This window comes from Lemur catta, chromosome X, assembly GCF_020740605.2.
Source record: "Lemur catta isolate mLemCat1 chromosome X, mLemCat1.pri, whole genome shotgun sequence".
NCBI classification, from domain to species: domain Eukaryota; kingdom Metazoa; phylum Chordata; class Mammalia; order Primates; family Lemuridae; genus Lemur; species Lemur catta.
This window is the reverse complement of record NC_059155.1, coordinates 33,856,626-33,928,714: the sequence shown is the minus strand read 5'-3', so window position 1 is coordinate 33,928,714 and position 72,089 is coordinate 33,856,626. Positions and strand designations below refer to the sequence as shown.

Here is a 72,089-nt window from a genome sequence, read left to right as displayed (position 1 = left end):
GGAGAAGAAGGAATGCTTTTAAACTCATTCTATGAGGCCAGCATTACCATAATATCAAACCCAGACAATGATACTACAAGAAAAGAAAACCACAGAACAATATCCATGATGAATATTGATGGAAGAATTTGCAACAAAATGCTATCAAATATTACTCAACAGCACATTAAAAGGACCAAGTGGGATTTACTCCTGGGGTACAAGGATGGGTCAACACACACAAATCAATAAATGTGGTACATTTCATTACTAGAATGAAGAATAAAAAGTGCACGATCATCTCAATAGATGCATAAAAAGCATTTGACAAAGTTCAGCACCCTTTCAGGATAAAAAACCCTTAATGAACTAGGAATAGAAGGAAATTACCTCAACATAATAAAGTCCATAATAAAAAGCTCACAGCTAACACTATACTTAATGGTAAAAGACTGTAAGCTTTTCCTCTAAGATCAGAAACGAGACAAAGATGACCCCATTCACCACCTCTATTTTATATAATACTGGACATTCTAGCCAAAGCAATAAGGTAAAAAAAAGCATTCAAATAGTAAAAGAAGAAGTGCTATTATCTCTGTTCACAGATGACATGATCTTCTATGTAGAGATCCTAAAGATTCTGCAAAAAAACAGAACTAGTAAATAAACTTAGTAAATTTCTGGGATACAAAATGAACATATTAAAATCAGTTGAATTTATATACACTAACAATGAACCATCTGGGCAGGAAATTAAGAAAACAATTCCATTTACAATAGCATTAAAAATAATAAAATACTGAGGAGTAAACTTAACTAAGGAGGTAAAAGAATTATACACTGAAAACCACAAAATATTGCTGAAAGAAATTAAAGACATTAATAAATGGAAACATACCCTGTGTTCATGGATTGGAAGACTTAATATTGTTAAAATGTCAATAATACCTAAAGGAATCTACTGATTGATTCAATGCAACTCCTATCAAAATCCCAATGATTTTTAAAATGTCAATAATACCTAAAGGAATCTACTGATTCAATGCAATTCCTATCAAAATCCCAATGATTTTTTTTTCAGGAATAGAAAAATCTATCCTAAAATTCATATGGAATCTTTAGGGGCCTCAGGTATCCAAAACAATCAAAACAAAATTGGAAGTCTCACAATTCCTGATTTCAAAACTTACTACAAAACTATAGTAATCAAAATAATGCAGTACTGGAACAAAAGGTAGGCATATAGACCAATGGAATAGAATAGAGGGCTCAGAAATAAACTCTTTCTATATAGTCAAATGATTTTTGACAAAGTGCCAACGATTATCTTTGCAACAAATGGTGCTGGGAAAATTGTATATCCACATGCAAAAGAGTGAAGTAGGACCCTTACCTTATACCATTTCTCCAGAGAAGCAGAACCAGTAGAAAAAAATATATAAAGGTATTGACTCACAGGATATGTGATTATGGAGGCTGAGAAGTCCCATGATCTGTCATCTGTAGGCTGGAGACACAGGAAAGCCCATGGTGTAGTTCAAAGACTTGAGAGCCAGAGAGTTGATGGTGTAGATTCCAGTCCAAGTCTGAAAGCCTGAGACCCAAGAGCACCGAGGGCAGGCAAAGGTCTATGTCCCAGCTCAAGTAGTCAGAGAAAGAGTGAATTTAACCTTCTTCCATCGTCTTTTCTATTCAAACCCTTAACAGATTGAAGGATGCCCAACCACATTGAAGGGGGCCATCTGCTTTATTTACATCACCAATTCAAATGCTAATCTCTTCCTGGAAACACCTTCACAGACACCCAGAAATAGTGTTGAACCAGATAGCTACACATTTCTTGGCCCATTCAAGTTGGCAAGTAAAATTAAACATCAAAACCACATATGAAAATTAACTCAATATGGATCAAAGACCTAAACATAAGAGCTAAAAGTATAAAACATTTAGAATAAAACATAGGGGGAAAGCTTCATGACATTAGATTTGGCAATGATTTTTTGGAGTATCACCAAAAGCACAGACAGCAAAAGAAAAAACAGATAAATAGGACCTCATCAAAATTAAAAATTTTAATGTACCATAGGACACTATCAACAGAATAAAAAGGTAACTCACAGAATAGGAGAAAATATTTGAAAATAATATACCTTATAATGGATTAATAACCAGAATATATAAAGAACTACAGCTCAACAACAACAAAAAAACCCTATTTTTTTAAAGTGGAAAATGGACTCGAATAGACATTTCTCCAGAGAAAATATACAAATGGCCAATAAGCACATGAAGATGCTTGACATCATTAATCATCAGGGAAATACAAATCAAAACCACAATGCATACCACTTCATACTCATTAGGATGTCTATTATTAGAAAAACAGAAAATAAATCTTGGTGAGGATGTGGAGAAAGCGAAACCCTTGTGCAATGCTGGTGGGAATGTATTAATAAAGTGGTGCAGCCATGGTGGGAAATGGTATGGTGGTTCCTCAAAAAATTAAACATAGAATTAACATATATTCCAGCAATTCTGTTTCTGGGTATATATCTAAAATAACTGAAGCAAGGACTCGAATAGATATTTGTTCACTCATGTTCATGGCAGTATTATTCACAATAGCCAAAAGGTGAAAACAATGCAAGTGTTCATGTGGAAACAAACTAAATTCTATATGGATGAATGGATAAAGCAAATGTGGTATATCCATATAATAAAATATTATTCATCCTTATAAAGGAAGGAAAATCTGACACATGCTACAACAGGAATGAACCTTGAAGACATCATGCTAAGTGAAATAGCCAGTCACAAATGTACAATTCCACTGTATGATTCCACTTATGTGAGGTATCTAGAGTAGTCAAATGAAGAGAGACAGAAAGTAGAATAGTGGTTACCAGTAGAATGGTGATTTTCCAGCGCAGGGAGGAATGAGGAATTATTGCCTAATGGATATAGAATTCCACTTTGGGAGGATGAAAAAGTTCTGGAGAACGATGATGGTGATGGTTGCACAACAATATGAATGTACTTAATGCCACTGAACTGTACACTTAAAAATAGTTAAAATGGTAAAATTTATGTTATGTATATTTTACCAGAATTTTTAAAATTTAAAAAATTTGGTATTGATCTTAAGAGACATTTCTCTAAAATAGATATCTAAATGCCCAATAAGCACATGAAAAGATTCTTAATATCTTTAGTCATTAGGGAAATATAAAACAAATCCACAGTGAGATACAACTTCACACTTACTAGGATAAAAAAAACATGAACTATAACAAGTGTTGATGAGGATGTGTGGAAAGTGGATCCTTCATACTTTGCAGGTGGGAATGTCAGATGATGCGGCTGCTCTGGAAATGTCTAGCAGTTTCTCAAAAAGTTAAAAATAAATTTACTCTATGACCCAGCAATCCCATTCCTAGATATATTCCTAGAAATGAAAGTATGTCCACTCGAATGCTTGTTCATGAATGTTCATAGCAGTATCATTCATAATAACCAAAAAGTAGAAACAACCCAAATGTCTGCCACCTGATGGATGGATTTAAAATCTGCCATACAACCATATAATAGAACATTATTTGGCCATTCAAAAAAATGAAGTACTAGTACATGCTGCAATATTGACAAACCTTGAAAATATCACACTAAGTGAAAGAAACCTGGTACAAAGTTTCACATATGGTATGATTTCATTAATATGAGATGTCCGGAGTAAGCTAATCCATAGAGTGAGAAAATGGATAAGTGATTGTCAGGGATGTGGGCAGGAGGGGTTGGAGATGATGGCTAAAGGGTGTGGGGTTTATTTTTGGGTAATGAAAATGTGCTAAAATGGATTGTTATTATTGATGCACAACTCTATTATATAATAAAAGCCATTGAATTGTACATTTTAAGTGGGTTAATCATATGATAAGTGAATTAATTAAGCTATTTAGAAAAGCGATGCTCAAGGATGTAAATGAAAATACACTTATAATAAGTAGTTAGGAAATCTCAGCATAGAAGTAAAATGTACAAAAATGAATCAAATGACAATTCCACAAGTGAAAAATTTATTATCTGAAATAAAAATTCAATGAATGGGCTAATAGAGGATTGGAGATGCCAGAAGAAAAAGCCAGTAAATGTAACCATAAATTGATAGAAATTATCTTATCTGAAAACAGAGGGGAAATTTTGAAAAAAATAATCGAACAGAACCTTAGGATCCTGTAGGAAAACAACCATGGCTCTAGCATATGTGTACTTGAGCTCAAGAGGGAGAGGAGAGAATATAGCATAAAAGAAAATTGAAATAATGTCTGAAACCTTCCCATATTGGGTGTAAGACATAAAAGGAAAGGTTTTACAGTCTCAGTGAACCCAAAATAATGTTAATATAAAGGTACGTTATGATAAACCTACCAAAAACCAAAAATAAGAAAATTTTAGAAGCAGCTAGAGAAAATGACACATTACATAGAGGGTTAAAATACAAATGACAGTGATCTTCTTATCAGAAAAAAATGAGACCAGAAGAGAGGTGAGCAACATCTTTACATTGCCAGGGGGAGAACTGTCAATCCAGATTTCTACATCTAATGATAACATACTTCAGGAATGAAAAGAAACTAAAACACTTTAAAAAAAAGAAAATTAAAAGAATTCATTGCTAGCAGACCTGCAATACGAGAAATGGTAAAGAAAAAGAATTTCAGGCTGGAAAGAAATAAAACCAAAGGAAACCTAGACCTTCAAAAAGAAATGAACACCAAAAAGGGTAAATATGTGAATAAATGTAAAAGACATTTTTTTCTCTTAATCATTTTAAAATACATGTGAGTATTTAATGCAAAAGATACAATTAAGAGGTTTATATCATATGTAAAAGATATACATAGGAGAATTGTTACACAAATGATGGGGAGGGACACAAATAGACCTAATATGGATACAAATATTTTTCTTTTTATATGAAACAATAAAATAAAAGCTCTAAGCATACTGTGAAAAGTTATGAACACTATTAATATTTTACACCCTAGATCAATGACCAAAAAATAACACAGAGAGGTATACTTTAATGGCCAATAAATTAAAATAGAGTTATAAAATACATTCACTGAACCCAAAAAAAGACAAGAAAGGAGGAACAAACAGAAATATAGAGGAAAGCCAGAAAACAAGGATAAATCTAAAATTCAAATGTGATATCACTATACATCTACCAGAAAGCTCAAAATGTAAAAGATAATAATAAATATTGAAAAGTAAATGAAGCAAGTCAAACTCTAATACACTGATGGTATGATTGTAAATTGATACATACACTTTGGGAAACTGATAGTGTCTAGTAAGCTGAATGTATGCATGCCCCATGCCTTATGACCCAGCAATTCCTTTTTTTTTTAAAAGATAGAGTCTCACTCTGTCACATTGCTGTGTGCAGTGGCATCATCATCGCTCACTGTAACCTCTAAGTCCTGAGCTCAAGTGATCCTCCCACCTCAGCTTCCTGAGTAGGTGGAACTATAGGTGCATGTCACCATGCCTGTGCCACCATGCCTGGCTAATTTTTAAAATTTTTTTTATAGAGATGGGGTCCCACTATGTTGCCCAGGATGCTCTCAAACTCCTGACCTCAAGCAATCCTCCCACCTCAACCTCCCAAAGCACCGGGATTACAAGCATAATCCATTGCACCCAGCCAGCAATCCCACACTTAAGTATAAACCCAACAGAAATGTCTTTTTATGCTTGTCAAAAGTATTATACAGGACTGTTCATTATAACCCTATTTCTATTAGTTAAAACCTGGAAACAACTCAAATATCAATCTAAAATAGAATGCATAAATTATGTGGTATTCATACAGTGGAATATTATGATGGTTTTGTACTATGTCACCTTCGATTTTTTTGTAATTATATTTCCCAGAATTCCCTTCCCTATATGGTTAGAGGTTAGAATTGGTCATAAGAGAAAATTGTATGAGAATTTAAATGCAGAAGTGAAATAGCAGCCATTTTTTGACATTCTGAAGATCAGAGTAGGATGTTAGGCACTGTGATGGCTCAGGCAGATTGTCACTAACCTGCTAGCTTACTTCGTTGTGAAGGGAAAGCGCCTGGGTTGACATGTCCCCCAACTCCAGCGAGATGTCCTCTTTTAGCTTCTCTGAGTCTTAGGCTTCATTTAGATGTATGAGCTCTTTTATTTCCACCGGCACTTTTTCACATCGAGTGTAACAGGGAAGAAGTCAATCTCAAACTCTTTCATAGAACATAAACTATTGATGGACTGAAATGAAGCTGAGCCGCTGAATACTTGTGACATAATGAGCCAGATGGATGTGTAGAGCAGGCTGTCTGACCGGGAAACTCAAGGGGAGTGTCCACATGATTGGGTCAGAGAAAATGCACAACACAATGTAGAGGTACTGCTTCTCAGTATGGCTTACCCATTCAGAACAGCTGCAAAATGGGCCAGCAGCTTGAGGGAGCTGCAAGGTTTCAGGGGTGTGGAGGTGGTGAAGATGTCTGCAAGGTGCCATTAAGCCTGGTAAAGGAAGAGACAGGAATGAATGGAAAAAGGCCCTGCCAGCACAGGCCCAGCTTCTAACCCAAAGACAGTCCACATGCGGGGCTACAGCTCGGGGGGTTGGGGAGGGTCTGGCCTCTCCTCCCAGCCCTGCCCTGTTTCCTCCTCCACGATAGGAGGGTATTGGGCTGGAAGAACTCTGAAGTCCCTGCCAGCACTGGTGTTCTATTCTGTGACAAAATAGCTCCAGAGGTTTCAATCACTGTTATAGGAAAGCATAAGAAATAGTTCTTTATTTATTAAATAGCTTCTATATGAATAGTTATATGCTAGTAACATCACTATTCACAGTAATTTTCATTACAATGCATATATGATATCAAATATGTATATTTTAACAATATTTTGATTTGACTCTTCCTGTTGGGCCGCATCTCACTGTCTTCTCTTTCCCATCCTGTACCTCTGGCTTCATGGGGAGTTGCCTACAATCCGTTGACAGAAGAAGAGAAGACTTGGGTCTTGTTTACAGATGGCTCTACGTGATATGCAGGCAGTACATTAAAGTAGTGCTGGGACAACTGCAGCCCCTTTCTGGGACATCCCTGAGGCACAGTGTTGAAGAGAAATCCTCCTAGTGGGCAGAGCCTTGAGCAGTGTACTTATTTGTTCACTTTGCTTGGAAGGAAAAATGGCCAGATGTGCAATCATATTCTAATTTATGGGCTGTGGCCAATGGTTTGGTTGTCTGGTCAGGGACCTGGAAGGAACATGATTGGAAAATTGGTGATAAAGACATTTTAGAAAGAGTTATGTGGATAGTCCTCTCTGAATGGGCAAAATATGTGAAGATATTCGTGTCCCATGTGAATGTCCATCAAAGGGTGACCTTAGTAGAGAAGGATTCAATAATCAGTGGATAGGATGACCCATTCTGTGGATACCTGTCAGCCTCATTCTCCAGCCACCCCTTTCGTCATCCAGTGGGCTCATGAACAAAGTGGCCACTGTGGCAGAGATGGAGGTTATGAATGGGCTCAGCAACATGGACTTCCACTCCCCAAGGCTGACTTGGCTATGGCCATCACTGAGTGCCCAATCCACCAGCAGCCAAGACCAACACTGAGCCTTCAATATGGCACCATTCCCTGGGTTGATCAGCCAGGTACCTGACAGTAGGTTGATTACATTGAACTGTTTCCGTCATGGAAGGGACACCGTTTTTCTCTTACTGGAATAGATACTTACTCCAAATATGGATTTGCCTTCCCTGCAGGTAATGCATCTGCCAAAACTACCATCTGTGGACTTATAGAATTCCTTATCTACTGTGGTGGTGGTATTCCACACAGCATTGCTGCTGATCAATGAACTCAATTCATAGTTAAAGAAGTGTGGCAATAGGCCCATGCTCAAAGAATTCTCTGGCCTTCCCATGTTTTCCACCATCCTGAAGCAGCTGGCCTCATAGAATGGTACAATGGCCTTTTGAAGACTCAGTTACAGTGCTATCCAAGTAGCAATACCTTACAGGGCTGAGGCAAAATTCTCCAGAAGGCTGTATATACTCTGAATCAGCATCTGATATATGGTGCTGTTTCTTCAATAGCCAGGATTCATGAGACCAGGAATTAAGGAGTGGATAATGGAGTTGTAACAGTCACTATTACCCCTAGAGACTCACTAGCAAAAGTTTTACTCCCTGTTCCCACAAGTTTATGTTCTGCTGGCCTAGAGGTCTTGGTTCCAAAGGGAGGAATGCTTCCATCAGGAGACACAACAATGATTCCATTGAACTGGAAGTTAAAATTACCATTCAATCACTTTGGGCTTTTCATGCCTCTGAAACAACAGGCAAAGAAGGGAATTCTGCTGCTGGCTAGGGTTATTGATCTTGACTAGTTAGAGGAAATTGGACTACTACTCCACAATGGAGGTAAGAAAGAGAAGATCCCTTAGGGCATTTTTTAGTGGTTCATATCCTGTGATTAAGGTCAATGGAAAACTACAACAACCCAATGCAGGAAGGACTGTGAATGGCCCAGATCCTCGAGAAATAAAGGTTTGGGTCATCCCACCAGGTAAAGAATCATGACCAGCTGAGGTGCTTGCTGAAGGCAAAGATACTATAGAATTGGTAGTAAAAGTAGGTAGTTATAAATACCAGTATGACCGTGTGGCTACAGAAATGAGGAGTGTAATTGTAATAAGTATTTCCTCATTTTTTTAGGATACCTTTGTGTGTGTATCTATATCTATATCTGTGTATGTATGTATATCTTTGGTTTCTTTCCCCTCTTGTTCTTTTATCATGTAACTCAAGATGTCTTGACTTTATGATAATATTTTGGTATTGTTAATTTACACCATAGTATTTAAGTTATGGGATATTAAGAAGAGTAAATATCACTCAAGAATTTTACCTCTTCTTCTAGGGAAGGGGTTAATGCATTTTTGGTTGAAAGCATTTTAGTTATATTATTAATATGTTAGGTAGAATTATTACCTTATTGTCTTTATTTGGAGATTAAACATAGTTTAAAGAGATGCATATGAGTGCCAAGTTGACAAGGGGTGGACTTGTGAATGTTAATTTTATTTATCAACTTGGCTACACCATAAGGTGTTCAGATTAAATATTATTTCTGGGTGTCTGTGAGGGTGTTTCTGGATGAGATTAACATTTGAATCAGTAGATTTAGTAAAGTAGATTACCCTCCCCAATGTGGGTGGGCATCATCCAATTCATTGAGGGCCTGAATAGAACAAAATGATGGAGGAAGGAGGAATTCATCTTTTTCTTCCTGCCTACCTGCTTGATCTGGGGCATTGATCTTCTGCCACTGGACTGGGATCTACATCATCAAATACCCTGGTCCTCAGACCTTTGGATTTGGATGGGAATTACATCACCAACATTACTTAGTATTGCTTGCAGATGGCAGATTGTGGGACTTCTAAGCCTTCATAATTATATCAGCCAATTCTTCATAATATATCTCCTGAGATACACACACACTTATCTCCTATTGGATCTGTTTCTCTGGAGAATCCTGACTAATAAATAAGTCATATGTATCTAGGAATTTATCCATTTTTTTCTAGGTTATCAATTTTGTTGGCATATAATTGTTCATAGCCTATGCCAGTTTTTATTTCTGTGGCACCAGTTGTAATGTCTCCTTTCTCCTTTCATATTTTATTCACTTGAGTCTTCTCTTGTTTTTTTCTTAGTCTTCCTAAAGGTTTGCCAATTCTGTTTATCTTTTCAAAAATCCAACTCTTAGTTCGTTAATTTTTTCTATTGTTTTTCTATTTTCTATTTTATTTATTTCAGCTCTAATTGTTATTATTTCCTTTCTTCTGCTTACTTTGGGCTTAGTTTGTTCTTCTTTTTCTAGTTCTTCAAGGTGTAATAGGTTGTTGATTTGAGATCTTTTCTTCTCTTTTAATGTAGGCATTTATCACTAAAAAGAGGCCATAAAAAAAGGAAGAAATAACAGAGTATAAACACATGAATTGAAAAGAGGAAAACAATATAGAAAATCAATAAACCTCAAATATGCTTTTTTTACACAATCAATAAAATTGATAAATCTTTAGGAAGACTGACATAGAAAAGAAGGAGATACAAATTTGAGTATCAGAAATGAAAGAAGAGATATCATTATATACCTCAAACACATTAAAAAGATAATAAGGGAATAAATACTAAAACAGCTCTATTCAGGAAACTCAGGATACTATGGTATCTGTTTAACTCACCAGCATATTACCAAAAACTTAGTGTGGTGCTGGTATATGTTAGACTCTCAATGATTGTTAAATTAGTTAGTGAATTATCTAAAAACATGGTAAGAAAGAGAACAATCAATGGAATTAAGATGTTTCCATTCTGATGGAATGGGAGAAAATATTTGCAAATCATACATCTGATAAAGGGTTAGTATCCAAACTATATGAGAAACTCAACTCCACAACAAGAAAACAAACAACCTGATTAAAATATGAGCAAGGGAACTGAATAGACATTTCTCAAAAGGCAGCATACAAATGGCCAACAGGTATATGAAAAAAAATGCTCAACATCACTATTCATCAAGGAAATGCAAATTAAATGAGCTGTCACCTCACCACAATGAGATATCACCTCAGATCTGTTGAAATGACAATTGTCAAAAAGGCAAAAGATGAGTGTTGGCAAGGATGTGCAGAAAAAGAAAGGCTTCTCCATTGTTGGTGGGAAGATAAATTAGGATAGCAATTATGGAAAACCGTATGGAAGCTCCTCAAAAAATTAAAAATAGAACTACCATGAGAACATGGTGATTCAAAATAATTTAGAAGGGAAATTTCAAATGTCTCACCTCAAAAAATGATAAGCAAGTAATGTAACAGATATGTTAATTAGCTTGATTTAATATTCAACATTGTATACCTGTATCAGAACATTACATTGCACTCCATATATTTATATAATTATGACTTGTCAAGTAAAAGTAATATTAATATTATGAAAAGAATATGGTGAAATAAATCCAGGATGACAGTAATAGGAACCTATTGCTTCCTTGCTCAATGTGGGATTTATTTCGTTGGAATTGGGGCTGATTTGGCTGATTAAACTGGTTAATTTTCACAGACTGGGAGGAGGACATATTCTTTTCATTTTCTTTCCTAATATATGCCCTAGAAAAGAGCCTGTTTAAAAGAAACACATAGAATTGAGGAGTTTTGGATGAAGGTACATTTCAGGGCTTTGCCAAACTGGGATGCTCACCTATTGTGGGGACTGCAAAAGAACACACTGGGGAGAGGGATATCGAGCAGCCCAGCCCCATAATGTCCATGCATGTCCTTCTTGTCCTTCAAGATATTCTGTGCTTTCCATTAATAAAGGACCAGAATACTTGGCTGGGGAAATTTCACTACTGATTAAAAATTCCATTTGTCTGTGAATTGAGCTTGTTTTAATAAAGTAGAAGAGAAATGAAAAAGAAAATAAAAACAATTCTATATGGATAAATACAACAAACTAGGTGAAATGTGTCAATTTCTTGAAAGCCAAAAACTAAAAACTCACCCCCAAAGAAACAGGCAACTCAAAAAATCCTGTCTATTAAAAAAATTGAATTCATAGTTTAAAAGCCTTTATAGAATAAAAAAAGAAATCTCCAGGCTCAGACGTTTTTACTGATGAATTTTACCAAACACTTAAAGAAGAAATAATCACAATTATATACTATTTCTTCTTAGGATGAAGTAGGAACACTTTGATTCATTTTATAATAAGAGGCCAGCTTTATCCTAAAACCAAAATCAATGATAGTACAAGAAAGAAAACCATAGACCAATATCCCTCATGAATATAAATGCAAAAGCCTTAAAAGCTATTAGCAAGTAGAGTCCAGAAATATATAAAGAGAATAATACACCACCACCAAGTGGGGTTTATCCTGGGAATGCAAATCAGCCATATTAACAATAAGAAGAAAAAAACATGATTATATCAATTGATGCAGATAACAACTAACAAAATTCAACAGCTATTTGTGAATAAAAACTCTCAGCAAACTAGGAATAGGAAGGAGAATTCTTTTTTATATGCTTATGAAGGGTATTTTAAAATTGCAATATAAATTCACATTTGTGTCTGGCTTTTTTGACTGAGCATTATGTTTTCAAGGTTTATCCATATTATAGCATGTGTCATTACTTCATTCTCTTTTAAAGTAAAAATCATATAACATAAAATTAATTATTTCAAAGTACACAATTCAGTGCCATTTAGAACATTCACGATATGATGCGACCATCACCTCTATCTAGTTCCAAAATATTTTCATCACCCCAAAAGGAAACCCCGCACTCACTACCAGTTCCTTCCCATTCCACTCTCCCCACACCTGCTCCACCAGCCCCTGGCAACCACTAAGTTGCTTTCCATCTCTATGGTTATACCTATTCTGGATATTCCATACAATGAGAATCAAATAATACATGCCGTTTCGTGTCTGGTGTCTTCACTTAGCATCATGTTTTTGAGGTTCATTCTTGTTGTACTATGTAAAAGTACTTCATTGCTTTTTATGGATGGATGATATTCCATTGTATAGATATGCCACATTTTGTTTATCTATTCATCAATTGGTGGAAACTTGGGTTGTTTCCACTTCCTGGCTGTTGTGAATAATGCTGCTATGAGCATTAGTGTACAAGTTTTTGTTTGAACACCTGTTTTTAATTGAGTACATATTTAATTTTTGAGAAACTGCCAAACTGTTTTCCATAGTAGTTCACTATTTTACCTTTTCACCAGTAATGTATTAACATAATCATTCCAATTTCTTCACATCGACACCAACACTTGTTATTTTCCATTCCAGTGGGTGTGAAAAAATATCTCATTGTGGTTTGGATTTGCATTTTCCTAATGACTAATGATGTTAAGCATCTTTTCATGTGCTTGTTAGACATTTGAGTATTTTCTTTGGAGAAATACCTGGTATGGATTGTATCTTTGTGTCCATCCAAAATGAGTATGTTGAAACTCTAACCCATAATGGGATGGAATTAGGAGATGGGAACTTTGGGAACTAATTAATTCATGAAGGTAAAGTCCCCATGATGGTATTAGTGTCTTTATAAGAAAAGAAAGAGAGCTAGCCTGCTCTCTGTCTCCACCATGTGAGGATACAATGAAAAGATGGCCATCTATAAACCAGGAACCTGGCATCTTGATCTTGGACTTCTAGACTCCATAACTGCGACAGATCAGTGTTTTTGTTTAACATTGAGCCCTAACTAAGACAATGTTTATTCAAGTCTTTTGTCCATTTTAAAATTGTATTGTTTGGCCTTTTGTTATTGAGTTGTAAGACTTCATATTTTCTGGATATTAGATACTTACTAGATATATGGTTTACAAATATTTTTTCCCATTTTTTGTGTAGAAAAGAACTTTCCAATTTATAAAAGGAATCTATAACTAGCATCCTACTTAATGTTGAGAGACTGAATGCTTTTCTCCTAAAATCAGGAACAAGGAGGTGATGTCCATGCTCATCACTCTTATGCAACATTGTGCTAAAAGTCCCAGCTAGGGCAATAAGACAAGAAAAATAAATAAAAGTCATGTAGATTGAAAATAAAGAAATAAAATATCTTTATTCACCGATGACAGAAAAAAAGTTATTAATAAATTAAAAATACAATGAAATATGTGTATGTAGGAAGACACCATTAGGAAATCCACAGAATAGGCAAGCTATAGACATCGAGAAAATATTTGCAAACCATATACCTAACAAAGATCTCATGTCCAGAATGTATTAATATAAGAATTCCTACAATTCAATAATAAAAATACAAACAACCCTATGGGAAAATGGGCAAAAGACTTTCACAGATATTTCACATAGAAAAGAAATATTAATATTAATGGCCAATAAGCGTGGGAAAAAGTGTTCAATATCATTATTTATCAAGGATATGCAAATTAAAACCACTACATCCATTAAAATGGATAAAATTTCAAGTTAAAAAGTTAAAGAAAATTATTTCCTAATTACAATAGAATATTATACTCAGCCAAACTATCACAAATAAATATGAAGATAGAACTTTTTTTTTAATTTACATCTGCAAATTTCAAAAAGTATTTCCTATGCATTCTTTCTCTAATAAGAGGATTTTCTTTTTCACAGTTAAGGAGTAAACAAGAGAGGAAGACATAGGACTGAAGATATTTTAACACAGAACAGAGACAAAGGTATTTCCAGAACAACAGAGGAAGGAAGTCTCAAGACCATAGCTATGAGCCATTAGTAAGAAACAAACTCAGGATGGAGCAGTGAATAATATTTACATGGTTATAATAATATAAATACTGAATATTGGTTTCACTAAAAATTAGGACAGGAATATAGGGAGATGCAAAAATCCAGACAGTAGTGATGATAAGAGAGATTTGTCCTCAACTAGTGCAATAAAAAGGGAATAGATAATGTCTCAGATGAACAAATCAAGAAATAACAATATGCATATAATATCTTTTTTAGAAATATCAAGGTAAATACAGCCAAGAAGAGTTTAAATGCTTTGGAAGCGGTTATCTTTTGAAATAGAAAGCAGCCCCCATAATCACATTTTTATTATTTATTTATTTTTATTTTTTTGAGACAGAGTCTCGCTCTGTTGCCTGGGCTAGAGTGCTGTGGTGTCAGCCTAGCTCACAGCAACCTCCAACTCCTGGGCTCAAGCGATCCTCCTGCCTCAGCCTCCCAGAATGCTAGGGATTATAGGCATGAGCCACTGCTCCTGCCCATAATCACATATTTGATTTAAAAAAACCCAACAAACAAAAGAATCCTGATCTTGAACAAAATATATAAACCTTTAAAGATATTCACTATTATATTCCCCTTGGCTCTTCTGAACAACAACTATGACTTTTCTTGTTTTCAAAATATATTTTTGTTCTTTTGTTAAGTGTGTATTTTACATGGTTTCTATTGGCTTCTATTACTCCTCCTGTTTTCAAAATGTTTTTCAAATATATATATTCAGTTTTTTGAAGTTTGTTTACTTGTGAGTGCACGGGCTGGCCTTTCCTGTGGATCCCAAAACTATACCTGAAAAGGCTTATGGCATAAAACTTGTGCTCAGGTATAAAAGAGAACTAGTTAACGTTTGCCTGGGAGTTACTTGCTCTCTTTATCTCTTCCTGAAAGCGTTTTTGTTTGTTTGTTTAGTAAATGACCAAAGCCATATATCTCAAAAGTTGCCAGGTCTGTGGTTTTATTTCCAAAACATTCTATATCAGTTAAAAGACTGAAAACAAGCCAATTCTCCATCAGTCAAGGTCTGGTTAAATAAATTATGGTGCATTTACCCAAAGGAATATTATGCAGCTATTAAAAAATAAGGAAGCTCTCTATGTATTGATATGAAAATTATATGTCGTTAAATATTTTAAAAGCAATGTGCAAGACAGTGTTTATAGTGTTCTACTTTTGTGAAACAAAGGAGGGGAGAATATATATTTGCATAAACACTGGAAGAACATACAAAAGGTAGATAAACATGGGGTGTAAGGGGAGAGGGAGTGAGCCTTGTCAACGTATACTTCTTGTTTTGTGTACTTTTAATTTTTGAACCATGTGGATGTAATACCTTATTAAACAAAACAGGAAAAAGGATGAGAAAGTGATTACCTCTGAGGAGCAGAAATAAAGGAGATGTGTCAGGAGACTGATGGTTTACATTATAAGCAGTTTTAGCACAATTTGAGTTTTTAAATTATGTGCATATTATCTGGCATTAAGTGGGTTACCACCAGAAGGAACACAAACAGTGATGGTTAAAAATGATTACTTCTAGGAAGTGTGTCTGAAGATGGAAAGGAATGAAGCAGGCGGATATTACATTTCATTAAAAACCTGTACTAGTTCATATTTTTAATCTTATGCTTGTGTTACTTTGCTAAAAATTAAAATGAACACCCCACCACCCCACCATGGCAGAAAGAAGGCAGAAAGTGGAATCTTATAAAGATAAAGAGAAAATATCTACTAGTCACAAAGAGGGACTGTGTTTACTCTGTAAGCTTTCCTAGTCAAAACTGTCTCCTTAGTTCTGGGTTAAGACAATGTATTTTACTAAAGCAATCAAGATTCAGCCTCTTCAACAGGACAAGCAATGTCTAGTTGTGATAAAAATATAATTAATCTTAAAGAAATATATGTGTCAGAAACCATTCCATATCGGTTCATATAGATTAACATTTTTTAATGTTAATTAAAAACATTGATTGCATAGATTCCATAGTGTGGAGCTGCATAGATTCCATAGTGTGGAGATACTATAATTAAACCATTTCCCTTATTATAGACATTTCTGTTATTGTTAGCTTTTGTTCTTACAAACAAGGCCACAGAAACATCCATGTACATCACAAATCATTGAGCCCATGTGTAAAAATAGATTCTTAGGAATGGACTCAATGGGTCAAAGAGCACATTCTATTTTCTAGATTTTCCATGATGAATATCTATAACTTTTATAATAGACAAAAGTAAACTAAAAGAATTAACTATAACGTGAAGGTCCTGTTTTTCTAGTATGTTACATTATGTATCATACAAGTTTTTAACTTTTCAGATTCCACAAGCGTCAATGGAAGAGGGCCTGGCCTGAAATAGATCATGGTGACTTGTCATGACTGGTTCTTGTAAACTATAAAGAGTCACTGCTGTCTCAGACACACAAAGACACATGTCTGGGTGAAAGCTGCTTTGGCTTTAATATTAAAACTTGCTTTTAATAGAATTTTAAAATAGAGTTTTAAAATTAAAACTATTTTAATAGAATTTCGAGATTCTATTTGTTAAGATTCACTTTGTTTTAATAGAATTCTCCAGCCAATAGAATTCTAAAATGAAGTAAAATAAAAAGTAGAGCAATTATCTGCTATGTTTATGAAACTTTGCTTTGCTTAACATCACTTGGGAATTGGTAAAAGTCTTGTTTTATCATCCAGATTCTAATTACTGAAAGACCTGAAGGCCCAAATTATAATGCTCCCAGTATGAACCCTAAGGACCATGGTATCATTACAATCCCTTGAATTTAGGTAGTATAAAGAATTAGAAATATTTACCACAAAAAATTCTCATTTTATCGAATTCTCATTTTATGCCCGAATTACTAGGATAATCAGTGTAGCTCTCAAATCCAGTTTATATTTTGCTTGTGCAGACATAGTTTAAGAAAACATCTAAGATAAAACTTTAGTGAGATTACAAGTCTCCAAAGATTAATTTCTCTCTACAAAAGGAAATGGATAAAACCTAAATAGTCTTATTGGAAGGTTGAAGCTAAGTGATGGGGAGCTAAGGCAGGAAGCTATTCAAGGTTTTTATATTGTGCCAACCCACCCCAGAATGGCTCTTTTATGCACTCCCTTCCACTTCCCCTTGTTTTTTTTCTCAAGAGTGGTATTGTTGTGGGTGACCAGGGGAGTTTAGAATTGGGGTGAGGATGAGCATTGGTGTTCAAGTTGGGGTAAAAGTAGAAAGAGAATAGAGGAGATCAGTTGTTGGCTAATCCAGGCAGCTCCCTTTATATTCCTATTTAAAATATCATCTTGGGCAAGCAACCCAAGCACATCTTTGTGAGGCCAACTCAGGAAAGGGGGTTACTCAGGCAGCAGTAAAGGAAGTTAACGAGGCTGATAGTCTAACCAGTGGTTCCCAACCTTTTTGGTACCAGAGATCCGTTTCATGGAAGACAGTTTGTCCATGGATGGTGAGGAGGGGAGAGAGAGCTCAGGTGGTGATGCAAGCAATGGGAAGCAGCTGTAAATACAGATGAAGCTTCCCTCCCTTGCCTGCCACTCACTTCCTGCTGTGACCCCCCACCTTCCCTAAGTTTCATGGAAGACAATTTTTTTCCATGATGGGGCTGGGGGCAGAGCTCTACGGCCCAGTCCCTAACATGCCATGGACCGGTACTGGTCTGGGGTCTGGTGTTGGTGACCATAGGTAGACTACAGCAAAAAAGAAAATTTTGTAAAATATTAAAGACCAACTACTTCCTTTGACTGTCTTGCTAAAATAACAGCAGAAATAAACCAGTGAGATCTAAGTAGTATGCTTGATTTTTCAAATTGATTACAGTAAGAATGCCTGGCTAATTAAATACAGAGAGAATAGTGTATAAGCTAAATAGTAGCAGTCAGTTCCTAATTTATCCAAAATTTATGTATATTTCTTTGCTTAGTTCTATTATTTTTAGTTGCCTAATTCTATTTGTGATAAGTATAATAATTAAATTTGTTTTTGTTCCCTGAGAAGACACTAAATGATCATGGGATATACAAGTGACAGGGATGCAAGTGTGAGATTAAACTGGATGGTGAATAGTCCATGAAGTAGGAAATTTATGTGGTAAAAATTAAGAATTGACTTTCTCTTAATAACACATCTAGAATTCCTCAAAAGGTTAAACATGGAGTTACCATATGAATCAGCAATTTTACTCCTAGAGAAATGAAAACATATGACCATAGAAAAACTTATACATGAATGTCATAACAACATTATCCATAATAGCCAAAATGTATAAACTACCCAAATGTCTACAAATAGATGAACAGGTAAACAAAAAGTGGTATAATTATACAATGGAAATATTATTCAATCATAAAAAGGAATAAAGTACTAATACATGCTACAATGTGGATAAACCTTGAAAACATTATGCTAAGTGAAAGAAACCAGATGTAAAAGGTCATATATTGGCTGGGCACGGTGGCTCATGCTTGTAATCCTAGCACTCTGGGAGGCCAAGGCGGGCAGATCGTTTGAGCTCGGGAGTTCGAGACCAGCCTGAGCAAGAGCGAGACCCCATCTCCACTAAAAAAAAAAAAGAAAGAAAGAAAGAAAGAAAGAAATTAGCTGGACGACCTAAAATATATAGAAAAAATTAGCCGGGCATGGTGGTGCATGCCTGTAGTCCCAACTACTCGGGAGGCTGAGGCAGGAGGATTGCTTGAGTCCAGAAGTTTGAGGTTGCTGTGAGCTAGGCTGATGCCATGGCACTCTAGCCTGGGCAACAGAGCGAGACTTTGTCTCAAAAAAAAAAAAAAAAGTCATATATTATAAGATTCCATTTATATGAAATGCCCAGAATAGGCAAGTTCATAGAGACAGAAAGCAGAGTGGTGGTTGCCAAGGGCTGAGAAAAGGGGGAAATGGAGAGCAACTGCTTAATTGTACATGGGCTTTCTTGTTGGGATGATGAAAATGTTCTACAGTTAAATAGTGGTGATGGTTGCACATGCCTGCAAATGTACTAAAACCCATTGACTTGTACACATTAAATGAGTGAATTGTATTATATGTCAATAAAAGTGTTACCAAAAAGGAAAGAGGCAATTAGGGCAGTTCAGGGAAGGATAGCAGGTTATATATGATCATATGTCTCTGTGAGACCTAACGGCTGGGGCTTTCCTACAGACAACCAGATGAAATGGTAAGCTTGTGAACACAGCTAGATTTAAAGCCCCTCAGGTCTCTGTTTTCAGATCCTTGGGTTTTTGAAGGGTCCACAGCTACAGCTGGCCAAGCATGTGAAATGGATGTAGCAGTTTCAGCTTGTCTCAGGCCTGGGAAAACATCTTGAGCAGGGAAAAACAGGGTGCTCAATATTTAAAGTGAGAAAGAACTTTAAGATGTGGGCAAAGGAATCTGAGAGCAGAATCCTTCTAGATTTTTATCTTTTCCCCCATTTTTACAGATGTTTCAACCACCACTAAATTGACAATGATGTTTTTAGCAACTTGAGTGATTTAGTAATAATTTCTATAGCATTACACTCAATTTTTTTTTTTTTTTTTGAGACAGAGTCTCGCTCTGTTGCCCGGGCTAAAGTGAGTGCCGTGGCATCAGCCTAGCTCACAGCAACCTCAAACTCCTGGGCTTAAGCAATCCTACTGCCTCAGCCTCCCGAGTAGCTGGGACTACAGGCATGCACCACCATGCCCAGCTAATTTTTTTCTATATATATTTTTAGTTGGCCAGATAGTTTCTTTCTATTTTTAGTAGAGACGGGGTCTCGCTCTTGCTCAGGCTGGTCTTGAACTCCTGAGCTCAAATGATCCGTCCGCCTCGGCCTCCCAGAGTGCTAGGATTACAGGCGTGAGCCACCGCGCCCGGCCTATTTTTGTACTTGACTTGAGATGTGATTTTTTTGAGATACTGTTTATGTGTGCAAGTTATGACATTGTTAATTATTCTGTTTGGGGGAAGGAGAGGTCCAAGACTGAAACTTTTAAAGTGTATTTTGGTTATTTAAGCTCTATGCTATCAAAGACTATATTCATTGGCAGTGACTTTGTTTAGAAAATTTAAGTAGGAAAAGTTACAAATACATTGACTATGACAGAGACACTATGTGTATATATATAGCTAGTAACATAAATAAAGCTAAAAATAATACTATAACAAAGAAAAACAGTTTCTATAGAAAGCTTTACCAAACATGGGGAAAGCCTAGAGTGAAAATTAAAGTAGCTCAATTCTTTTCAGAACCAACATATTCAATAGGACAAATGAGGCCTTCCATTCAGCAAGGAAGGCTTATTTTTATTGACTTTTAAAAATATTTCATTCAGTCACTAAATCATTCAACAATATTATTGAATATCTGCACTATGATGATCAAGGAGCTTATTTTTTGGTGGGAAAGAAGGGGAAATTACTTAACATTCACCTTTCAGGAAGAAAGTGGCACTTTTGAGCAAGGTCTTAAGGCTAGGACTCCTTTACAGTGGCTTGAAATTACCTTTCAAGCAGGGAGTGATTGGGCAGAAAATGATATTAATGGAAACAAAGGCACACAGTCCATTACAAATCTTCATATATATATGTATAGTCACATTTGATTCTCACAAGATATCTAAACAAGAGCCTACTTGAATGAAACTGATAGGACAGCCACTAGGTAAATCTCGCTAACAAGATGTGCCCGTTACAAGGAAGTAAACACCTATTGTCTCTGGCTGTGTAGGCCCCATGTGATAGGGAATTCTCAGCCTACTGATAAGGGCATTTCAAACTAAAGGATTTCCTAACCTGATCGTCGACTAATGTAGCTATATCATGAAAATCAAATATTCCGGATTTATTATTTGATATAATTTTGCAGATAATTCTTCATTTCTGATAACATTGTTTTTCTCCTCTAAAAAATAGGCAAAATTTCCTTCCTGTTCATTCACTCATTGAAAAAAAATTTATTTGTTGAGTGCCAAGCTCTTTATTAGGCACTACTGATTTCTAAATATAAGTCACACATAGACTTTCACATGAATGGATATTTACTGCAATAGGGAAAAATGCATCAATTTTATGCAATGCATTACTTGTTTTAATTTAGTTGGCTGAAAGGTCCTGGTATAAAAGTATACACATAGATCAATGGAACAGAATAAAAAACCCAGAAATGAAGCCAAATACCTACAACCAATTGATCCTCAACAAAACAGACAAAAACATATACTGGGGAAAGGATACCCTTTTCAATAAATGGTGCTGGGAAAATTGGAGAGTCGCACACAGAAGAATGAAACTGGATCCTTATCTCTCACCATATACAAAAATTAACTCAAGATGGATTGAAGACGTTAATGTAAGACCTGAAACAATAAAAATTCTAGAAGAAAATATAGGAAAAACTCTTCTGGACATTGGCCTAGGCAAAGAATGCATGACTAAGACCTCAAAAGCAAAATTTTCTATTAGGATGGCTCCTAGAAGTAAGGAAAATATCATAGCCTATGCCAAGTGAAGTTGAAATGTCAGAATTGCTGTGGCAAATAGTACAGGAGGGGATTAAAAGGCTCAAGGAAGTGGGTATACTGGAACCAATATTACTATGCAAAGCCATAAAACCCACCAGAAGATTATATTCCATGGAAAGATCCAGAGGACACACTATTGAATGAGGCCATGAGAAACATACTGGTGAGAGGGTCACCAACAAGCATCACTCAAAATTTCAGTGGTGGCCTCTTCTGTAAGCCAGAAGAAAAAAACCCATATAGGCAAAGGACATGAACAGAAACTTTTCAAAAGAAGACAGAATAATGGCCAGCAAACATATGAAAAAATGCTCAACATCTCTAATCATCAGGGAAATGCAAATTAAAACCACAATGAGATATCACTTATCTCCAGTGAGAACGGCCTTTATCAAAAAGTCCCAGAACAATAAATGTTGGCGTGCCTGCAGAGAAATAGGAACACTCATACGCTGCTGGTGGGACTGCAAACTAGTGCAACCTCTGTAGAAAGCAATATGGAGATACCTTAAACAGATACAAGTAGACCTACCATTTGATCCGGCAATCCCATTATTGGGCATCTACCCCAAAGAACAAAAGACATTCTATAAAAAAGACATCTACACTCGAATGTTTATAGCAGCACAATTCACAATTGCAAAGATGTGGAAGCAACCCAAATGCCCATCAATACATGAGTGGATTAATAAAATGTGGTATGTGTATACCATGGAGTTCTCAGCCACAAAAAACAATGGTGATCTAGCACCTCTTGTATTATCCTGGATAGAGCTGGAGCCCATTCTACTAAGGGAAGTATCCCAAGAATGGAAAAATAAACACAACATGTACTCTTCATCAAATTGGTTTTAACTGATCAACACTTAAGTGCACATTCATCGGGCAGATGGGAGCGGGGGAGGGGATGGGTGTATACATACATAACGAGTGCGATGTGCACCGTCTGGGGGATGGACACGCTTAAAGCTCTGACTCGGGAGGGAAGGGGGGGCAAGGGAAATATACATAACCTAAACATTTGTACCCCCATAATATGCTGAAATAAAAAAAATCTGGAAAAAAAAGAAAAAACCCATATCCATATAAACTTAGCTCACTGATAACACTGCAGATGATTGGACCCAAAACAGCAGAGGCCAGGCTGTGGTGCTTAATCGCCAGAAGCCAGGAGGTTGCAATTATTATAAGACAAAGTTCGCATGGCAGTCAAGGAAGTCTGACTCAGGAGAGTTATAGAAATAGTTAATAGAACAGGGCATCTTTAAGGGCAAAATTTATGAGCAGCTGAAAGAGTAGCACTCAGCTTACAACAACAGCTGAAAAGAATCTGGGAGGCCGAGGGCAGTCACTTCAATAAAAAAGTTATGATTCCTTTACAGTTTCCAGATCTGAGCCAGTTTTCAAAACCAGAACTCACTGATAGGAGAGGTAGATAGATCCCAAGAAGTACCCTGCCATGATTCTCCTTTTCCCTTCTGCAGAGACCTCTGGCCATTTATCTGGGTTACTGTGCACTGGAAAAAGGGAATATTCAGGCATTTTGAGGACTATTGGACCTCAAGTCTTAGTTTACATAGATAACCAGAGACCCAGAGCATCATCATGGCCTACTAACAGAGTGGAAACATATGAGGACCAGGTAATAAACGGAGTCCTGGCCAAGATCTAGCCATGGGAAATCTGCTCAGTACAAGAACTCAGTGGTCATTACCATAGTCTCCAAGTGTATGATTGGGTGGTTGTGCCAACCACTGCTTTGTGTCTTTAGCCAGTGAGATAAAAGCTATCACAGTGTGGAAGGCCAAGTGGAAATCCCTGATACTAAACCACCACCATCATCACTCCTGGCCAAGATAATAAATCATCGATCCCCTGGGGTGGGGGTGTGTGCAGATTAGTATCATCCTTAAAAATCTAGGGAATGTGGGGGTGGTGATTCTCATTGTGCCTCCATTTAATTTACCAGTCTTTTGCCTGCAAAAACCAGGTAGATCCAGGAGATGACTGTAGACCACTACAAGCTCAACCAAGTAGTAGCTCTGATCACAGTTGCTGTGTCAGACTTGGTATCATTGTGGGAGCAGATTAATATAGCCTGAAATACATGTTGTGGGGCCATTGATTTGGTAAGTTTATTCTTTTCTGTCTGAATCAGAAAGATTCAAATGGAATAAAAATAGTATACATTTGCAATTTTGTCCCAGGGCTATATTAGCTCCCCTACCCTCTGTCATAATTTAGTCTGAAGAGAGTAGAAACATCCTGCAGAACGTCATATTAACCTATTACACTGATGACATTTGGTTGGTCAGACCAGATGAGCAAGAGGTAGCTAGTGTGCTACCTCTTAGTAAGACATGTACTCTGAGGGTGGGACATAAACCTCACAATGATTCAGAGGCTTACCAGATCCATAAAAATTTTAGAGGCCCAGTGGTCAGGGGCATGCTGGGGCATTCCCTCCAAAGTAAAAGACAAATTCTTGCACATTGCACCTCCTGCCACAAAGAAGGAATCATGACACTTGGTGGGCCTCTTTGGGTTTTAGAGGCAATGCATCTCACACCTAGGGATTCTGCTCCATTCCGTATAACATTATAGTGACAGGGAAGGCTATCAGCTATGCCTGGGGCCCAGAGGAGCAAAGGGCTCTGCGTCAGGTCTAGGCTGCCATGCAAGTTTCCCTGCCACTTGGGCCATACAGTCCAGCAGATCATATGGTGCTGGAGGTATCAGTGGTGGGAAAAGATGCAGTATGGAATCTGTGGCAAACCCCTGTGGGAGAATCACAATGCAGGCTCCTAGGATTCTGGAGCAAGGCCATGCCAGCTGCAGAAGAGAATCGCATGCCTTTGGAAAAACAACTTTTGGTATGCTATTGGGCCCTGGTAAAGATGAAACACCTGACCACAGGACACAAAGTGATCATGCAACTAGAACTATCTATCATAAACTGGGTCTTTTCAGACCCACTGAATCATAAGGTCAGGTGAACCCAGCAACAATCCATCAAAAGATAAAAAGGGGACTACCCAGGGGTGATTATGAGCAGGACTACAGGGCACAAGCAAACTGTAAAACCCATGGCATGCATCACTGCTCTACCAGTGCCCTCCTTCAGTTCATGCCTACAGCTTTATGAGGGCTCCATCAGATCAACTGAAGGAGTAAAGAAAAGCTTGGGTTATGGATGGGTTGGTCAGTATGCAGATGCAAGCCAAAAGTGGACAGTGGCTGCATTATAGCCTCACTCAGGGGATGGTGGGCTTGAAAGACAGTGCTAGGTGAAAATCCTCCCAATGGGCAGAGCTTTGGGTGATGCATTTTTTTCATCCACCTTGGGTAGAAAGAGAAGTTGCCTGAGGTCAAAATATTTATGAATTTATGGTCAGTGGTGAATGGCCTGGTCAGCTCATAAGGGGTTTGGAAGGAAAAAGACTAGAAAATTGGAAACAAGGAGATCTGAGGTAGAGGGATATGGACGGACATGTGAAAGTAGCCACTAAGCATGAAGATCTTTGTATCACATATTGACACCCACCAGAAAGCATCTAGCTAGAACCAGCATTGAACAACCAAGCAGATAAAATGGCCTGAGCAGTTGACATCAGCCAGTGTGTGTCATTGGCCACCATAGTATTGGCATGATGGGCCCATGAACAGAGTGGCCACAGTGGCAGAGATGGAGACTATGCATGGGTCCAACAGCATGGACTCGCACTGACTAAGGCCAATCTAGGTATTGTCACTGTAGAATATTCCACCTGCCAACTACTGAGCCCTTAATATGGCACCATTCCTTGAAGAGATAAGCTTGTCACTTGGTGGCAAGTTCACAACATTATGCCCCTTCCATCCTGGAAAGGCTAATGGTTCATTCTCATGAGAATAGACACATATTTCAAGTATGGGTTTAACTTTCCAACCAGAAACTGCTGGTCTAATAGAGCATTGGAACAGCCAGCTGAACTATACCTTCCAGAATTTAATTCCCTTACCTATATGTTTCCAATTAGAGTGGAAAGCATCCACAAGAGATGTTTTGCAGATTTGGTTGGCCTTAATGAAGGAGAAGCCATACGGTTTCTATGTTGCAAAGTCTGCATGGGGGCACCAGGTGCAGTTGTAACTCATGCACATTGTCACTTATCTACCGGCTCACCTCACCATTGTGTGGCAACAACCTGGCCTGCAGCTGCTGCTACGCCTTCTTCCCAACCCTCCTTTAGCTTCTCAGACTCCTGGACAAAGGCCAGATGTGTGTGTAGCTGTGGGCAAAGGGCACCAGCTTCTCCTGCAGGGTACCCACATCATTCAAGTTGGAGAGAACAAGGGACTGAGAGAGATTCCAGTTCATCCTCCTGGGTTCCAACTCATGCTTCTGGGTTCTAGTTTGTCTTTGTCCTCCTTCACTTTACATTCATCGTCCCCTCCTGACTGCCCTGCAGACTTCAAGCTCCAGCATTAAATGTGAAGACTGCAGAGACTGTTTAAACAGTCCCACTCCTACAACTGAGTAAGGTCAAATTTCTGATGCCTAGATAGATAGATAGATACGACATAGGTATAAAAATAAAATCTCTTGATGGTTCCACTTTTTAAATTGAATCCTAATACAAGAATTTTGTGCCCTGTGACTCTTGATGGGGTTCAGGACATGCTCCCCCCTAATACAATACCTAGACATTTGAGAAAACAGCAGGAGCAGTTTTCCCTGTTCCTTCGGGTCCTTCATTTCTGAAGGCTCCTGTGTCACATAAAACATCTTAATATTAAATACATTCATAGGCTTTTCTCTTGTTAACCCGTCTTTTGTTACAGGGGCCTCAGTCATGAACCTAGCGATGGGTGAGGAGAGAGATCTTTTCTCCCCTACATGCTCACTACAGGGCTAGAGGACTTAGTCTTCAATGGGGATGCATCTTCTCTATAGACACAGCAATTGTCCCATTGAATTATAAGCTATAGCTTCTGCCTGGGCACGGTAGGTTCCTTGTGTCCAGAGACCAGGAGGCCAGAAGAGGGGTCACTGACTTGGCAGTGGTAATTCACCCTAATTATCAGGAGGAAGTAGGGCTGCTGTTCCACAATGCGGGTAGCAAGGAATATGTGTGAAAATATGTGTGCCACCTGGGAACACTCCCTTGCCAAACTGTGACTTTAAGTGGGCAGGTACAGTAGTCCCAGCCTGAGAAGGGCATAATGACCAGGAGGCTCAGCCCCTCAGAAATGAGGGTCTGGGTCAGGCCAGCCAGGCAGCCATCAGGGCCACCAGAGGGCAGTGGCTATGGGTGAAAGTGACCTAAAATGGGCAGTGGAGGGGGCAGGTACTAAGTATCAATTGCAGCCCTAAGACCAACTTCAGCAGTGGGGGCTATAGTTTGGCCCACTAATATCACTCTTCTATTAATACATTTCCCCTCTGGGAGAGAAGGAATCCAGAAGGAGAGGTGCTAAAGCGATGGACTGTGGTAGACAAAATGCACCACCAAGGTCTACCTCAAGGAAGGATTTGCTGCCCAACAATGGGGAGTGAGGTCAGCAGACAGTCTTCGGCTGTCAGCTCCTTCGGGGTCTGCCTCATCTGCAGAGGCAGCCCACATCTGGTGGCTCAGTGAGGCAGGAGGATAAAGGCCCAGGCATTTCCGCCCAATTCGGGGCACACTGATGGGCAACATTCCAGCGCTCCCTGCCAGGGTTGCTGAAGCTTTGTCAGGCTTGCATGGCAATTCAACTTCTCTCTCTGTCCCATCCTGTTTCCTCCCCTTTTCCTTCACAGGTGTTGATTGCTACTAAACACATGGCACCCCAAACTCCGTCTCATTATCTTCTACCAGTGGACCCAACTGGGCAAACTCCACATCTCTTGCTTTTTCTAGTACACCACTCTCCCCTGGCACAAACATAGGAGCTGGAGCCCCTTTGCTCTGAGCAGTTTATTTATAAACATGCCTTAATATATACCCAAAGGAAAAGATTTAAGGTAACTCATGTTTTATGGGGAGGGGGAGTCCTTATGCTACATGCAAATATATTTCTGTACTCATTAAAACCACATAAAAGTATATTATGCATTTTAAAAGGTTAATTACCTCAAAACCAGAAATGCCCTCCAGGCTCTCTGCTGACATAACCCACATTTATGAACACCAAAAGCAGCTTTCCAGATTTTCTTCTACTTCATTATATAAAGGGGAGAGATTGTTTTGTACAATCTTGAATACATTTGTAAATTTTAAGGAAAACATTTTGTCTTGTTATTGAAGATAGTTTAATAAAAAGATCCTGAAATATATTTTGTAAGAATTTTTTCAGTTATGAGTGAGCAGAACATGATTCCCTTATTATAACTTTGGGAAACTTACCAGGGAGTCAAGGAAAGAATAAGTGGAAAACATATAAGTCATTGAGTATAATTAATACTCTCTAAGCAGCAAGGGGGGTTTTACAGCATTTATTTTTCTCAAAAACTAGTTAACTTTCAATGAAAACACTTTAGGAGGCAAAGAATCCAAGGAAAAAATTGGTTGAAATAGGATAAATAATTTTGAATTATAAAAATCAGACCTCAACGCTACAATGAGTATTCATCCTAGAGTCCTGGTTGTTTATTAATTTGGTTCTATCAGTGCTGGAGCTTTCTTTAATTAGAGAGCTATCAGTTGGGCTTCACATTTCAATTGTTTTTGTGTATGTTACTGTGACACTTTATTTCATCGCCATAGGAATAGGATGTTGTGTCATTCATGTAGACCTGCTAACCTGCCATCAGAAGGCATGTACACTTTACAGTCTTTCCAATAATTAGATAAATCTTCCCTGCTCTTCTCAGCCATTTATGAGATGACTGACTCAGGTTGAGTCCAGGTTGCAGTGTTACACCAATTTGTCTTTGGGAAAGTTAAATAACCTGTATGGTGATTAAACCTTTAGCTCATTAATTTTAGCACAAAAGGTGGTCTAATATAATGGAACAAGCATCATAATGGAGTTGGATGGGCTTGGTTTGAATCCCAGATCCACCACTTACCAGCCATGTGATATTGACTAAGTCATTTAATATCTCTAAGGCTCAGTTTCCTCACCTGTAAAATGAGTGGCAATCAAGGATTTTTGTGCAGACTGCACAAGAAAATGCACATGGAAATGTGTGACACATAATAAAAATAAAATTTTGGGCCAGGCGAGGTGGCTCACACCTGTGAATCTAGCACTTTTGGAGGCTGAGGCGGGAGGATTGCTTAAGGCCAGGAGCTCGAGACCAGCCTGAGCAAGATAGAGACCCCATTTCTACAAAAAAATAGAAAAATTAGCCAGGAATGGTGGTGGGCGCCTGTAGTCCCAGCTACTTGGGATGCTGAGGCAGGAGGCTCACTCGAGCCCAGGAGTTGGAGGTTGCAGTGAGCTATGATGAGGCCACTGCACTCTAGCCTGGGTGACAGAGCAAGACCCTGTCTCCAAAAGAAAAAAAAAAAGTTTTGCAACTAAGCTCTAACCAATAGTCCAAATGCAGGCTAGGGTAGTACTGACATAAGAAGAATCTCTTAGGTATGTCTCCTGTTGTGGTCTGGAATATACATGACAACAACTTTTGTGAAGTCAACAGGCATGGGCTGAAAAGCAAAAGAAATGCTTTGAGGATACTGCAAAACATATCCTCAGAGAACCAGGTATAAGTCCAGTCTTCTGGGAAATGACAAGCAGAGCCCAATGAAACACATCCATCATTAAAAGAGTGGATGTGATCAAAGGTGTCATTCGGCAGGGGGACCCTGTGAACAGCAGCTCTAACCATCTGAGCACACCATATAGGGGAAACACCACCTTGGTACTCAGTATGGAAAGGAGAGCACACCTACAATACATGGATAACTATAGTCTCAGTGTCTTAGGAGTACAAAGCACAAAACAATGGCTTATTCTTATCCGAGCAGCTGTAATAGTGGATCCCCAGCTGCACAGCTCCCTGTGCCAAGGGGAAATGGAAAATACTATAATAGCTTCTCTTTTATCCATTCCCTTTTCCTAGACAAGTTTTTTCCCACTGGTGCACTAGACCAGGGCTTTCTTCCCCCTTCTGGTACTCTGCCTGCTAGGGCGAGGGGCCAGCCTTACACAGACCTGATTGGAGGGGGGCTGGCTAGGCTCTTACCCAAGAAATTCCCTTTACAGGATCCTTCCTGAGGCCAGAAAGGCCATCACAACAGATTCATTACTTTGGCTTAAGGCTTCACATACTAATAAAATCAAAATGTCCTCCCTGCAACTTGTTCCACCTTTCCAAACATATATACAAATCATTGATATACATACTATGAATGAGTTTGTGTTCTCCAGAGAACAAAATAAGTGTAAAGAGCTTGCTGAGAGTAATAGCTGAGAGGAGACAGATAGACTTGGTCAATTTCCCCTTGTCAGTTAGGCAATAATAATGATAGCAACAAAGGTGACATTTATTGACTATGTGATCTCATCTTATCCTCCCAATAACACTATCTATTAACTCTGCCTTAGAAGATAAGGAAACTGAGCTACAGAGAATTATGCAACTTACCCAAAGTCACACAGCTAGTAAGTGGATAACCAAACTTCATGCACTTAATCTCTATGCTACATGCTTCTTCGGAGAGAGGAGTGACTATGGTGTTTCTCTTTGGTACATCTCTTTGAAACCAGACCACTTGTAGGAGACTTGGCTGGATTATTATGACTGAAATCTCTTAGGTCTTTTGTTTCCAAAACAGAAATGATGGCAGACAAAGGTACAGTAGCACCAGCAAAATTGTCTTCTGCAGTTTGGTGTCTGCAACCTGGTCTGTCTTTATGTCATGAGAACGTCATTCTCCAGTCTATCTGCAAATGAGCAAAAATGTTGAAATTCATCGTAGTTTTCAGAGTAGAACCTCAAACAGCACATTAGAGATCAGCAACACGTAACATCCCAGTACTCCAATTCATTGCTGTTAAGAGTCCTCTTTGAAGCCAAATAGACCTTCCACATTCACATTCCAGAAATGCCTCTGCCCTCATCCCCATGTTTTGCCTGGAAAAGTCCTTCTTATCCTTCAAGGCCCAGCTCAAATGTCACCTTCTTTATGAAGTCATTCCCAGCCCCACAGGCAGAATTAATTGATCCTCCTCTATGCCTCCACAGCACTTTTTATTAGTATTGCTAGTATAGCTCTTACCACATTGTTTTAGTTAGTTGCCTACATAAGGTCCTTGAGGTCAGACATCTGTCCTATTCATAAATCCTTTTATCCCCATATCCCAGCCTAACACATACTGACTGTATTTCATCAAATCTAAAACTCCATCGATTGTAAGATACACCGTTATTTCATGAACTACTAAGAAAAAAAAAACCACTGACAATTATATTATGACATACCATCAATTTGAGGATGTGTCCCAAATTCAGGAATGTCAAAATGTTTTTCTTAGGCCAGGCGTAGTGGCTCACGCCTGTAATCCTAACACCCTGAGAGGCTGAGGTGGGAGGATCACTTGGGCTCAGTAGTTCAAGACCTGCCTGAGCAAAAGTGAGACCCGGTCTCTATTAAGAATAGAAAAATTAGCTGGGCGTGGTGGTGTGCACCTGTAGTCTCAGCTCCTCGGGAGGGAGGCTGAGGCAGACGGATTGTTTGAGCCCGGGAGTTGGAGGTTGCTGTGAGCTAGGCTGACACCACTGCTCTCCACTCTACCCAGGGCGACAGAGGGATACTCTGTCTCAAAAACAAAATGTTTTCTTTAAATGAATGTGTTTTGGAAGTAATGCACTATGGTAGTAAGTGTTCAGCAAGTGTTTATAGAACTGGATTGTAAACCCAGGTGGAGCAGATACTCCTAGAGCACTGTGACAGCCCTCGTTTTTAATAAGTAAGGAATTGGAAGTTGGTGGTGAATGGTGTGTGGCTGCATTGCTGATTTCAAATATTTTACCCAACAGATTAGTTAAAGGGGTGAGTGGCCTGATGTGCCATCCCTGTTAACAAAACAAAAGCAGAAACAAGAACCTTTATATCTCCCACTCAGTATACTAAAAGGTACAGTGACAATATATTCTGATCAAAATTGGGGGGCACCTAATGCAACAAGTCAGAGTGATTACAGAGGCAATGGGACAGAGTACTTCTGTCTGTCTTGATTCTGGTTCTTTTAGCCAGATCAACCCACTATTGCTCCCATCTGTCCAAGAAAAGGAATAGTAACTGCCCAGCTTTCTCCCAGCTTATTCCAGCCCTGCTTTTATTTTTATGTTATCCCTTCTCAGCTCCAAACTTTTGTCTGTGACCTTTGGTTTCCCTTTCTCCTTGGGCCTCAGAAGTTGGTGATTGTATATTATCTCCCTGGTTAGTGTCTGGACCTAGGCTTTCAGTAGGGCCTTTCCATAGGGTGGGTCTTGCTGGGTCTTAGCATCCCAGGCTGCCTCACCAAGAACCTATATTCCAGTTCCACCCTAGAAATAAAAACCCCTCCCCAACCCTAGAGCTTGGCTTAACCATGCACTTACCTTCTCTGGATCTTCCACCACACTCCTTCCTTGCCCTCAAGCACACATACACACTCATGCAAGATAAACCAAATTGTCACTGAAAATCTTAAATGTATGGTTGGTTGACAGGAATTCTCCTGGAATAAAAGCTCCTCTTTAAAAACATAATTATCCTGAGAGGATTGAGCCTAGTGGCTTAATTAACACAATGTGAAATATTTGAAACATGTAAGCAGCTCTGCACAATAGCATTCAGGAAATGAGGGTCTTTATGGGGCAAGGACAAAAAGATAATTTTTAAGGGGGTGTTGAGGCAGGGAGTAAAATAGGGCAAAGAGTTCCTAGTTTGCTTTTGTGCCTAGACCCTTGTTGGGAAGCCAAAAACCTGAATGTCATCTCCGCCTTTGAGGTAGGCTGCCAGGGCCCAGGTTAAGTTTATCAGGACTAAGACAGAAAGCTCCAAAGATTATCATCTTCCAATTTAGTCCCATCTTCCCAGGCCAGACAAGTCTTGTTCAGCCTCCGGGTCAGCTTAGTTTGTTTCCATTCAGTGCTGTCCCCAACCTTAATGGGTAAAGAGGAAACAAGAGAAAGGAAGAGAAATAACCTCACTTAACTCCCTCTAGCAATTTATTATTGATAGTATTTGGAGATGTTCAAACTATAAAAAGGAGGCTGCTTGTATTTTCTTTGAAAGGAGGGTCTGCAAAGTAGGTCCTCCAAAGTATTAGAACTGAATGCATCCAATACCATAGGGGTTTTACTTCCTCACAGGTATAGTTAACACTTGCACATAAAATCATTGAGTTGAAATCACAGAACATTAGAACTGAACAGAATCTTGGTGATAGATCTGCTGCCTCATTTTATAGATGAGGACTTGAAGGCCTAGCAGGTTAACCAACTAGTTAATGGCAGAGCAGGTACTAGAACCCAAGTATCCTGACTCCCAGTCTGGGGATTTTCCCATCAGGGAAGATACCTAAACTTTTACAATTGCATACCACCCTCATAGTCTGCAATTATATTTGGTTCATTGGGCTTAAAAACACCATGCAAACAGAGCTCCAATTACAAGAACTCTTGATGACTGATACAAACAAATGCAAAGAATCAACGGGCCCATCACTTCCACCAAAAGGATTGAGGCAGTACATTTTTACTCTTTGTAAGCATAAAACAAACTGTCATTGCCTGGGCCCCTTTCAGGGGTGGACTACCGTATAAATCAAGCCAGCTCACTAAAAGCTTACCTAGATGACATTTAACACATTTCATCACGGTCCCCACCAGCTTGTGATCTAAGCCAGACAGAAGCTCAGAAATTTTTCCCTGGTCGAATTTTGGAAGAACTGTGTAAACAACGCCCCTTGCTGGTCAACACAAGAAAACACAAAAGCCACCGCTGACAAAAGCAGGGCTCTTAACAAAGGTCACAGCAATGCCTCTAAGTCATCTTCTAGTCTATGGGAACCATGGCCAGGTCAAAGGAGAAAACATGGGGAAAACAGCAGGGGGAAGAAAAAAAACTGCATTTTTCCTGAGATGTTTATATGTGCCTAATTAAAGTTAGACCCCAAAGAAAGCAGATACATTTTTGGTATCCCATTGAGTTTGAACAGGCAGTTACAAGACCCACAGACATACATTATGCTTATATATATAAACAAGATTTTTATTGTTAACATCAATAGAGAGGGAAGAATATTCACGTGCCAAGGAAATATTTCAGGATCACAAAATGGCTCTTGATTTGTATTCATAAGTGATTTGGTGAACCACTATCTGTTTTTGAGTGAAATATATATATATATGTGTATATATATAAATATAAATATATATATATATAAAAGAGATTTCCAAAGCTTCATTTCCATTTGGACTCTTGCAATAACTTCATTAAAAAGAGAAAGCAGAAGGCTTGAGGTTAAATCTATATGTTTTATGGATATTCTGATTCACCAAAAATGAAAATTATATCCTATTACATTCATTTTAAGTGGTGCACAAAGAAAGTTCAATCAGCACTGATTTGGCTCAATAACTTGCCTGAGGAAAGGCTTTTTCTTTTTGAGTTTTAAAAAATATCCCCAGCAAAGTGGTTGAGGGTACTTGAAGATGAAGCAAAGTGTTTTCTAAGCAATTCCAGGGCTCGGTTATCTCTTGCTTGCAGGGTCTTCTCAGCTCTCAGTTCATTCTTGATGGCATAGGGCTCTCTGAGGATCTTTTCCATTTCAAATTCATAATACAATTTCATTTCTTCTTTTAGGAGTGTATTTCCAACCTCAGTTTGACGCTTTAACTTCCTAACAGCTTCTTTCAAATCTCTGTTTTCTAGATTCAACTTGTGGATGACTTCTTTGGCTTGCTGGAGCTCTTCAGTTAAGTTTTTTACATTTGTTGCTTTCTCAGAGAGGTCGTTTCTTAAAGTTTGAAGTCCCCAGTCATTCCTTGAAGTATCCATCCCTGGTTCTTGAAAATTTAGGGGTTTTGGGGATACTTCTTTCTTGGAGTTCAAAAGTTCTTTTTCAGCATTTTCAAATTTCTCTTCTATTTCTCTGCACTTCATATTAAGTTCTTCCAGTTCTTCATTCAAAAGATTCAGGGGAAGTTTTGGAGACATTCCTCTGGTAAATTTCTTCCTCTTGTCTTGTCCTGGTAGTACTTTCTTTGTTCTCCAGGTAGAGTGATCTTCTGTGCTGTTAAAGCCTTCTTCTGTTGCAACATCCACATTAGATGATTCACAGGAGGCAGAATTTGTATCTGCTTCATTCTTTGAAACGTTTACCTTTCTCTCTCTTAAATTTGGTTCTTGTTCTTTTTCATTTGGTTGGGAAATATAGTTTCCTCTTAAATTTATTTTCTCTTGAAACTTTCTACTGGACAAATTATAAATTCCTTCTATTCTCTTGGTCTTATCTACAGTTGTTTGTTCAGAAGATTCAGGCTGAGAAGCCAATTCTAGAACATCCTGTGCACTAAAAAGGGGAGTAAACACATTCTCCTTCCAGTGTTTTCTTCTAGCACCCATTTCTTCAGGCACCTCTTCCAATACCTGAAAAAAAAATTTTAAATCAAGGCACATTCTTTACAATGGCAGCTAGTGTAGCTGGCTCAGGGGTGAAGGAATCTGAACATTTGAGGGCTGGCTCCCCCTCTAACTCACTGGGTGGCTTGGGCCTCAGTTTCCTCATTTATAAATTGGAAGGGCTGAACTAGCTAAGCTGTATGGATGCTTCTAGCTTTAAAAATTCTTTGATCCTATGAAATACAACCAGTAAATTGACACATTTAGCTATTTATTGTAGATAAAGTAATTCTATAAGAAAGCAACTGTACACATGAAAACAGACTGCTTTAAAATAATAAAAAATGATTTGAAATTAATAGGTTAATATTGGTAATACCTGTGCTTTCAATGTGTCTGATTTCTTTTTCTAGTTCTTTTGGATTGGACTATTGTTTATTCATTCTTTAAAGTGACTAAAACATCAGGGCTTAATGAAATGTGAGCTGCTTTTGGTAAAGTATACCATGCAGACTTTCTTATGAATAACTCTGCCAAATGCCCTTCTGTCTTGACCTATAAATTCCTGCTATTCCAGTCTTGGGCTTTGCTTTTAGGCAAGACTGCCAAGTGTACAGAATTCTATCCGTTTTGACAGCAATTTCATGATGAGAACCTAATGTCAACAATTGAAAATATTAATACCACCAAATGTGTTTTTCTCAAGATATTGACTCTGAGTATAGTTTTTAGGTGAAAACTGAGCATACTAAATCACAACCAACTTCCCAAATTTATAAAAATTAGAGGATGATTATTTTGTTTCAAAGAGAATCTTCCCTATTCAAAGGGAATCCTTTCCTAAAGCACTGAAATCTTTGATTAGTAACTACTTCTGAGGGAAGGGAGAAAGAACTCAAACAACTTTTGAAGGGACACTGGCATCCAAAGCCATGATAGCTGAAGTTACCCCTAAATGGTAAGGAGGAAAGGGTCACTTTATTCATTTAATACATCAATTTACTGTAATATATTTGTAGCATCACCACTGAGAAAAATCAAAGTATGCCTGCATCTATTTTAACTATGCACACAAATGTAATTTTCTCCTGGTAATGAAAAATGGCAAATGTTGTATTTATTTCTTAATTAATATTTGATTTATTTGTAGCAGTTTTGGAGAATACAAAGAAGCCCCCCTAAACAAAAAGAATCTCCTTCATAATCCCATGGTCCTGAGATAACTACTTTTTGGTGTATTATCTGTCCAGTCTTTTCTTTTTAGTAACAGTAGTTTATTTTAAATTACAGATTTTCCTTGCTACAGGCTACCAAGGAATAAACTTGATACCTACAGGTACTGAACATGCCTCTCTCCCTCCTCCACAAAAGAGGGAAGGAACTTATTGTCCCCAAGGGTACATCCCTACTGGGCTACTTGGCTTTGAGGAAAAGTGAAGGTACAAATATTCTTAAAATGAACTCTTTGGAGATGAGGGTTCAGTGACGGTGTTAAAATGATTGGTTCAAAAGCCACAAGCCGAGCTTTACGGAAGTTTAGTCCGTCAGACCATAGTAATAAACTCAGACTTGAAATTCATGGTATGTATTTGTCATTGGAGCGTCATCTCTTTTCTCTTGAAATAGTCCTTTCTCACTTTTATTATTCTACTAATCACCATCCAGAAGCGTCTACGATCTATTCTTAAAGAGGAACATTATCATTATCCTGGTTTCCCTCTTCTCTAGAAATATGAATGCAAATGAGTAGGAATTATGACAGCAATCACAAAGGAAAGGAAGAGAGACAGGAGAAAAGAGGGTGATGCTAACTGCCAGTCACACTTTTGTTTTAGCAGTCAAATTTTTACTGGGCAATTCTGTAAAAGTTAAAAATGTTTCTAATCAGGTAGCAATGGCAGAGGGAATACTATTCCTCCTACCTAATTCTGGATGAAGGTGGGATTGATCAGGAAGGAGGTGAGCACAGAGGTAAGTGAGGCCACATTTATACCTGGAGATAGCAATAATGACACATGTGAGATAGAGGTCTGGGTATAGATAAAAATTAAAATACAAAATTGATTTTGTTCATAATTTTGCTCCTTGAAAAGTGACTTCTATGTCCAACTCTCTCATAAATCTTTGGCAAAACACACACACACACACACACACACACACACACACACACACACACACATGCACACATATATTTTAAATTTTTCACTACATTTCTTCCCCGAGCTTCTATATAACTTCCTGGGTGTTTGAAAGGAAATGTCTTTCAATGATTCCTATACAGCCAATGCTCTTCACAGAACTGGGAAGAGTCACTTATTTTATAACTAAGGCCCAGAGATTTTAAGTGATTTGACCAGCGCTGCATAGCCTGTAGTGGTAAAACTGAGGACCCTGTCTCCCAGGTCAGTGCTTGTTCTAAAATACTTCTTTATTTATCTGCTAGGTTTCATTCCACAAATTGAAAGAAAACAACCCACTATTTTCAGAGCTTAGGTATCTTTTAAAGGGCCACAAAAGGAGAGAGGAAAAATGAAGGGGGGAAGGAGAATTGCATGTCATATATCAAAGAACAGAAAGAGAAATGTTTGAAAAGCCTTTTGGAATTTCCCTCCCATGGCTTTGTGGATGGAAAAATCCAAACTCTGAAATATTTGAAAGAAGTTTATGCTCAGCCAAATTTGAGGACCATGACCCGGAGCCTCAGATGTTTTCTGGAGTCGTAAGCAAGTGTCAGAGACCAATGTGCAGGTCCAGGTGTGGTCGGGAGCTCATTTTAGATGTGAGACATGAATCCAAGAGGCGACTCCCTTCAATTTTGCAGCACAAGAGTTAGTTAAGAGTACCTGGTAAGGTCCTTTCCAGCGAGGTTGTAAGAAGTCTTTTAGATGGTGCCTTTTCCAATAAACAAAGTCACCTGGCTGTAATCCATGATCCTTGGAGTCTTCAGCCCCCAGGAGCTCGCTGTGGAAAGACTCTGTTACCAACTTTGTATTATTCGTTAGAATTTTAAGTAGTCCCTGACAATAATGTAGTATTTCTCCTTTAAGTAAGGGTGGCTCATATAAGCCCTCGTCCAGCCTCACAGGTCTCCCTGTTATTATTTCATAAGGTGACAGACAGTGTTTTCCAAAGGGAGAGGATCTAAGGTTAGGCAAAACCAGTGGGAGGGCTTTTGGCCAGGGGAGGTTAAAAGCTTCAGTTAATTTAGCTACTTGAGTTTTTATTGTGCCATTTGTCCGTTCTACCAACCCAGAAGATTGGGGATGACAGGCACAATGGAAATGTTGTATAATGGGCCAAATTTTGCAAATGGATTGAATAATTTGTCCAGTAAAGTGAGTCCCACGATCACTGTGTAACTCAGAAGGGATTCCCCAAACTGGAATGACTCTTTCCAGCAATATTTTGCCCACTGTTAAGGCAGTAGCCCTCCAACAGGGAAATGCTTCTACCCAATGAGAGAACATGCAAACCAAGACCAACACGTATTTGTAATGCTGGGATGGCGGCATCTGGACGAAGTCCAGTTGCCAAACTTCAAATGGCCCTGTAGGCAAGGGAAAATGGCCTTGAGAGCCATGTAAAGGCTTGCTAGGGTTATGTTTTGGACATACGGTACAACGAAAATATACCTTTTGGGCTATGGTGGGGGATGGTTTCCAAAAATACTGTTTTCCCCATGATATCATTTTCTCAGGGGCCCAATGAGTCATTTCATGAATGAATTGAAGGAGAGGAAATTGTGCACCTAAAGGAACTATAGGTTTTTCGTTAGGACCCAGCCACAACTCTCTATTTGGGTCAAATACACCTCCCTTTTGCTGCCAGATTTGTTTCTCTCGGGCGGGGGTGGGGGTTGATGCCTGTTGGTATTGTAAAAGAATGTTAGTGAGGGTATTGGTGGGTCAGAAGGTGTATTCTCGTATAGGACAAGTCATCTTTCCTAGGGCAGCATTCTTTGCTGCAGCATCGGCTAGGTTGTTTCCCTTAGCTTCCAGTGTTATCTTTGGAATGCCCAGGAATTTTTATGATTGCCAGTTGTTTTGGCATTTGAATTGCTTCTAATAGCTCTGAGACTTGGTGCCCATTTCTTACAGGTTGTCCAGATGAGGTAAGATCCTCTGTTTCCATAGCATGCCAAAATCATGGGCAACTCCAAAGGCATAGCGGCTATCAGTGTATATATCAGCTATCTTCCCTTCAGCCAAAATGCAAGCTCTAGTTACTGCCATTAATTCAGCCATCTGAGCTGATTTTACTCCTCGGAGTTGGGCACTTTCTATTATGTCTACTATGGAAGTGATGGCATATCCTGCCCGATACTGCCCCTGATCATCCTTTAAATAAGAACCATCTGTGAACCAAATTAGTTTGGCATTTTTGATAGGCGTTTCCTGTAAATCTTCTCTAGGAGAGAGTAAGATATCAGTTAGCAGACTGCAGTCATGTTCTTCCTCTTGTTCACCTGGAAGAGGGAGGAGAGTAGCAGGGTTAAGAGTATTGCAGCGCTTTAAAGTGAGGTTAGGGGCAGAAAGCAAAAGCACTTTGTAGGAGGCAAGGCGACTTACAGAATAGCGTTGAGTGTGGTGAGAATTTAGGAGAGATTCTACAGAATGGGGGGCATAAATTATTAGTGGGGACCCCAGGACAAATTCCTCAATTTTCTTACATAAAATGGCTGCACCTGATATGGCTCTCATGCAAGGGGGTGTCCTTTTGCTACTGGGTCTAACTGTTGGCTAAAATAACCAATTGGCCTGTGATTGTCACCATGTTTTTTTTTCCTGAGCATGAAAATAATTTATTGATTAGATATCTGGTTTATTCAAGCATTAGGCCTACTGAAGATAGAATCAACACAGCTCATGAAATAGGAAAAAATTCCATCCAGTACCTGCTTCATTTCAAAATCCTGGGGACACGGTTTATGCATTCTGTACTATAGTCTCACCCTAAGTTTCCCCATGTGCTTGATGTGGATGAACTTGAACACGATATGAGAAACTCTGTGTACATTCAACTTGGCAAGTATCATTAGTGATGTGACTTTCAGAAACATTCTTAGGCACAAGAAATAGCACTGCCTATAGTGAGAGTCTTTGATAATAAAAAAAAAGAACAAAAAAGAATTCCGTTAAATATAATCTTACAAAAATGAAAGAAAATATATGCATTTTTGTCAATGGATTATTTTATGTATCAGGGAAAATGTCACAATGAGATTTTCTAACTATGAGATTAAAAGATTAACTTTTAATTGATAATCAACTATTGATTGACACTCACGTGGTTGTGTGGTACTAAAAATCAGAGAAAAATAAAACCAATTTAGCCTAAATGGAATTTAGGGAAGAAATGCAGGACTATTAATACGGAATAACAGCTGCACTTCTTCGGCTAAGTCATTAAAAAATGCCAATTAAACATTTTCAGTCAAATTTTATTTAAAAAAAAGCAGCAGATCAACATTACAATTCAAGAATCTAATCTAAATATGCACTTGACAATGAAGCACATCTGAGTATGGAGTGTCACCATGTTTCTGAGTTAATACTCCAAGAGCATTTCCGTTTATTTCGTGTACAGAAAGGAAAAAAGGAAGGAGATAGTTGGGGTGTCCTAAAGCAGGTGGCTGGGTAAGAACCTGTTTTAAATCCTCTATGTGTTGTTTTTCCCTTTCTCCCCAGCAGATTGGGTCTGGTTGGTGATGCTTTAGTTTTTTGTATAAGGGCTGAGCCATTAATGAGTAATTTGGAATCCAACTTCTGCAATAGCCTGTTAACCCTAAGAACTCTATTAATTGTTTTTTTGTTTTGGGCAAAGGAAAGGCCATGATGGCAGAGATTCTCTCAGGGTTTATTAGAAGTCCCTTTGTGGAAATCGTGTGTCCTAGGTATTTAACTTGGGGGAGACAAAATTGTAATTTATCTCTGGACACTTTGTGTCCCTTCAGAGCAAGCGGTTGCAGCAGGTATATAGTGTCTCCTCTGCATTCACTCAGGGAGGGTGAACACAACAGCAGATCATCCACATACTGAATTAGGGTAGATTTATTTGGAAATACAATATCATCTAAATCAGCCTTTAATATTTGAGAAAAATATGTAGGACTTTCGGAGTAACCCTGGGCCAAGACTGTCCATGTATACTGGCGATTTTCCCAAGTGAAGGCAAAAAGATACTGACTGTTCTGATCTACAGGTATGCTGAAGAAAGCACTGCATAAGTCAATGACAGAGAAGTGGCTGGCAGTGATAGGAATATTGGACAGTAAGGTGTGGGGGTGGTTAGGGACGACTGGATGCCTAGGAACCACTACTTTATTTATGGCTCTTAGGTCCTGAACGAACCTCCAGCCTTTCCCATTTGGTTTTCTGACTGGGAGGATTGGAGTGTTGCAAGGGCTGGTGCAGGGTGTTATAAGTCCTTTATCTAAGTAGTCCTGAATGATTGGTTTGATTCCTAGTAAGGCTTTAGGCCTATGGGGGTATTGCTTAATGTTCGGCAGAGGTTTAGACTCATCTATGGTTATCCCTATGGGAACTGCTGACTTAATTCGTCCAATATCAGTGGAAGGGTTTGCCCATAGACAATCTGGTATTTTGCATAAGAAAGGCTCTAAATCCCCATGTTCAAAATCTCCATTAACCTTAGCAAGCATGATATTACATGTGGGTTTTTGTAAGTCTTCTGTGTCTCCCAAATTGAGAATCATTTCTCCCTTCTGTGAAAATGAGATGTGGGCATTATGGGTCTCTAAGAAATCCCGTCTCTCCTACTGTGAGCAAGGACTGAGGAAAATGAAAAATAAAGAAATAAAAGGAAAAAAAGAGACATAAAAAGTAAAAGAGAGAAAGAAAAAAAAAGAAATCCCATCCAGCAGGTGTATAGGGGCACTATCTACTAAAAAGAAAACATATTGCCCTATAAGTTCTCCTAATTGAAATTGGAGGGGATCAGATTTAAAAGCAACAATTGGGGAGTTTGAAACCCCTACCATTTGAATTTTTACTTTACTCCGAGGGAAGAGGGGTTTTTATTAAGGAGGGGTTGAGAACTGACAGCGGGGCAACAGTGTCCACAAGGCCTCTGGTGTCTTCCGCATTTATGGATATTTCTATTTCCCCTGGAGTGTTTGTCAGAAGTAGAGGAAAAACCCTCTGTATTCCCTCAGAGCATCCCTATTCTGGTTTTAAAGTTTCTTTGGTGTCTCCCTCTTTTGGATGATTCCATCTGCCAGCTATAGTATGATTCCCATTCATTTTCCTTAATTTGAGAGCCTAATTTCTCTAGTTGAGCGCGCAAGAAAACCAATTTGGGAATATCGAAAGTTCCCCATTTTGGAAACCTCAGACCTAGGTCATCCGTATTAAGATCTTCCCATTTATACAAATACTTGCAACTAGAGGCGCCATAATTATCAAACATAAAGCCAGCTGGGGTGCCTGCAGGAGGTCGTTCTTCTTGCCTTTCCTCATTCTTACAGAATTTGTTTCTCATTTTTTTTTTTTTAAGGAACCGAACTGTGGTCTACAGTTTAATGTCGTGGATCAGAGTGTGCCCCTTATCTTCGGAGGTGGTAAACTCAGTCTCTCATTTATCTACAAAGAGAGCTGGGTTCCTTGGTCAAATGTGCCCACAAGCCCATTGAAATTAGTTTTGAGAGGAGAAAGGCAATGGAGAAAGCCCTTTAGAGTGCACGTCCAAGTCAAATTAGGATCCCAAACAACCACTTTGTAGGAAGAGAACTGACAGCTCAGAATAAACCCGGACAGTCAACCAACACCAGGAGGTCCGAGTCTCAGGAGGACTTACCAGGTTCCCGCCAGAGGAGCAGCTGGAGGTTGGGGGCCGTCCACGGGCCCGTGCCGGTACTTTAGCTCTGGGTTCGGGCGACTCCTTCGGGGGTCCTGAGTCTTCTCTGAGCCCCACATTTGGGCGCTGGAATTATGGACGGAAAAATACAAACTCTGAAATATTTGAAAGAAGTTTATTCTGAGCCAAATTTGAGGACTATGACCTGGAGCCACGCCCAAGTGGCCTTGAGCAAGCAGACTCTGTCCCTGGGTTACAGTTTGGTTTTATACATTTCAGGGAGACAGGGGCTACAGGTAAAGTCGTAAATCAATACGTGGGAATTACACATTGGTTTGGCCCAAAAAGGTGGGACATCTCGAAGCGGGGGCTTACAGCTCATAGGTGGGTTTAAAGATCCTTTGGCTGACAATTGGCTGAGAAGAGTCAGGCTTTCTCTAAAAGACCAGAAAGGAAATGCTTAATTTAAGATAAAGGTGCAAGCACTCTAGGAGGTCCAGACAGGAGACTCTCTCAAGTTAAGATAAGGATCTGCTGGGATGTTTGAGTTAAGAGGGGGGCTTTCTACCTTTTAGGTGATGTTAATGCTATACCAGAATCAGGCTGGGAAGTAAACGACACTGTATTTGGTTAACAAAAACCTGCTTAGTGGGATTTTACCATTTGTGAGCCCAATTCATCTGGCCTCCAGGAAGGAATTTCAGCAAAAGGAAAAAATCAGAGTTCAGTCCTCAGCTTACACAGGACAGGGTCAAGGAGTCTTCTGAGCTGCTCCTTTTTTTCCCTCTCTTTCACTGGCAAGATACCCTTTAAGGGCTTATTCCCAAATCTAGTCACAGAATGTGGCAAAGCCCAGACTGGGGGTAAAAGCTGCCAGTCTTGTTTTCTCTTCGCAAATTGCACTGCTTTTTTTTTTTTTTTTTTTTTACACACAGAACAAGTGTTCTCTGGCAAGAACAAGGAATATACTTTGAAAAAATGACACTCCTCTACCCTGGCCTGGCGGCCATTTTGTTCTCAGTAAACTTGACTAGATAATTTGTTGCGGCATAAGGCAAAACAAACCAGAAGCCATTACTGAAAGTGTAAGCATGCCTTTTTAGTGGGTCAGTTGTGAACATTTATTATCATAAGTGCCTACCCAACACTACATTGGATACTGAAGGTCTGAAGTGTGGAGAAAGAGACCCAAGAGGAATGAAAAATACAGATTAGTCAGAATACAGACAGGAAAACAATATAAAGTCATATAAAAAAATAACATCAGTGGTCTAAGACAGCAATCCCCCCAGAAGTCCCTGGCATGGGTGTCTATAATATGAATCACTACATCTATTCATTTGTGTCTGGCATGAATTAATAATGGACTTCTAATGGTTCGAGTTAGTGTCTGTCTCCCAGAAAACATCACCATTCATCCTCTGGTGACTTTTTTTTCTTGCAGTGGCAAAGTAGTAGGATATTTTTGTGGAGTAAGGGATCTCTTGTGTCATGGAAGCGGTTTATATTTACCTAAAGAATTTGGGAACCACTCATAAAATAAATTGAAAATGAATTTATAATGTAATATGATAAACATAATATAAATTTTGAGAGCTAAGCAAAGAGTGATGATCATTTATTACAAATGTTTAGGTATACTGTTCCATAAAAAATCTTAGGTGAATGCATATCCAACTTCGAATTGTTATAGTAAGTGTTATAGTGAGTGGTCCTGAGGACAAATCGAGTGGCACATGGAGAGTCAGAGAATTAAGGTTTATTTGCTGGCGGGCTTAGAGGGGTCTCGCCACCAAATTTTGAGCCCCGTCTACCCAATTTTTCACATTTTTATTAAGTTGTGGTGATCTAAGGGGAGGGGTCTCAGGTGACTAATGCCCGCCAGGTAATAAATTTAGTGTCTACACCAGATAATAGGTTTAATGCTTACACCAGGTAATAAGTTTAGTGTCTGCACCAGGTAATAAGTTTAATATTATACTGATGTGCCAAATATTAGGTTAATAATATGTTAATGTGCCAGGTGTTAAGTTAGTAATATGTTAATGTAGGTCTTCCGTGAGGGGTGGGGGTCTCAGGTGGCTGCTGTGCTAAATAATAAATAGAGATTTTCCTTATCAGAATAGCTCCAGAAAATAATACACTGCTGTTTATTGTGAAAGGAAAAATCCACAACACCATTTCAGTTTTATTTTTAAGGTGGGGCCCTGGGAAGAATACTGGTATTAAGGTGGTTATAAAATTTAATTATTTCTTTTCTGAAATATTCATATTTTAAGTCACATGCTTTAGGGAAATTTGATGACATAAATCAAAGATGTTTGTTCTGTTGCTTTATCCCATTTACATTAGAATTTGATTTCAAATTTTCAGGACCATCTCTTTGTATAAATCTAGATCTGCCTGCAAAATGCGATTATTCTTCCAGGCAGGAGTAGTCAGGGACTGGAAAACAGTTCTGGAAGAACGCCAGAGGCTTTTTTCCCACCTCATAAGAGTCTTTCCTCTCAAACTTTGTAAACCGGGAATGATGGTTGGAAAAGGTCACCTCCAACCGTGTTGAGCAACCTTCTGTCACTGCCCTCAGCCCCTCAGCATCTTTCAACTAGGGGCATGGATTTTGGTCACTGCCCAGGGGCAGTAAGGTGAAGACAAAGGGATCCTCTTAGCACAAGGCACTTTCTCCCTTTATTCTTGAATGGCTTCAGTTCTCCGGACCCTCTGAAAACTGTTCAGCCAAAATAGGAAAAAAGTCTGTTACAAAGGAAGTCACTAGCTTTGCTTCTTGGCTCAATTGTCCAATTTGTTTTCACTTCAAAAGCAGTGGTCCTCAACATTTTTTTTTTCTGCTTCCACTGTTTCCAGGCACAAAACACTGCCATCATTACCGTCTTTGCAAAGGAGAAGATTCTGACCTGCCCCCTCTAGGGGAGCTTCTCCATTCTCCACCCTCTTTGACTGACTTGCAGAAAACCATTAAATACAAAAATGAGGATCCAAATGAACTGTCTGAAGTTAAGGTGGATCAATATGTTTTATTTGGCAAAATTGTGGGGAAGAAGGAAAGGGAAATCCTTGAGAAAGGAATTGAGTATGGACTATGGTGGGAAAAAAGACTGAAGGAGTCAGATATCTTGGCTCCACACTTTAGAACTGCATGAAGATTTACCTGCTGGGAGCCTCGGATTCTTCATATGTAAAATAGAAACAATGTACCTATTTCACAGGTGCTTAACAGAAATGAATGATGGAGAAAATGGAAGCAGTTGTTAAAGTGTATTGTAAACCATGGGTTTTGTTCATTTTTAGGTTTTCTTTACCCTCCCTTTGATCATAAACTAGCCGGCTAAACAACCTAACCCTTCTTCAAAGATATGTGCTCCAAAGTGGCCAGCCCAAAGTCATCAGACCTCAGAAAAAGTTAGTTTGAAAAAAAAGCAGGTATATTAAAGTAAGCAGAGGGGAACCTAAACATCCGATCTTAGATTGATTTAATCTCCATCACCAGGGAAGAATTGGCCCTAACTCCTATAAGTTAGTTGTTGATGTCCCCAAATTTCTGAAGCTAAATTGAATCTAAGCACAAAAGTGGTAGTCTTTTCTACAACCTAATATATTTGCATTTTTATCACCAATTGATTTACCAAGAATTTTCCAAATGCCCCACTGTTTTTCAGAGCCACGAATTACTTCTTTGAAATACAGGAGTATTAGTTGGACGATTAGCAAGGATGACTTTGCACTCCTGAGTTTTCCCTGTGCTTCTACAGCATTTCATACAGAATATACCAATATTCTATGATGGCCTGGCATCTTATTCGCCTTTGTAGCCCTGTTACCTGAAACACAGTAAACCTCAATACATATTTGTTGAATGAATGATCCTTAATATTCTTCCTAAAAATTCTATAATGCTTTGATCCTAATTGAGGCTTTTTAAAAAAAAATACTTATAATTGCTCCTCTGGCTTATAAAGTTTTTTGGGTGACACTTTAGGGAAAGGACTTTTCTTTTTCCCTTGAAGCTTATTTGGTTTAGCTAAAGTCTTTGGGACACTTTTCTTTTGTATTTTTATGAGGCCTCCTTCAAAGTGTACTGACGATACAGATTGATGATCTAGTTAAAAGGTTGAGGATTTATGTTGGGTGAGACTCTGTGCTTCTAAACACCCATAACAAGATACCAGCCAACACAACTGTACTTACACTTCCCGAGGCCCAGGGTCTTCTACTGGATGTCGTTGCTTTCCTTCTCCAGTTTGAACTGGAAAAAAAATTCCACTTCTCTCAGCATAATTGGGGAATATAATTAACCAGAATGCCCAAATCCATGTTTATATCTGAGATGTAGATTAAAATTACAAATGATAGAATGTCTTTTGGCCGATCTGAAATGCGATGCCAGACAGAGGTAATTTCTCTTTTTGTCAACCCATTTTCCCAAATATTATGCCACTGAGTCTTTCTTCCCCAAGCAATACAAATATCAAATGGGACAAGAATCACGGTGACATTTTATTCAGCACAGTATCTCTTCATCTTTAGCACCTATTGAACAACGAGCCACCACTGGTGGAGGGGACAGCAGTACGCTTAGAGGCAATGGCAGTATTAATGAGCATGCCAAGAACTACATTAACAAAGGGCTGGAGCCTAGGCCTTGCCTCCCTCCCTACCTCAGAGTGCACTTAATTTGAAAAAAAACTAAAAGGGGAAGTCATCCTGATTTTTGCCTTAATCTTTCAGGGTCCTGACATATGGGCCAAGTGTCCACTTCATGGGACAAATTGTCTTCTCTATTGTTCAGCAACTATTGAGGGGGAAGCAAAGTACCATTGAAAACCAGGCCCTGTGAACGGTTATGACCCCCAATTCTTTGTTATTAGTGTGAAATTATTCCTTCTAGAAGAAAAGATAGGGGGAGTCACCTTAATTCCAAAGGCTGAGACTTTATTAGTATGAAAATCACATTCTTGCTATAAAGCTGTATCTTTATATGCATAGTTTGGGGCTTTTCTCTGTAAATGGTTAACTGAAACTCCTGCCGTTGCTGTTTCCAGTGGCGAGAAGGTGGCTCCAGTCGGGGCGCTGCTCCGGCCCCCGTTGCAGTTGACGCTTTCTACCTCCCCAGTCTGACCCCACTCCTTCCACACCCTCACTTCCACGCCCTGTTCCCTTCCCTCCAAACGCTTGCCAGCTCCAGCCTGGGGCTCTAAAGAGAGAAAAAACCTGCAGTGGGGGTCGAGGTGGGGACGTGGGCACCTGCACCCTGGCTCCCCGCCCCTTCGACCCCCATGCTGGGGAAGAAGAGGGGCGAGCCGAGGGGAGCCCGGGCTTTCCCTTCCGCAGACGTACCTGGAAGCGTGGGTGCGGTCTGGAGAGCCCTGTCCCCTCTTTCCCTAAGCCGGCCACCACCGGCGGGTGCAGCCCCTTGTTTGGCGCTGGCCACCGCGAGCCGGCCGGGCCGGCCCGGGGCTGAGCCTCTCTCTGCAGTGCAGCGCTAGCGCGGGCCGCGCCGTTCCCTAACAACTAGCAGGCCCGATTTAAAGGGACCGGGACACTGGGGAGGCGCACCGCTGGCCGGTTGCTGCCCTCCCCGCAGTCAAAGCCTGGCCAGAGGAGTGAGCATGCCCATTGGGGCGGGTACAGCGGCAGTTTCTGCCGGGCAAGAAATAGGAGCGCATCGGAAGAGAGCTGAGTCAGGGTGGGAAGGGACGAGAAAGTGCAGCCGCACCCACAGAGAGGTTATTACGGAGGGTCCGGGTAACTCACAAAGCCACCTGGACACTGTGATTGTAGGGTGGTGGAGAGGGAGTGGCATAGGGCTAATCCCTAAGCCTGGTGTTAGTAACATGACATTGTGGAGAGTTTGCTCTGGAAGGTCCCCTGAGTTTGGTTCGTGGTTCCTAACAATGTGGGAGTTGCACCCCATCCCTCCTCCCCATGCATACCCTTGCAGATCAGCACAATGATCTGGCCTCTGGCTAAGAGAGTTTTTGCCTCTGACCAAGGGTCTACGCACCTTAGGACGGAGAGCACTGGGCCTTTCCTGTGCACTTATGGGAGATTGAGCTTGTAGCTCAGCTAACCCAGAGTTTCCACATTTGCCACTCTTGGAATTGAAAACCCACTGCGGTTTGTGTGGGGCGCAACTCCTTCAACACTACTGGCAAAGTAAAACTGTTCCCTTTTATCGGCCCCCAACGTACTCTCTTCATGCTTCAGAGGTTGCTCACAACTTCCAGGATCTGGTTGGGTGACAAGCCCACGTTTTTCATTATGTTATAGATTTCAATCGTGGTATTTTGTTGAATAAATAAATGATGTTGTCACATTTTGATTAGCCTGGTTGCCCAATACGGATACTTCCATCTCCACAATGGACCTGGCCAAGGTTGAGGGACCTGAAAAGTGGGCCTGGGATGTCCGAAATAGTAGTAAGAGTAATTCTTAGGAAAGCTAGTATCTTCTAGGAAGCATGAGGGTGAAAGGAAATACTGGCTCTGGGATCTCAAGTGAAAGGAGATTTAAGCACATTTTTAAAGTGACAGTCTAATTTATCTATTCGTAGATCTAGCAAGGGAGTGACTTAGGAACAATACTGGGATACATTTCAAAGCTTCAAAACTTCTTGGGAACCGGATCTAACAGGTGTCTGGGGGCTGGCAAGGTTTCATTCAGGTGCCCTGAGGCTTAGTTCTCAGTCCCTTTTTTCCTCCTTAGAGAACCAAAGTCAACAAGGGTTGGAGGTAGGAAGGGGCCTAATGTCAATGTGTGTTTTATTATGGACTCCGCCAGAATTAGTTTGTGGGATTCTGACAAAACTTCTTTCCTTGATATTGAGTCTCCAAATTGGCTTGCATGCAATCATTTGTTTTAATTATTTTAAAAGGATCCCGTTTATTTTTGCTTGAGGTAAGGTCCCTTATTAATATAGTAAAAGAATCTTTCTTAATTGCTCTGTGCCTCAGTTTCTTCATTTGTAAAATGAGAATAATAATTGTACCTAACTCTTGAGAGTGTTATAAGGATTGAGTGAGTTAATATTTTTAAAACCCTTAGTGCTTGACACAGAGTAAATCCTGTATAAATGTTTGCTATCCTTATTATCTTGCCTTATACATGCATTACCCCCCTAAGATATAAATATTAATGTATACACATACACTAATGGTGGTAATTCAGGGTATGCTCTGGAAAATGGAGTCAGAAATCTCAACACCCAGAATTCCAATCCTTTATTTCAAGCAGAGTTTCAGACTCCCTCTAAGGAACCCCACTCCATTCCCATATTCCTGAAAAAAGGCACAGAAGATTACCTTGGTCTTGCTGGAATTCTCTTTTTAAATATGGCAGGTCACTCCATCTTGTACTAAAGTATCAAATGACAGAGAATCAACAACAGTGAGGACACAGAGTTTGGGTATCCAAAGCTACTGCAGATTTGGAGATAGGTTTTAAAATACGTAAGTCAGAAAATGGTTTACTATCCTCTGGAAACTTTACTAATACTAAGGTAACAAAGCACTTGACAATAATAGAATCACATAGTCATAGAATGGAGCCTATCATGTAAGAGACTGAGACTCAGAAAAGTAATGTGATTTACTCTTTCATCACACAGCAAAACAGGCTTCTTTTGATTGCCCTGGCAAATGATCCTAGTTTGAGTAGCCTCAAACCTGGGATATTTGGGACAATGAAAAAATATACATTTATAAGCATATATTAAATGTGGATACACATTTAAGCAATTCATGCAGATAATAATAATAGCTAATTTTTGTCACACTCCACATCTTATACATCAGCAAATTGTGTTGGCTGTACCTTCGTAATGTATCCAGAATCTGACCACTTCTCCGCATTTCCACCATTACCACCCTGACCCTGACCCTCTTCATCTCTTGACTAATGCAATAGCCTCCTAACTGCTTCTACACTTGCCCACTGTGTTAGTTTCTGAGGGCTGCCATAACAAAGTATCACAAACTGGGTGGCTTAAAGCAATGGACATTTATTCGTTCACAGTTCTGGAGGCTTAGAAGCCCAAAACCAAGGTCATTTGGGATTGGTTCCTTCTAGAGGCTTTGGAGGAGAACTTCTCTCCTAGTTTCTGATGGTTGCCAGCAAATGGCCTTCCATGGCTTGCAAATGCATTGCTCCAGTCTCTGCCTCTGTTTCACATGGTGTTCTCAGTGTGTGTCTGTGTGTGTCTTCACATGGCCACCTTCCCTCTGTGTGCCCAAATTTCCTTCCTCTTATGAGCACACCAGTTATTGAATTAGGGCCCACCCTAATCCCATATGGCTTCATCTTAATTATGTCTGTAAAGACACTATTTCTAAATAAGGTCACATCCATAAGTACTGGGGGTTAGAACTTAAACATATCTTTTGGGGGGACCCAATTCAACCCAGAACACCCACCCATCATCTATTCTCAGCATAGCATGCAGAGAGATCATTACAAAATATTAAGCCAAATCATGTTACCACTCTGCTCAAAAGCCTGCAAAGGCTCTTAATTTGATTTACAGTAAAAGCCAAAGTCCTTATAATAGGCTACAAGACCCTAGATGATTTGTACTAAGAACCCCCTAACTACCTACCCACACCCACACCACCTCTCTGACTTCCTTTCCTACCCCTTTGGCCCTTGCTGGGTCCACTCCAACAGCACTGGTTGCCTTGCTGTTCTGAGAATACCCAGGCACCCTCCCACCGTTAGGGGCTTTGCTCAACCTGTTCCACATATCTTACTTCCTTACCTCCCCTCGAGTCTTTATTCAAATCTTAGCTTCTCAGTGAGGCCTACCCTGACCCTTTTATTTAATACTGCCAACTTTCAACCTCTACAGCACTACCACTACTCTTTATCCTATTTTAATTTTTTATAACACTATTTCTTTTTTAATTTTTTTTTTAACTTCAGAGTTGAGGTCTCAATCTGTTTCCCAGGTTAGATAGAGTACAGTGGTGTGATCATAGCTCACTGCAACCTCCAACTCCTGGGCTCAAGTGATACTCCCACCTCATCCTCCTGAGTAGCTGGGACTACGGGTGCATGTCATCACACCTAGCTCATTTTTTTTCATTTTTTAAGGACATAGTCTAGTTATGCTGTCCAGGCTGACTATTTCTGAACATCATCTGTTATGTTATCTTCCATTTCCCCTGCACTCCTTGCCCCCAGGCTGCATTACACCATAAGCTCCAAGAGGGCAGGGATCTTTGATTTGTTCACTGATGGAGCCTAAGCACCAAGCACAGTGCTTGGCACATAGTAGGCATCAAACATTTATTGAATGGGTGAATGAATGAGTTGAGCTCATATCATGTGCCAGGAGTGTTTCATTTAATGTTCCTAACAATCTTATGATGTAGGTACTATTGTTAGCTATATTTTACAGTTGAGGAAATTGAGGCACATAGAGGTTAAGTAACCTGCCTAAAGTCATAGGATTAGTAAGTGGTAGAGCTAGGGTTTGAACACAGGCGGGTCTGGCTCTGGCGTCTTTCAGTGAGTACACAGCATTGACGTATAAAGGGCATCTGACCACTGGTGTTAGGGAGACCTTATATCCAGCTATCTCTTGTTCTGACATTCACATTTTCCAACAGCAGGCAATGAAGAGTAATGGTTTTTAAAGTACTGACATGTCATATTTTGCTAAGATATAGTTTGATGATGTTTTGTACATTGCATCACAGAAACTCTGGAAACTATCTGGGTTGAAATACCAGCTCTACCACTTAACCACTACATGTCCTTGAACAAATTGCTTAAATTCTCTGTATCCCAGGTTCTTCACTGGTCAATTAGAAGTAATTATAGTATCTACTTCACAGGGTGGCTGTGAAGATAAATTAGTTACTTATATGTAAAGCAATTAGTGCTTGGTAAATAGAAAGTGTTCAATGGGTCTTAGCTATTGGTAGTAATAATCTTATATAAGTAACAAATGTTGATCTAGTCTTGCCTATAATGTTGAAGTTGTTATACAAATTTATCCCTGCTGTTAGAAGTCAGAATAATGGTTACCTTGGGGTTGGGTAGTGACTGGAAAAGAGTACAAGGCAGGCTTCTGGGGTTTTGGTATTGTTCTATTTCTTGATGTGGGCACTGGTTACATGGATGCATTTACTTCGTGAAAAATCATGGAAATGTCTACTTAAGATTTGGACATTTTTTTTTCTGTTTGTGTACCTCAATAAAAATTTTATTCAAAAACAACTGAATTCAGCCTCATATCACTTTCTCCTACTTTCTCTATTCCTTTTCTTAAATTTCTCCACACTCCCATTTATGCAAGTAACATTTGCTGAGCACCTCAACATGCCTGGAATTGGGCTAAGAGCTAGAGGTATTCAGATAGACAACTGTAATAAATGCAACGATGGACGTATTCACAAATTAAGGAGGTGCTCAGATGAAGGAGTGGCTGATCAGATAAGAAAGAGGCTTGAGTCAAGGAAGTCTCAAGCTCCTTGGAAGCTGAACCATCTGAGCTGGGTCTTGAAACTAGTTCTCTGTGCAGACAAAGGAGGTAACAGCAGAAGGAATAGCACGTGCAAAGGCACAGAAGCATGAAACCGCATGACAGGTTGAAAATCTTAAACTAATTCAGATTTACTGGAGCTTAAAGTGGAAGGCAGGAGGTGGGAGGAGATGGAGTGAGAGTGAGAGCCCACAGGAAAAGGTGCTACTTGTAGGTGAAGTGGTTTTGGTTTAACAAATTTAAATATTTAAAAATCCTAATCGAGATGTTCATATAGTTAATTTGCCTTACAAAAGCATCCAGTTGGATTCAGGAAATATTCATTCATTTATCTACAACTTATCAGATAGTGTGCTAAGTACTGAGCATTCAAAAATTAGTAAGATCAACAAATCTCAAGCACAAGAAACATGAAGAAAATGACACCAAGGCACATGTTAATAATAATCAAATTGCTTAAAACCAGTGATGGAGAAAATCCCAAAAGCAGCCAGAGGGAAAAACAACACATTACATACAGAAGACAGGGGGGTTCTTATCAGAAAAAGTGCAAGCCAGAAGATAGTGGAAGAACATCTTTAAGGAAGTGAAAGAAAAACAATATCAACCTAGACTTCTTTACCCAGTAAATCTATCTTTCAAAAAAAAAGGCAAAATAAAGACTTTTTCAGATGTACAAGAGCTGAAAGAATTCATCACTAGAAGTCTTGCACTGCAAGAAATATCAAAGGAAGTCATTCAGTACTGATACCGGATAAAAAATCTGGATCTACACAAAGGAATGTAGAGCACTTTAAATGGTAAATATGGGGGTGGGTATAAAGCTTTTTTCTTATTGTTTAAATCTCTTTAAAGATAATCAACTGTCTAAAGCAAAAATCAATATTTTATGGGTTTATAACATATATAAAAATAAAATGTATCACAAAAGTAGCACAAATACTGGAAGGGAAGAGGGAAGAAATGAAAGTGTAATATTCTAAGGTTCTTGTACTATATGTGAAATGTTATATATCAATCACTTGAAAGTAAAATCCAATACGTAAAGAGTATATACAGATTATTCTCACTTTGCATATTTCCAATATGCACAAATTTCAGTTACAGTGTTTGGTTAAATAACACCAGTGCCTCCAACAACACAGTTCAAATTTTAGTTGCCACAGTACGTTAACTGTAATTGCACAAAGTACAGAGTTTGCTGCCAAGTCTTCAGTCCACAAATAACTACATAAATACCAAATATGCATTATGACCAGTGGCCATCATGTCACTTCTTCCAAAGTTTGTCAGTGATTGGTCACTGTGCAGCTGTTATTCACTTTATACACAGACAGCAAAGCATGTAATCGTGCTAACTCCATGAATCCCAGTGATAAACCCAATTAATGTTTTACAAAAATCAGTAAGAAAAAGAGAAAATTGGCCAACAAAGATGAGGGTGCAACAAAGAAATGGAAAGTGAGAATACTGCAAGTGAAATTCAAATACAGTGTATATGGAGTCATAGCAGAAATAGTTGATCATGGGAATGTGGACACCATTCCAAAGTGTCTAGATATACAACCAGAGGAACCTACTGAAGGCAAACTTATTAACATAAATGAGGAAAGTGATTGTGATGAAAAGGTTGAAGATATTCCAGAGTGATGCCAGAAAAAGAATTTAAAAACCCTTCACATTAAAGGAGCTCTTAGAGATATTTCATGGCATTGAAAACATAAAGAATAAAATGTTGGAAATGGATTCAGACTTTGAAAGGACCATGACAACTCACCAAGGCATGGAAAAGATGCTTGCGCCATGTCATAAGTTATACAGTGAGAACAAATGCTTACTGTTCAAACTACTTTGATAAGTTTTTCTTTATTAGACTTTTACATTTTGAGATAATTGTACATTCACATGCAGTTGTAAGAAATGACACAGAGTGATCCAGTGTACCCTTAACCCAGTTTCCCACCAGTTTCCATCACCACAAGGATCCCTCATTTTGCCCTTTCATAGATATACCCACTTTCCTCTCATGTCCCCTTCACTCCTGGTAACCACTAATCTGTTCTCCGTTTCTATACTTTTGTCATTTCAAGAACATTATTTAAATGGTATCATAGAGTATGTAACATCTTGAGATTGGCTTTCTTCATTCAATATAACTTTCTGGTAATCCATCCAGGTTTGCATATATTGATAGTTTGTTTCTTTTTATTGCTAAGTATTAATATTAATAAGTATTTAATGGTATATACCATAGTCTGTTTACCCATTTATCCTCTGGTGGACATCTGGGTTGTTTACCATTTGGGTTTTTACAACGAGAGCTACTCCAAATATTTCTGTACAGGTTTTCTGTGTGAACACGAGTTTTCATTTGTCCTCCACAAATGACCAGTAGTGCAATCGCTGGGTCACATGGTAGCTGCATGTTTAGAGTTTTAAGAACTGCCAAAACTATTTTTCAAAGTGGTGGTACCATTTTGCATTCTCAACAATGTACAAGTGGTCTGGTTTATCTGCATCATTGTCTACAACGTTGTTGGCACTGTTTTTTATTTTAGCCATTCTGCTAGGCATGTAGTGATACCTCCTTTTGGTTTTAATTTGCATTTACCTAATGGCTGTGCCTAATGTTGAACAGCTTTTCATGTGCTTATTGAGTATTTGCATATCTGCTTCAGTGAAATGTCTTTTCATATCTTTTGCCCATTTTCTAATTCAATCATTTTTGGTTTTGCTTTTTACTACTGAGTTTTGAGAGTACTTTATATATTCTAGATATAGAATATCTTTTGTTGGATATGTGGTTTCGTCCAATCTGTAGCTTATCTTTTAATATTCTAAACATGGTCTTTCAGAGCACAAAAATGTTTAATTTAGATGGAGTCCAATTCATCAATTTTTTCTTTTATGAATCATGCTTTTGGTGTCAAGTCTAAGAACACTGTCTAGCCCTAGATTGTGAAGATTTTATCCTGTTTTTTTCCAAAAAGATTTATAGTTTTACATTATACATTTAAATACATGATACATTTTTAGTTAATTTTTGTACAAGGTACGAGACTTAGGCCAAGGTTTATTTTTGTGCAAACATCAAGAAAATGGTGGAATAGGAGTTTTCAGTGCTCATCCCCTTGTAGAAACGTCAATTTGAACAATTTGAAGGTATGCAAAATATTCCTTCACAAGAGCTAAGGAATCCAGGTTAGAGATTACAGCACCCGGGTATAGGACAGAAATTTTAAAAGACACATTGTAGAGGGTAAGAAGGACAGGTTCACTTTATCGATGTCACCCCTCTTCCAAACCCAGAAAGCAAAACATGGAGAGAGATACCCTCCACATAGGGGAGGGAGAATAAATGATCACCTGACTTTGCCATGGACCCCAGCACCAGACTACCCCAGTGAAACCTAGTGCCAGGCCAGCCCCTGAGCACCCAGGCACCAGGCAAGCCTCTTGTGGCCCCAGACAACAGGCTCCTCACCATGCTCCTCCAGCCCCCTCATGGCCCCAGGCTTCAGCAGACCCAGGGGCCAGGCCTGACTCCATGGACCCAGGCATCAGGCCTTCCCCCATGCAACCAAGAGCCAGGCCAGGCCCCGTGGGCTCAGGACCAGATCCATCCCCACAGGCCCAGTTGCCAGGCCTGCCCCAGAACCAGGCTGCCCCCACAGACTGAGGCTCAAGGCCTGCCCCAACACCAGGTCAGCCCCATGGACCCAGGCTTCAAGCCAACCCCTGCAGACACAGAATCCAGGCCTGCCCCCAGGATTTAGATTCCAGCCCTTGCAGACTCAGGCACCAGGCCAGCCTGCCTGAGGATGCCAGCAGAAAGCCTGCTTGCACACCCTACCAGACAACCCACCCAGAATCTATGGATGGGCTGACTAGTGAAGGACCTTAAAAAAAGAAGGAAATCCTGTCATTTACGACAACATGGATGAACATGGAGGACTTTATGCTAAGTGAAATAAGCCAGCCACAGAAAGACAAATACTAAACACATAGTCTCACTAATATGTGGAGTCTAGAAAAGTTGAACTCATAGAAGCAAAGAGTAGAATGGTGTTTACCAAAGGCTGGGGGAGGGGATGGGGAGATGTTGGTCAAAGGGTAAAAAGTTTCAGTTACGCAGGATGAATAAGCTCTGGAAATCTAATATACAGCTTGGTCAGCATAGTTAATAACACTATTATATACTTGAAATTTGCTCAGAGAATATATATTAAATGTTCTCACCATACACACAAAAATGGTAACTATGTGAAGGATTGATAACTTAATTAGCTTCATTTTGGTAATCATTTCACAATGTGTACATATGTCAAAATATCACATTGTACACTGTAAATATATATAATTTTTATTTGTCAATTATACCTCATAAAGCTGGAAAAAGGGTTCATTGTTTTGCCCATGGATGTTTGATTGCTGCAGCACCATTTGTTGGAAAGGCTATCTTCCATTGAATTGCTTTTGAACTTTTGTCAAAAATTAAGTGGGCATCTTTTTGTGGATCTATTTCTGGGTTCTCTATTGTGTTCCATTTATGTATGTGTATATCCCTCCTCCAAAACCACACAGTCTTGATTACTATAGCCCTATAAGTCTTAACTCAGAGAGACTGATTTCTCCCATATTATTCTTTTTTTCAACATTGTTTTAGCTATTCTACTTTCTTTGCCTTTGCATGCAAGTTTTAGAATAATCTATGTCTACAAAATATTTTGCTTAAATTTTACTAGGAGCTTCATTAAACCTGTATTAATTTGGGGACAATTGACATCTTTGTTGATTCTTCTAATTCATGAGCACATATGTCTCTCCATTTATATGGCTCTTCTTTGATTTCATTCTTTAGCATTGTATGGTTTTCAGCATATAAGTTTTGTACATGTTTTGCTAGATTTATACCCAAGTATTTAATTTCTTGAGCAATTCTAAATGGTATGGTATTTTTAATTTTGTTGTCAGTATGTTCGTTGGCAGCATATAGAAATATATTGGTTTTTGTATGCTTGTCTTGTAACCTATGGCCTTGCTGAACTCACTTATTAATTCTAAGAGATTTTTTTTATACTCCTTGGGGTTGTTTTACATAGACAATTATGTCAACTGCAAATAGAGTTTCATTTCTTCCTTTCCTATCTGTATGCCTTTTATTTCCTTTTCTTGACTCATTGCACTGGTTAGAACTTCCAGCACTATGCTGAGTGATGATCAGAGATGAAATCTTACCTTGTTTACAGTCTTAGAGGGAAATAATTCAGTCTTTCACCATTAAGTATAATTTTAGCTATAGGTTTTTTTGAAGATGCCCTTTATGAAGTTGAGGGAGTTTCCCACTATTCCTTATTTTATTTTATATTATTTTATTATTGAGATATAATTAATATACCCTAAAATTCACCTTTTTAAAGTATATGATTCAGTGGTCTTTTGGTCTATTCACAAGGTTGTACAATCATCATCAATGATTCATTCCAGAAAATCTTCAACAACTCATAAAGAAACCTGGTAACCATTAGCAGCAGTCACTTCCCTTTCCCTCTATTCTCAGTCCCTTAGAACCACACATCTATTCTCTGTCTATATATTTGCCTATTCTGGACATTAAATACAAATGCAATTTTACAATATGTTGTCTTTTGTGTCTGGCTTCTTTCATTTAGTATGTTTTGAAGGTTGATCCATATTGTAGCATGTGTCGGTACTTCATTTGATTTAATGGTTGAGTAATATTCCATTGTATGAATATACCACATTTTCTTTATCAATCCATCAGCTGACAGACATTTATGTTGTTTCCACTTTTTTGTTATTACGAATAATTTTGATATGAATATTAGTGCACAAGTTTTTGCGTGAGCTTATGTTTTCAATTCTCTTGGGTCTATACCTAGGATTTGAATTGCTGGGTCATATGGTTACCCTATGTTTGACTTTTTGAGGAACTGCCTAACTATTTTCCAAAGAAGATGAGCAATTTTATACTCCTATCAGCAATTTATGAGTGTTCCGTTCCAATTTCTCCACATCTACACCAACACTTGTTATTGTTCATGGTGGTTTTTTTTGTTATAGCCATTATAGTAAGTGTGAAGTGGTATCTGATAATTTTGATTTATATTTCCCTAATGACTAATGATATTGAGTACCTTTTCATGTGCTTATTTGCCATTTGTATATGTTCTCTGGAGCTATGTCTATTCAAATCATATGCTTATTTCCTTACTTGAGTTATTGTTAGAATTGTAACAGTTTTTCATATACTCCAGATACTAAACTTTTATCAGATCTATTATTTGCAAGTATTTTCTCAAATTCTGTGAGTTGTCTTCTCACTTTTTTAAAATTTTTTTTTAATTTTTATTGAGTCAGAGTCTCGCTCTGTTGCCCAGGCTAGCATGCCATGGCGTCAGCCTAGCTCACAGCAACCTCAAACTCCTGGGCTCAAGCGATCCTCCTGCCTCAGCCTCCTGAGTAGCTGGGACTACAGGCATGCGCCACCATGCCTGGCTAATTTTTCTATATATATTTTTAGCTGCCAATATAATTTCTTTCTATTTTTAGTAGAGGCGGGGTCTCGCTCTTGCTCAGGCTTGTCTCGAACTCCTGAGCTCAAACAATCTGCCCGCCTTGGCCTCCCAGAGTGCTAGGATTACAGGCGTGAGCCACCACTCCCAGCCTCACTTTCTTCATAGTGTCCTTTGGAGGACAAAAGTTTTTAATTTTGATGATGTCCTGCTTATGCTTGTGCTTTAGCTATCAAATCTAAGAAACTGTAGCCTAATCCAAGGTCACAAGTTTTATATCTATAATTTCTTCTAAGAGTTTTATAGTTTTATCTCTTACATTCAGGTCTTTAATCCATTTTAAATTAATTTTTTATTATAATTTTTTAAATTTGGAATGTAGCTTTTAAAAATTAACAGCTTTATTATGATATAATTCATATACAATAGAATTAATTCACCCACTTCAAGTGTAGAATTCAATGGTGTTTTTAGTTCATTTTCTGTTCCTTATAACAGAACACCTGAAACTGGTAATTTATAAGGGAAAGACATTTATTTTTTAAAATTATGGAGGCTGAAAAGTCTAAAGTTGAGGAGCCAGATCTGGTAAGAGCTTTCTTGCTGGTAGGGACTCTGCACAGTCCCAAGGCGGTACAGGAAATCACATGGCGAGGGGGTTGAGTATGCTCACATGCTTGCTCAGGTCTCTCTTCCTCTTCTTATGAGACCATCAGTTCCATTCTCATGATAACCCATTAATTCATTAATCTATGAATGAATTAATTCTCTTAACTGGGGATTAAGGTTCCAACACATAAAATTTGAGAGACACATTCAAACCATAGAAAATCGTTTTCAGTATATCCACATAGTTGTGCGCCCATCACTACAATCAACTGTAGAATATTTTCATCACCCCAAGAAGAAACCAAGTACCCATTAGCAGCCTCTCCTCATTTTCCCCCAACTCCTTCCCGAGCCCTAGGCAACCACCAATCTGCTTTCTGTCTCTACTGATTTGCTTATTCTGGACATTACATATAAATGAAACCTGCCATATGTGGTCCTTTGTGACTGACTTCATTCCCTTACCATATTTCTTCTTTCACTCAGCATTATTTCAAGGCTCATTCATGTTGTAACATGTATCAATAATTCATTTCTTTTTATTGGTGAGTAATATTTCATTGCATGGATATAACACATTGTATTTATCCATTCATCAGTTGATAGACATTTGAATTATTTCCATTTTATAATGCTGCTATGAATATTCATATACAATTTTTTTGTGTGGACTTAAGTTTTCATTTTTCCTGGGTACATACCTTGGAGTGGAAATGCTGGTTCATATAGTTACCCTGTGTTTAACCTTCTGAGGAAGTGCCAGACTGCTCTCGAAAGAAGCTAATCTATTTAATATTCCCATTAGCAATGTATAAGAGTTCCAATTTCTCCACATCCTCGCTATTACTTGTTCTTATCTGTCTTTTGATTGTAGCTATCCTAGTTGAAGTGAGGAGGTATCCCATTGTAGTTTTGATTTGTATTTCCCTGGTAGCTAGTGACATTGAGCATCTTTTCATGTACTTGTTGATCATATACATATTCTTTGGAGAAATATCCATTCAGACCCTCTGGCCATTTTAAAATTAATTTTTTTATTATTGAGTTATAAGAGTTCTTTATATAGTAAAGACACAAGTTCCTTATTAGATATATGGTTTACACATTTTTTCTCCCATTCTGTGGGTTGTCTTTCACTTTCTTGATGGTGTCCTTTGAAATACAAAAGTTTTAAATTCTGATAATACCAATTTATTTTTTTCTTTTGTTGCTTGTCCATTTGGTGTCATATAAGAAATGATTGCTAATCCATGTACACATAGATTTACACCTGTTTTCTTCTAAGAGTTTTATAATTATAGGCTCTTATATTTAGGTCTTACATCCATTTTGAGCTAATTTTTGTATATGATGTGAGGTAAGGATCCAATTCTTTTGCATGTGGATATCCAGTTGTTCCAGCACCACTTATTGAAAAGGCTATTCCTTCCACATTGAATTGTCTTGGCACTCTTGTTAAAAGATCAACAGACTGTAAATTTTAGAGTTTATTTCTGAAATCTCAATTGTATTCCATTGATCTATATGTCTGTCTTTGAGCCAATACCACACTGTCCTGATTACTACAGCTGTATAGTAAATTTGATGTGTGAATTCTTCAACTTTGTTCTTCTTTTTCAAGATTGTTTTGGCTGTGTTGCTTCCCTTGAATTTCCATACGAATCTTAGGATCAGCTTGTCAATTTCTGTAAAAACAAAACCAGCTGAGATTTTGATAGAAATTGCCTTGAATATGTAGATCAACTTGGGTTGGACTCTATTTTATGGTATGTATTTCTCTATTTTTTCCCTTTTGACCTTTTTTCTTCTTTATGTTTTTTGTATGTTTTGGTAAATAACTGGTTGTACTTTTCGTAAGTCCAGTCTGATAATCTTTGTTCCTTTTAGCTATTTCAATATTTGTTCATGTTTTTTTTCCCTTTTTTCTTGCCTTTTCTTATCCCACATTTTCCCTCTTCTAATTTCAAGGTTATTCCTCCTAATTCTTTTTTTTGATGGTTATCCTTGAAACTGCAATATGAAAACTTATAAAAAATTAAAACTAATCAAGATTCTCTTTCCCGACAAGAAAAGGACTTTTAAATACTAGATTCATTTATTGGTCCCTCTCAGTTTATGTTAATGGCATAATTTATTTTATTTTTATTTATTTCAAAATATTAAGGGGGTATAAATGTTTTAGGTTACATGGATCATTTTTGTAATGCTTGAGTACTGGCTATAGGTGTGCCCATCACCCAAATAGTGTCCATAGTACCCATTAGGTTGGTTTATTCCCCTCATCCCCCAGTTGCTTTCTGCTGAGTTTTACTTCTCTCCTGTGCACATGTGTGCTCGTTGGTTAGTTCCAATTTAATAGTGAGTACATGTGGTGTTTGTTTTTCCATTCTTGAGATACCTCACTTAGAAGAATGGTCTCCTGTTCTATCCAGATTGTTGCAAAAGGTATTAATTCATCTTTTTTATGGCTGAGTAGTACTCCATGGTATACATATACCACACTATATTAATCCACTAGTGAATTGATGGGCACTTGGGTTGATTCCACATCTTTGCAATTGTGAATTGTGCTGGAATAAACATTTGATTGCAGGTGTCTTTTTGATAAAATGACTTCTTTTCCTTTGGGTAAATACCCAGTAGTGGGACTGCTGTATTGAATGGTAGGTCTACTTTTAGTTCTTTGAGGAATCTCCATTTTGTTTTCCATAGAGGTTGTACTAATTTACAGTCCCACCAACAGTGTATAAACATTCCTTTCTCTCTGCATCCATGCCAACATCTATTGTTTTTGGACTTTTTAATAAATGCCATTCTAACTGGGGCAAGGTGATACTCCAATGACAATCATGGCAACAACAAAAATTAATAAATGGGATTTGATTGAACCAAAAAGCTTCTGTACAGCTAAGGAAACAATCAACAGAACAAATAAATAACCTACAAAATAGGAGAACATATTTGCAAGCTATGCATCTGATAAAGGGCTAATAACTAGAATTTATAAAGAACTCAAGAAAATCAGCATTAAAAAGTGGGCAAAAGTCATGAACAGAAACTTCTCAAAAGAAGAAAGACAAATGGCCAATAAACATATGAAAAAACGCTCAACAGCACTAATCATCAGGGAAATGCCAATTAAAATGGTAATGAGATATCAACTTACCCCGGTGTAACACAACGGTAACTATTTGTGTATCTAACCATATAAACATAAGAAAAATATGGTGATCTAGCACCTCTTATATTTTCCTAGATAGAGCTTGAGCCCATCCTCCGAAGTGAGGTATCACAAGAATGGAAGAATAGGCACCGCATGTACTCGCCATCAAACTGACACTAACTGATCAACACTAAGGTGCTCACATGGTAGTAATAATATTCTTTGGGGGTAGGGGGGATGGGAGTGGGTAAACTCACAACTAATGGACACGGTAAGTGCTGTAGTGGGGAAGGGCACATCTCAAATCATGGTTGGGATGTGGCAAAGTCATGTAAACAAAATGTTTGTACCCCCATAATTTCCTGAAAAAAAAAAAAGATAAAAAATGGTACACCTATATAGCACACTTGCCATGAATGGAGCTTGCAGGACTAGAAGTTGTTCTGGGTGAGTCAGTGAGTCAGTGGTGAGTGAATGTGAAGGCCTAAGACATTACTGTACACTACCATAGACTTTATAACACTGTGCACTTAGGCTACACTAAATTTAGTTTTTAAATTTTCTTTCATCAATAATAAATTAAACTTACCTTGCTACAACTTTATTACTTTATTAACTTTTAAATTTTTGACTAGTTTGTAAGAACATTTAGCTTAAAACACAAACACATTTTATAGCTGTACAAAAATATTTTGTTTTTTATATCCTTATTCTATAGACTTTTATGTTTTTTAATTTTTAATTTTTTTACTTTTAAACTTTTTTGTTAAAAACCAAGACATTAATACACACATTAGCTTAGGCCTACATAGGGTCAGAATCATCAAGATGACAGGAATTTCTCAGCTCCATTATAATCTTATGACACAACTGTCATATACGTGGTTCATCATTGGCTAAAATGTTGTTATGTGGTCTTCTATTGTTTTCAGCGGTGGTAACATGCCAGAAACAGAAAGCCTATATTCCCTCTTTGGTCCACTTTAACATAGCTTCTGGATACACTAAAATTCCTTTTACAGAGGTCAGAAAAGATCACCAAGCTGTCATATCAATTCAACATACTTTTCATTCCTATCTAATTCAACCTCTCCATGGTTTCTGACACCTGATTATTCCCTCCCTCTTGGAACCAGTTTTTGGCTCCCACAACATCTCCCTTTCCTATACAATGTCTAAATGACCACTCCCCAGAGATTAGATCTGGGTCTTTCATTTCTATACTTCCTCTGTAACCACTGAACCTTAAGCTACCAATATCTATCTCTTACATTGCTTCAATAGCCTCCTCACTGGATGTTTTCTGCCCACTCTTCTCCTCAACCAACCCATTCTCCCCATGGCAACCAAGGTGCTTTTTTAAAAATGAAAAAGCAAGACTTCCCTCGTCTCTACAAAACATAGAAAACCTAGCTAAGTGTGGCAGCGTGTGCCTGTAGTCCCAGCTACTTGGGAGGCTGAGGCAGGAGGATCACTTGAGCCCAGGGATTGGATGTTGCAGTGAGCCATATGAGGACACTGATGCACTCTAGCCAGGGTGACAGAGCAAAACTGTGTCTCAAAAATAAAGAAATAAATAAAATAAAAATTTCATCGAATAGAGCCTCAAGTTTAGGAAAATGCAAACAGCAACATACCATTAAAAATTGTCAGCAAGGCTGGATGTAGTGGCTCACACTTGTAATCCTAGCACTTTGGGAGGCTGAGGCAGGAGGATCACTTGAGGCCAGGAGTTCAAGACCAGCCTGAGCAAGAGTGAGACCCAGTCTCCATAAAAAATAGAAAAATTACAGGGTGTGGTGGCACACACCTGTAGTTCCAGCTACTCGGGAGGCTGAGGCAGAAGGCTAGCTTGAGGTCAAGAGGTTGAGGTTGCAGTGAGCTATGATGACGCCACTACACTCCAGCCTGGGCAACAGAGCGAGATTCTGTCTCAAAAAAAAGAATGTCAGCGGACAGATTTTGGCCAGAAACAATTACCTTTATGGCTATGTGTTTATTTTCATCTTCTTCTATCCATAAATCCTGTTCATAACAACATCATTGATATATGGTATATTGATATGTAATATATTGATATATGATAATAATATCATTGATAACTTTAACAAGTACAGGTAAAAATTTTGCCTAAGACATGTGATTACTTCTTTGATACTCTCTGGGATGTTTTCTCATGTAAGGCAGAATATGAGTTACAATTAAAATCTTGTTTAAATCCTGATCATCAATTTCCTAATCTGAATCACTATCAGACCAATCAGTAAATGTGTTTTTTGTCCTTCTATGTTTCATTTTTTCATCTAATAAAAAGTCAAGTTCTTCTCATTCATTTGGAGGATGTAGTTGATGGCTTATCAGGTACAGATGTTGATTCTTTCAATTTCACTGGGGATAGATGATTTCTACTTTTTATTTCTATCCAAGTGCTATGGTCTGAATGTTTGTGTCCTCCTCAAATTCATGTGTTGAAATTCTAAACTATAAGGCGATGATCCCCAACCTTTTTGGCACCAGGAAGCAGTTTCATGGAAGACAATTTTTCCACGGATGGCGAGGGGACGGGTTCAGGATGATTCAAGCACATTACATTTATTGTGCAGTCAAACCTCTCGGCTAATGATAACCTGTATTTGCAGCCACTCCCCAGAACTAGCATCACTGCCTCAGCTCCACCTCAGATCATCAGGCATTAGATTCTCATAAGGAGCATGCAACCTAGATCCCTCGCATGTGCAGTTTACATACAGTAGGGTTCGTGCTCCTATGGGAATCTAATGCTGCTGCTGATCTGACAGGAGACGGAGCTTATGCAGTGATGCGAGTGATGGGGAGTGGCTATAAATACAGATGAAGCTTTTCTCCCTCCCCTGCTGCTCACCTCCTGCTGTGGAGTCTGGTTCCTAACAGGCCACAGACTGGTACTGGTCTATGGCCCAGGGGTTGGGGACTGCAGCTCTAAGGTGATGGTATTAAGAGGTGGGGCTTTTTGGAAGTGATTAGGTTATGAGGGCAGAGCTCTCATGAATGAGATTAGTGCCCTTATAAATGAGTCCCGAGAATGACCATGGCCCCTTCCACCATTTGAGGACACGGTGAGAAGTTACTGTCTATGAACCAGAGAGCAAGCCCTCACTAGACATCAAATCTGTCAGCACCTTGATCTTGGACCTTCCAGCCTCCAAAACTGTAAGAAATAAATTTTGTTGTTTATAAGCTATCCTGTTTATGGTACTTAGTTATAGCAGCCTGAATGTACTAAGACACCAAAGCTCTGATTCCAAATCAGGAAAACTGGAAGAGAAACCTCTAGACATTGCTTGAAGATTACTTGTTTTAAGTATTTTCTTTGGACTCAGTGGACTTCCAGTTCTTGAAGAATATGGGACAGACTATGTGTAAGCCAAAGGCTTGGCCTGGTATGAATTCTGAGCAATCAATCAGTTGAGAGAAGTCTGTTTGTGGCATACTCGGTAGAGGAGAACCAGGAATTGCTCATTTGTCTGGTTTTATCTTTTTCCTCATGTTCTCATCCACAATTTCCATTTCTGTGCTATCATTCAGGGCCTCTAAAATGAGATTAAGGTTTTTAGTGAAAGCCTGAACATGGTAGAAACCATCAATCAGGGAAATAGGTAACAGACCATATGCATACATATTTTTCCTAAGATACTCCCACTCCAAATTTTCTATACTGAAGTAATATTCAATGTGGTGCTTAATATACCATTTGAACAATGTTTCTTCCACAGCATACACCTGTATGCTTGTAGTATCATCATAGAAATACATTATCCTGGTATTAAGTTCTGTTTGAGATGATTTTTTTTTCCTTTTGAGACAGAGTCTCACTCTGTTGCCCGGGCTAGAGTGAGTGCCGTGGCGTCAGCCTAGCTCACAGCAACCTCAAACTCCTGGGCTCAAGTGATCCTTCTGCCTCAGCCTCCCGAGTAGCTGGGACTACAGGCATGCGCCACCATGTCCGGCTAATTTTTTCTATATATATTTTTAGTTGGCCAGATAATTTCTTTCTATTTTTAGTAGAGATGAGGTCTCGGTCTTGCTCAGGCTGGTCTCGAACTCTTGACCTCGAGCGATCCACCCTCCTCGGCCTCCCAGAGTGCTAGGATTACAGGCGTTAGCCACCGCACCCGGCCTCTGTTTGAGATGATTGATTAGTCCTTTCACCATTTTCTTAATAATCATATGAATAATCAAATTTAAAGATTTCTTCTGCTTATCAGCCTCAGCCTGGCCTCTTCCTTGTCCTCTAGAGCTTATCACTCTCAATTATACTTGAAACTTTATCTTGATCATCTCTCTTTTCTCTGTCTTACCTCCAACTTTGTGTACCATTTTGCCTGTTGTTATGTGCTGATTTATTTGCTTCAGGTTCCAGGATTCCGTGAGACGTTCCAGGATCCCAGTCTTTCTTGAATATCTGACCTTACATCATCTAAGTAGAGTGGTACCCACTTGTGCTTATTAGCTCTCTTTCCTTAATTACTTGACCGAGTCTCATCTTGACAGATATTTTCACAAGAGCCATCTAATTTTGTTTCCTGGCTTGCTCTGCTTATCTTTTCAATCTTCTCTTCTTTTTCTTTTCTATCTTGTGGCTTCTTATTCCCCTAGCTGATGACCCTCTGACACCCAGTGTGCACCAATTTCCTTGATATAGGTCAATTTGCTGTATCACTGAAATCACTAGCTCTAAACTGTTATTCTTGAGTTTTTCTGCTTTTTTACTTTTGGGGAAATTGGGCTCAGCTCCTACCTTTGCCAGGCCACCACCCATGATGGGTGACAGACAAGCCTGTTCTGTGTGCCACTGGCCTGAGAGCTGGCCCATCCTTGAGTTAATTTTTGTATATGATGTGCGGTAGGATTCCCACTTCATTCTTTTGCATATGAATATTCAGTTGTCCCAGCACCATTTATTGTAAAGTTTGTGTTTTCCTTTTTGAATTGTCTTGGCACTCTCATGGAAAATCAATTGACCTTAGATGTATGGGTTTATTTTTGGACTGTCAACACTATTCAGTTGACTTGTATGTCTACCTTTATGCCAGTAACACACTATTTTGATTATCATAGCTGTATAATAAATTTTGAAATCAGAAAGTGTGAGTCCTCCAACTTTGTTCTTTTTAAAGATTATTTTAGTTATTCTGGTTCTACTGCATTTCCATATGAATTTTTAGGATCAGATTGTCCATTTCTGCTAAAAGAGAAACTGAAATTTTGATGGAGATTGGGTTGACTCTGTAGGTCAATTGGGAGAATACTGCCATCTTAACAAAATTAAGTCTTCCAATTCATGAACATAGGAGATCTTTCCATTTATTTGAGTCTTCTTTAATTTCTTTCAACAATAAGAAAGAAATTTTCAGTCTTGTACTTTGTTAAGTTTATTCCTAAGTATTCTGTTATTTTTATGCTATTGTAAATGGAATTGTTTTCTTAATTTCATTTTTAGAGTGTTTATTACTACTATATAGAAATACAAGTGATTTTTGTATAATGATTTTATATCAATATACCTTGCTGTACTGGTTTATCAGCTCTAAGAGGTTATTTTTTCTGTAAATTCTTTAGGATTTTCTATATATACAGGATAAATTTGTAATTTTAAAATTTCCCGAAAAGAAACCCTAGGCCAAGGAATTCTACCAAAGATTTAACTCCAATTCTTCAGAGTTCCATCCAGAAAACAGAAAGGGAGGGAACACTTTCCAATTTATTTTATGAAGCTAGTATTACCTCTGACACCACCCCAGCAGGAAAGGGAAGAAGCACCTCATTACTGCCAGCAGTACCAAGTCCAAGCTCTCCATGTGGTCTCGACTGATACCACATTGTAAGGGGGAGAAGCTTATTGTGGGTCAACAGAGATGAAAGTCCTAGCTCCTGACTTGGCATTCTCTGACACCACCCTGGCACGGTGTTGTAGCACCTGCTTACTGCCTTCCTAGTGTGGAATTAATTCTAAGCTCCCCACTCATCATCTGTTGATGTGGGTAGGGGCGGGAACCACAGTTTTTTTCTGTGGTGTCTGGCTGGAGTACAATAGTTATTGCAAAATGTTTTCTTTCTCACTAGTCTGCCCTTTTCCTGGTCCTTTGGCTAGAAAGCATAGGTTTTTACTGTTTTTTTTTTTTTTCTGTTCCTGTTGGCATTTCTGGGTTGCCAGTTTCTTTATTCCCATGTCTGTGATATATAAGAAAACCCAGGGAACTCAACACCATGTTGTTCTTTGTGTCTTAAGGTCCCTAGCCAGTCAGGTCTGTCTTCTCTTCAACTTTCAGAGTCTTCTTATGTTTGTTTCCTACATAATGTCCAGAATTTTTAGTCATACCTAGAGGGAAAAATAAAGAAAAGAAAAGTATGTCTACTCTGTATTCCTGAAAGGGGAAGTCTTCTTGATAAGTTTATTTTTTAAAACAAAGAAGTGAAACACTTTGATTCTCAATATTTCTAATGTTTTAAATCATAGTGCACTAAATATTCATTTTATTATGTTTTTCATTTCCCTGTACATTTATAAATGATAAGAGAGTTTTTAATATTTTGACAAAAATTTTCAAGTTCACAGAACAATTGTAACTTTTATCATTAATTTTATTTTTTATTTTTTTATTTTTTTTATTTTTGAGACAGAGTCTCGCTTTGTTGCCCAGGCTAGAGTGAGTGCCGTGGCGTCAGCCTAGCTCACAGCAACCTCAAACTCCTGGGCTCAAGCGATCCTCCTGCCTCAGCCTCCCGAGTAGCTGGGACTACAGGCATGCGCCACCACGCCCAGCTAATTTTTTCTATATATACTTTAGTTGGCCAGATAATTTCTTTCTATTTTTAGTAGAGACAGGGTCTCGCTGTTGCTCAGGCTGGTCTCGAACTCCTGACCTTGAGCAATCCACCCGCCTCGGCCTCCCAGAGTGCTAGGATTACAGGCGTGAGCCACCGCGCCCGGCCTATCATTAATTTTAATATCTGTTTGCACAGTTTAGCTTGCATGATCATTTTTACAGTCTAGCACTAACATGAGGAGAGGACTTCCTATATTATAAATCCTAAAAAACAACCACTGAAATAATACTACAAAGAGTTATATCTAATAAGTTAACAAAGGAGATAAGAAGTAATAAATTAAAAATATTCAATCCAAAAGAAGGCAGAAAAAGAAAAAGGAACAAGGAAGAGATGGGAAAAATAGGAGAAGATACATAGTAAGAAGATAGACTTAAACCCAAGCATATCAATAATCACATCAAATTATAAATGATTAACACACCCCAATTAAATGGCAAGATTTAACTATATGCCAATTTCAAGAAATTCACTTCAAATATAGACACTAGTAGGTTAAAACTAAATATATAGATAAAGATATGCAATTCTAACACTAATCAAAAGAAAGCTGAAGTGGTTATGTTAATATCAGACAAAGCAGAGTGCAGAGTAAAAACTATTACTAGGGATAAACAGCATCATTTCATTATAATAAAGGGGTCAATTCTTCAAGAGAATATAAGAATCCTAAATGTTTATGTGCCTAATAACAGAGCTTAAAATTACATAAAGAAAAAAACTGATAGAGCTACAAGGACAAATAGACAAATCCACAATTATGGTTGGAGAATACAACACCCCTCTCTCAATAAATAATAGAACAAGTAGATAGAAATTCACTAAGGATATAGAAGACCTGAAAAACACTATCAGCTCATTTGACCTAACTGATGTTTGCAGAATGCTCCACCATCACCAGCAGAATACATATTCTTTTCAAGCACACCCATTTACCAAGAGGACATATTCTGGGCCATAAAATAAGTCTTAATGAATGTAAAAGTATATTCTCTGACCCCAGTGGAATTAAATTAGAAATAAATAACAGAAAGACATGAGGAAAATCCTCAAATATTTAAAAATGAAGTAACACACTTCTAAATGACACATTGGTCAAAGTAGAGCTCAAAAGAACTTTAAAACTATTTTTAACCAAATGAAAATGAAAACATAAAATGTCAAAATTTGTGATAAGCAGATAAAGCAG

The 72,089-nt window shown here is 38.6% G+C and overlaps 1 protein-coding gene across 1 annotated transcript; it reads right to left on the bottom strand.

Moving 5' to 3' along the window:
- Positions 1-34,271: 34,271 nt before the first annotated feature.
- On the bottom strand, positions 34,272-49,183 carry CCDC160 (coiled-coil domain containing 160). Its single transcript, XM_045537768.1, has 5 exons — positions 48,580-49,183; positions 47,431-47,488; positions 43,225-43,350; positions 38,253-38,370; positions 34,272-35,436 (listed from the first exon to the last, which is right to left on the bottom strand). The coding sequence occupies exons 3-5, from the start codon at positions 43,341-43,343 to the stop codon at positions 34,459-34,461; spliced, it is 1,215 nt and encodes a 404-aa protein (XP_045393724.1). The 5' UTR covers positions 43,344-43,350; positions 47,431-47,488; positions 48,580-49,183; the 3' UTR covers positions 34,272-34,458.
- Between the last annotated feature and the right edge of the window lie 22,906 nt (positions 49,184-72,089).

What these genes read in the sequence shown, in the direction of transcription:
- CCDC160 (XM_045537768.1), bottom strand. Translation starts at nt 43,343, where the DNA reads ATGTGGGGCTCAGAGAAGACTCAGGACCCCCGAAGGAGTCGCCCGAAC. An exon ending in GCTCCTCTGGCGGGAACCTG is followed by an intron (nt 38,371 to 43,224) that starts GTAAGTCCTCCT and finishes GTCTTTCCACAG; the next exon opens with CGAGCTCCTGGGGGCTGAAG. An exon ending in GCTGGAAAGGACCTTACCAG is followed by an intron (nt 35,437 to 38,252) that starts GTACTCTTAACT and finishes TTTTTTTTTCAG; the next exon opens with GTATTGGAAGAGGTGCCTGA.